Source organism: Artibeus jamaicensis, unplaced genomic scaffold (assembly GCF_021234435.1).
Source record: "Artibeus jamaicensis isolate MK-2021 breed Jamaican fruit bat unplaced genomic scaffold, CSHL_Jam_final contig_464, whole genome shotgun sequence".
NCBI lineage: Eukaryota > Metazoa > Chordata > Mammalia > Chiroptera > Phyllostomidae > Artibeus > Artibeus jamaicensis.
The window spans coordinates 7,502,037-7,574,125 of NW_026521842.1; the positions used below are offsets into that span (position 1 = coordinate 7,502,037).

The window sequence follows — 72,089 nt, forward strand, 5'->3', positions numbered from 1 at the left end:
AACTCATCAGGAGACCAACCTTTCAACTGAAATCACCACTTAATACTAATGGTTTGAGCCTGAATAACTGTGCCTCAGTTTACCCATTTAGAGTGATTCACAGATAATGGTCAGGTCCTAACTTAAAATATGAATTAAAATGTGTTACTTTACTTCTGTGGGGCCTAGGGGAAAACTTGGCTGGAGGAACCTGTCCCAGAGAGTGCTCAGAATTTCTCAAGTACCCATAGACTGTAAGTGCCTCAAAGTCAAAGGTCACATTTATCTCATTCACCACATAAACCCCAGCATCCAGCCCAGGGCCTGGAACACAATTGGTGCTTAATTGTGTTTATTGAATGAGTACATTAATTATTTAAATAAGATCACCTCTTTAAATGGGACAAGGTGATCTATAACCTTAAGTGAAGCATAACTAGTCTTGAAGAAAAATAAAGATCATTGAACAACTTTGGAAGAAGTGGCCTTGATCTGTACTCTAGGGTGAAGATAAGTTCATGCCAGGTCATGAACAGACATGAAATAAGATTATACTTTGATTAATTCTCTTTTATTATTTTTACTATTATTTAAGATAGTCCCAAATAATATAGTTATAGCCTAACAGCATTCCTCCCTCCAAATATAACTGTCATTGCTGTAGAGTAAGTTTCAGAAATGTTTATATAGTATCAAAATTAAGTTTCAAAATGAGCTACGGTATCTGGAAAAAGGGGATAATAATATTTCACAGAAACTAATTGGAAACTTGTTTTGAAATAAAGTAGTTATTATTTCCATCATGGAGAGATGAAAATACAGAGATTTCCTTTTATCTTACCCAGCCTAGAATCCTGCATTATTTATTCAAACTAAAATTAAAACTTGGCCAAATCCTACTGAGGCATATCAGTTAGAGATTATTCTTCTGGAAATGAACTTTTGTTCACAAATTTCATTATGCAGTTACAAAAGACTATTATTAAAATGTAACATAGAAGACTAAATTCTTTTTTTTCCTTGCCATCCACAAGGTTCACTTTCCTATGCAGTTTTTTTTCTTTCCTTCTAGACCCAGCAGCATGCTTTCCCTCTGCCCAATGCCTCAGCATCCAGAGAATCTCACAACACCCACTCTACTCACCTGGAGACCACCTAACTGCCACTTTTTATTGCCCTATCCCTTAGACACCAAGGAACAGACATCAAGGGACATTCTCTACCTGGTGATCTTGCCAAGGCCCACTTTAATTTTTTCTGCAAAGTGCATGCCTGTAAAAAGTGCCCAAAGTATGGTATTAACCCACTTGCAGGTTTCTGAATGCCTGAATATGAAGCTCTTTCTTGCCCACTCGCCAACTCACACTGCCCTCAATGCTCTTCCCTGATTGCCTAACTGTGACGTATCCTTCAGGTCTCAGTTTAGATGGAACTTCCTCTGGAGCAGCTACAGGGTCAGGTACAGCCTCTGTGTTGCCATAGCACCCTGTACCATGCAGCACTTGTGACTTTTTCTTTTCCATTGACTCTACTTCCCACTAGACTGTAAGCCTCATGAGAGCAAGAATTAGATCATGTTGGCTCATCATTCTTTCACCAGTTTCCAGAATAGTGACATGCATGCAGCAATTGATCAATAAATATTTCATTTTGGAATTAGATTCAACTCTGGTATCCAGTACCTGGAAAAACCAATCTCCCATCCAATCCCAAAGAATACTTACTGCCCTCAGACTTTCCTGGTATTAACGTTGTGGTTCACCAGAGTACTTTTTGGTTCTTCACTTTCAGAACACTAATTTTCCCTCTGTTCATTGCCTTCTACTCCTAGAATGTCCTATGTAGCATATCCAGGGTCTTCTCTTCTGGTCAATCTGTTCGTATCATATTCATCAACCAGTATTCAAACCTGGTCCTACTTCTTAGGTTCTTTGTATCCCTACCCCATCTCCTGTATATCCAGGCTGCCTTTTACTTTCTTTCCACCCACCAGTCTACTCTTCAGCTCTCTCTAGCTTGGCAAAGATTAAATTTGGTATGTACTTTTTAAAGAGGGAAGGGGGGCCAAAAATGTATCTAGTTACTGCATGAATTGTTGTACCAGGAAATAATTTTAAGAAATTTATCATCTTAGCTTCTGTGTATCCACATGATCTTTGCTCTTGATCCTGCTGAAACTTTTCCTTTTTCCCAGGACAGGATACTCTTTGACCTACTATTCTTTTTTTTTTTTTTTAAGCCTCCCATCCTACCCCTGAAAGTCATTTTCCAATTACCTAATCTAGCTTTTTCCTATGTCTAGGTGCTAACAATAGCTCCTTTTTAATCATGGGTTTCTAGATTTATTTGTTTATTTAACTCTGATGAAAGGGGGAAATAAGGGCAGGTTTTCCTAGAAGGAAGTCAAACAGGTCATTTTTGCACAGGTGGCCTAAAGACTGTCTTGCTTGTAAGTAAAGAAAAAAGCTAATAAATAATGCTTACATTCACTCTTATTATTTGCATCATTTGAAATTTGAGGGGCCAATAAATAATATCCCTCTCCTTAATAATCAAGACACAGGAGACAGAAAAATAGAGATCAAAATACCAGCTGCATTATTTTTGATGAAACTGATTTGAGAATCTTACTTGAGTCTTGAGCACAAATGGACATGCTAATACTGCTTTTCAATTAGGCAGATGAACCCACCAATCACAGGCATCACTACATTGCTGTAGGCATTGTCCCCTTCTGTAAGTTTCCAATGTGTCAGTGTCCTATAGAAAGGAGAGCTCTAAGAAACAAAGGTCTGAGTTAAGTAAATTTAGTTCTGTCTCCAGTCAGAGAAAGCCATAAATGTGATCATTGTTATGCCAAAGGAAACTCATCATAAAGGCAGAGGGATGGAGAATCCCTCCACGCAGCAACCAATCAAATTCTATCACAGGTTCCACTAACGGTCCTAATATAGTATAAAGGTATGATAGGCTCAGGCTTCCCTTGATGATTCCAAGTTTACCTTTTCATATCATTGTGAAACAATATTTTAGGATCCCCTTAAGGTGTTATAGATTTGTTGGGCCTCATCTAGAACCCAGAAAAGTTTTCCTTTAGCATTCAAACTAAGCTAGAAGACTTGGAAAGGGATTATCTGGGTTCTCTGATGAAAAAGTAAATTCTTTTTGTATTTCAAACCAGACTCAAATGACAGTCTGTATTAAGATGCATCCATTTACTTTGCTGTAGCCATATACACTCCAAATGTAATTTCATCTTTCTCTGTTGATTCATGATCTTTAAAAGCCTCATGTCATCATTATTTAGATCAATTCTCACTATTTAGGACTAGGTACACAGAGATACACACAAGATACAAACAACTGGACTGAATGTGCCCTAACCAAGATAAATTGTGGCTAACCTGGAAGCTCTCTGATGAGGTCAGACTTTCCAAATATATTTGAAAGATGAATAAATTAGAAATGATGGTGGTGGTGATGGTGGTGGTGGTGAAAAGTACTTACTACATGCCAAACATTAATCCAAGCCCTTTATGTGTATTAAATCACTTACTCTCAAATTCCAGGAAGTAAGCATTATTATCTCCATTTTACAGATGAGGCGATTTGGGTTCAGAGAGGTTAACTAACCTGTCCATAATGTCAGTGCTATAAAAAAATGAAACAGTCAGAATCTACCCTTGGACTGTGTGGTTCCAGGGCCCTGGCTCATGACTGCATGTGAAAACAAAAGAGAATGTGCATGGAATATTGAACTGAAAGAACATGATAGGAGGGTTAATAACCGTAATGTGCTGTAGTGAAATATGCTTCAGCCTTTCATCCACAAACTCAGAAAAAAACACACACACAACCCTTATCATCTTCAATCAAAGTGAAAAAGATGAACCTAAAAAGCATGTTTTCTGCTTGGGGCAGATGGTATTAACATTTGTTCTGACATTAACAAATAACAGAAAGAAAATAATATATCTCAATGTCTGTTGTATTTCTATCTTCTTTATCAAGGAGAATGATCTTTAAGCTCAGAAGGGTTGAATAAATATAGTTTAGAAGGAACTGAAGTATGAGATAAGTAAGGTGATAGCAGGAGACCATCTCACTGTTTTAAAATGAATTCGAGTCTCCAGGCCTAAACAAATTATATCCCAGAGTATGGAGAGACTTTGCAGATATAATCTAAGAGTAACTGTCAGTAATCTTTAAGGGATCCTGGAGAATAGAAAAGGTACTGGTACAATAAAGGTGGAAAAATAGTATTCCAATTTTTCAACATGGGAAAAAATATTCCACGATCTACAAATCAACAAGCTTGATTTTGCAACATGGTAATATTCTAAAGTGATCAGATGGATGATTTGCGTGCCCTTAGAAAAGGAAGTGGTGATCACTAGGAACCAGGACAGATTCACTCTTTTTATAGGTTTAAGGACTGGTGAAAGTGGGGACACCATGCACACAGTGAAGGCTAGGAGGGCAACCTGCAGGCTCCTATTACCCCATGGGTCACCAAGGTTGGTTTAGACACTACACCTATCTGATAGAGTTCTTTTTGCTTTACACTCCATGAAGTTGCACATTTGCTCAGGGGGAAACACCAGCTAGAGCAAAACCTTGTTATGGACAAGGAAATACAAATCCTGTGCCTCCCCATAGCTTCCAAACAAATTCAAATCCATCTGTCATTTATATTAATTAGGGCAAGCAGATTTACAAAGTCTCTTATTCTTGGGATTTGATGGGTAAGACAGTGTTTTTAAGAGAACAAATGCCTGACTGACCATTCATCTCAAAAATGCTTCAATTTATAAATCAACATCCTTCCGACTATATCCTTCTCTTCAGAGAGTTGCATAAGTCATCAGGACTCTCCCCAGTGTCACCTCCTTAGAGAGATCTTCTCTAACCACCTGATATAAGACAGCATTTGCCCCCATCATACTCTGAGCACCTTATTTTGGTTTTCTATACAGTTTTTGTCACTATCCAATATTATATAATATCTGATATTCTATATTCTAGCTACCACAATCTGACATTGTATTATATGCATTATGAGATGCATATGTGTATGTGTCTGTGGATCTGTCTCTCTGTTTCTGTCTGTATTTATGTCTCCTCTTGCAGAGCCGACAAATTCTATGTGAATGTTACCCCTGCATTATGTAGTAGCCCTACACATTTGAATGTCCACTGTGTAAGGGCAGAGACTCTGTTATCTGTTTTACCAATATGACCCTAATCACTAGAATAGTACTAAAATGCAGTTGTGCTCAATAAATACTTATGGCTTAAAATATTTATCTAATGTATGTTAACCTGGAGAATGGTCTCTAGAGGTTACATGGCTCTGTCCTTGGCCCCATCCAAAATATCAACTCTGACCCAGATAAGGAGAAAGAAAATAAGAGAATTTATTCTGAGTCAATGTCAATAAAAACATTTATTAATATTAATATCATCATCATCATCACCACCATCCTCTACTATGCAATAGGCACTTACATTATTGTGAATGCTCACAACAAACCTAAAAGGTAGAAATTATTATTATCTTCATTTTTATTATAAGCAGACTGAGCTTGGGAAGTTTAAATAGCATGCCACATCAGATGGGAGGTACACAAAGCTGGAATTAAAAACTAAAATTTGTCTCACTACAAACTGCATGCTTTTTTTTTTTCAGATTTCATTTATTTATATTTTTTTTAGATGGAGGGGAAGGGAAGAAGTAAGACCGGGAGAGAAACCTCGATGTGCAGGAGAAACATCCACCAGTTCCCTCTTGCATACTCCCAACTTGGGACTTGGCCTGCAACCCAGGCATGTGTCCTGAATGGAATCAAGCCAGCAACCTTTTGTGTGTGGGACTACGCCCAACCCACTGAGCCACACCAGTCAGGGCTGCATACTTTTTAAAAAGAATACTGTGTAACACTTATGAAACATGGAAAACCTACTTAAAGCTGCAGCTGACAGAAAAACTAATACATTAGATGAAAAAATCAGGATTTTATAAGAGTTTAACAGATTTGAATGGCAGGTCAGAATTCAAAACCATATATATTAAGCATAAAAATAAAGTGCCATATGCCAATTTTAAGAATCAAATGCATAGGTATATGGCAGGGGTAGAGGGGAGAAAACAGTTGTATACTTAAATAGGCCAAGTGGCATCAACTGACCACAAGCACAGTCTGAACCAACATTAAGATGTGGCTATCAAACTAAAACAATACCAAACTGTATTATCAGAGACTTGGAAAAGGAAAGGGGAATCCAGTTCTATTCCGAAGAAGCTAGACCAGGCAACCCACACCCAAAATCAAGTGTCAAGGGCCCTACAATGGTGAAAATCATGTTATGAACAAAATGATTAAAGGGCGTGGTAAGGTTGGCCTAAGAACGAGACCAGGGGATAAAATAACCACCTGCAAGTCTGAGGGAGCATCACAACAAAACAAGAGGACATTCTGTGTTGCTCCTCATGAGTGAAGCCATACGAAATAAGTTTGGCTAAAGGTACAAAGCTTAATAATAATTAAGATGCCTTCTGAGCTATGAGCTCCCAGTCAATCTATCAGGGAAGATATTCAAGCAGAGCTTGCTTGACAACCTGGCTCAACACTTTAGTATCTATCTAAAGAGGTGGGAAATTACATTGATTTTGTGTTGTGGGTTTTTTTCCAATTCATCTTCCTTCTACATAGACTGACCTTATTTTCTGAACCCTAAACCAAACCTGTGGTCCTATCGAAGACTTTGTGTTGCTTCTGGATTTGAAAGACAGTCTAGTAGATATAGTGTTATTAAAATACTGAGTTTCTGAAAGATCTCAATGATTAAAATAATGGGGAAATACATGAAATTGGGACTTTCCTAGGAAAAGAAAAAGGTAAATTCACTCTAAGGCAGGCATTTTTCTCTCTCTGAGTAAACATATTTTAACAAAATAAGTGGAAACTTGGGTAAATTTCACCTTTTTTTTTCCTAGCACAAGAAGTTTTCTTAAACTATGGCCTCTTCCTCTGAAGGCTGAGTACCAAAATAAAACTACCTGTTTCAGTTCATTCAATAATCAAGAAGCCCTAGGAAACACTCCTGAAGCATAGGAAAATTCCAGGCCCTCCTACGGAAGCTATGCCAACCTTTCCCTTGTGATATCACTTCCACCCCTGTCAGGATGCTCCCATCTATACAGCTTCTTGAGGCTCCACACTATCCTGGTTCTTCAGCCTAGACCAGAGTGCCCCCTTACCAAGTCCCCACTTACTACGGTCCTTGCACCAAGAGATGGGTGGGTTAAAAAACTCCCACCACCACCCTTAGCCAAAGCTGGACTCTCTCCTTTGCCCATGGGAACCAATCAGACTGATTAAGGCTCTGCAATTCCAGATATCATGCATTGGGCTGGTATCCACAGTTTCTTATTAGATGCTATGTTCTTTTCAATAGACTATTTTGTTTCACGCTGACAGTCATTTTTCACCCTGCATGGCAGAATTTCAAAGCCAAGAATCCTGTATTACACAGTAAACAAATAAAATTAGACTCAAAATTGCCTTTTTTGATTTTGATATATTAATCAACTCTTCAGGAAAGCTTCTAAACATTTTCGATTAGATCAGGAACAGGCTGGCAACATTTTCCAACTTTAAAAAAAATCAGACTCAGTTAAAGGTTTGTTTTCTATTCCTCTGATACTCTATATTACATACTTGCAACTGTTTCTGTTTTAGGTTAGATTGATTAATAGCATCAGTTCCAAAATATCAGCATGTCCACAGGAAAAAAAAAGTATTTCCATCTGTGATCTTCATTAACCAAGGCAGATCTATCTATTTGGGTGTGTTGGCTGCTTCAGCTGCATCCCTGGGTCCCTGCATTATCTCTGAGACTACAGGCCTCATGGTTGTCATGAAATCAGGTGGTGCACTCTAGAGATACAAGGTAAATAAAGGATCAAATGAGCTAAGGAGAAAGAGAAGTCTTACCACCCTGAAGACCCATCCTCCCTCCTGTACTTTAAATCTAACTTGACTGGGCAGGAAAACTGGTATTTGAACTAACAATGAAAATATGCTTAAAAAAACAGAAAGTAAGGTGTGGTCAACAAGAATGTATTTTTAAAGTGTACTGAACAATCATATTCTTAATAGATTAGATGATGATAGTAGCTAAAGTGCTTGAATTATGTCTATTGTTCATGCAAACAGCTTACCATATATAGTAGAAACTGCACAAAAAACTTGTAAAACATGTAAGTTCTGAAATGTGAAAACAAACATGATCTATTATATAATTTGATGGGGCTGTAGTGTCACTACATTGGAGTTTCACTTCCCTCACTAAAATGAAATACAGAACTTGACAGCTTTCAGCACTTGAAGTTTCTCCTGGAGGATAGAAGGGCTGACCAAGCGATCACAGTTCTGCCCTGGGATTTTTCACACACACATACACACACACTCCACAGCTTTGTTAGTACTCTTTAATACACATGAGACACACTAAAATTTTCAAAAGGAGTTTATTATTTCACTTTGTGTAAAGGCATAAAAGCTGTCAAGCTTATAAGGTCCAGCCTCCCCCCTGTAGCAACATAAACCTCTTGGCCCTCACAGAGGAGCTAGTGATCCAACACGTCTGGGGCTATGGGCCTCATCCATGCCACTTTTGGGTCCTGTCATAGGATTTTCAAAAATCAGGGATGCCTCTACTCTCAGCATAATCTATATTTTAATTCTTTATATCATAAAGGGGAGAAGATTTCAAGATGTCAATAGACAGACTCATAAAAGGACCTCACACTCTTTTTATTTCCTATAAAATGTAATGCCAAATAATAGTTCAATATTATTCATATTGCTTCCAGCATTATGTCTAAAGAAAGAAGTATTTTATCATCCAAAGCTCGTACTGCTCAATTAGGAATTAAGAGAGTGGAAAGGAGTTTCATCTCTACAGAAAAGCGAGTTTCTGCAGGGACTGAGTTGGAGGAAGGTTTCCCAGCAAGTAGGCAGAGTCCTGGAAAAGGTATTACTTGTCTATGGGCAGAAATTAAAAACCCTATTAACTTTCAGTCCCACATTTGTTTTTGCCTTATATGGAACAGTAAACTACAAGTTCTCCCCAATATCTTTCTACAAACATACCTACTAAAAAGTGCTGGCAGGCAGGTGTTCTAAATTAATAGACATTAAATAAGTATTTCTTAAGTTATATGCAGATATTTCTTGTTTTCCTTCCCCATGTAGGTATATAGTAGCCTGTCTACCAAAATAAAAAGGAGTAGGGGTTTTGTTCTTTGATTAAAAATAGTGATCACAGTCTATTAGTCTGTCTATTACAAAGAGAAGAAGAAATCACTACACAGCAATACCCAAGGGCTCAGGCCTCACATGGGGACTTTTCTAAGGGCCTCTCTGAAGAAGCCCCATCTGTTCAGTTCACTCACAATTTGCTTTGCAAAATAACTGATAGAAATACCTCATTGCACCCTAATGCAGGTCCCTAATGGGACCAACCCATTGGCTAACCTCTTGAGGAAACCACAACACTCAAAGAAGAGTTATTCACATAACAAAGAACGGTACTATTCTGTCAGTAACTATACATGGTAAAGGTGTGTAAAGGAATGGTAGCCAAAATGGAGCAACTTATTCAGGAGTGAAATTAATTGAGGAAGATTTTCTGAAGATAGTAAGGCATCCCTATAGACTTGATCATTATCCAATAGCATTTATTTTATAAGGCTTCTATAAACTGTAAATCTGTGATTTACATGAATAAATTAACATCTATAGTAATCATCCAGCAGAAAAATTAAATATATCTGAAGTATGTCAAATTAATTTTTTGTTTCATTTATCACAACACTATCTCAATTCACAAATGTTCAGTCTTCTTAATCTACAGCTGCTATTGCATGATTCTGTGTTCATGACCTTTAAAAACAGAGGAAAGTTAATTCTAAGATAGCTAAATGAAGCATTTTTCTTACAAAAACAATATGTCAGCTCATAGAAGATGGCTGAGCTAATATAACAAACAGTCTACAACATTCCTTGCACTGACTGAGGTAATCCTCCATTCAGGTTGGCCTTCTTAAGTGTACTGCACCCCAGAACAATGGTACCCATAGAGCTTACAAAAAGAAAAAGGAACTGCAATGAAAATGGGACCCCTTTAGATAATTTTGTAATTTAATATTTACATGACTGTACCTAAAACGGTAATAGTATAAAGAAATGTCCCCAGTTAATATAAGTTTAAATACTTACAATTGTCAAAATAGCAGCCATTGGCAAGTGAAACCACAAGAGAAGAGGCCCACACTATGCCTGGTCCTACTGAGCACTTTTCAACCTTGAGCTTGTTCTGGCAACTAAAATCAAAGAATACAAAGAAATCAGAATTATAATTATATAATTTTACATTGTATCAACATATTGAAAATAGGGGAAGGTCAAGTAAAATTGGCTTAAATAATGACTTTTATCATATCACAAAACAAGAGGTCCAGAGGTAGAGTAGCTCCAGGGTAAGTCTACTTCACTGACATCAGATAGGACCTCAGTCCTTTCTATCTGTTCAGTCTATCAATAAAAGCATGTTGGCTTGTCCCCTGAGGCTGGTCCTCCTCAAGGCCCTGAGATGGCTTCTGCAATTTCAGACACCATAGAAATATGACAGCAGTCAAGGCAAAAGTGTTTCCTTCTATACATAAATTTTACCCAGAAGCACCCTACTTTCCAAAGACTCTCCCTCAGTTCTCATTGGCCAAAACTGTGTCACATACTCATCTCCAAATTAATCACTGGAAGGGTTAGAATTAGGATGTCTGGTTTAGACTACTCAAGATTTATCTCCCCTCCTCAAAGCTAAGGGGAACCTCAATTTCCTCTAACACACAAGGCTACCCAATATTTTTAAAAAATTAGGGTACCAATTGCAAGAAAATAAAACTACTGAGGATGACAATGGAGTAAGCAGCCTTAAGTGTCTGCCACATACCCCTAATAAGAATACACATGGCTCAATGATAGAGCTGACACTAACAGTTTAACTGGTGGACAGTACCTTATATCTAAGATTAGGCATTGTTGCTATAGCAGTATGTCTTCACAGAGAGCTGCAAAGACATAAATCTCTCTGTAAAAGGCAGTAAGTGATTATAATTGAAGAACAAATCATTGCTAAATCCATATCATCTACATGGATCCATAATAGGTATTTCCTCTTTTATTGAAAAATCAAGGGTTCCCTTTACTGGAATTTTTAGTTCTAATGAGTTCCAGTAACGGTATCACATTCCAGATGTGCATTTGTAATAAGTTTGTATTGGTTAGTTGGGCTTAATTTACCTAATGAGCCCAAAAAAATGATAAATTGTTTATGCAAATTAAGAATTGTAGTTGTATTTAAAAGTAATTTATTATATAATGTACTACCTGAATATACTCACACATACATTATTTAATTTTTCATTTCATCCCAAATTCTGCATTTATACATGGCCATCTTTCACTTTGAAAAATGATTAAGATAATACTTGCTAAATATATTTTCTAAAGTATTTAATCAATTCTAATGAGAAATAATGTTATTGAACTATTTCATAATTTTTAAGGGATATCAGGAGAGACAATGTACAACTACAGAACAATCAGCTGAGAGGGAGGGCATGCATTCTAATTCTAATAGCATTAATTTGGTGCTCACTGTGTGCCAGGCACTTTTGGTGCTTCACTGTGTGAAGTGTTTAACTCATATTCATTTATTTTATCTTTGTAGTGGCCCTGCAAACTATATGCTATGATTATTCCATTTTCTGATATAGAAACTGAAGCACAGAGTGGTGATATAATTTGTACAAAGTCACACAGCTGGTAAAAGGCAGGGGCAGGATTCAAACATAGACTATGGGACTTCATAGCCAAAGCACTTAAACATAGTAAAATTGCCACTAGTTCCTAAACCTTATTGGAGACACAGTTTCCTAATAAAGGCTGAGTAGAGATCTTTAAGGAAATGTCCAGTCTTAACACTTAAAATGTCTTTAAAGCCATGACCTTACAGACATCCTCTGCCAATTGGTTTATACTAAGGTTGCATTTATCACACAAACAAAACACCAATGTCTGGACACTTACTGTTTAGTAACAATAAACACAAGATGACAAGAGGCACTCTGGTGTGCTGCAACAATTTTTAAAACATGCGATACCTGACTGTTCAGTTAGGGGCACTGACCTCTTTCCCTTAGACTGTCAAATAAAAATAATGACTACAGCAACACAACAATAGCTCTCTGGTGTGAATGAATCAAAATTATACCTATGTTTTGTTGGATCAGCAAAAATTTTATTTTTTGACATGCCACAGAACTTCAGTAATTAGTTTATGTGTGCCATTAGATGAAAAAGGTTGAAAGTCACTGATCTAGAGAAAGAAATAACTAAAAAGTCAACCATGGTATACAAGTCGCAGGAAAAATACATCTCCTTGGAGGAATAAGGTTGCAGTTTATCAGACCAAAATTCATGAATTGCCCCAGACACTGGTGTGAAACCTGCCTTGAGGGCAGGCTACAGAACTAAGTTCCCCACAATATGGTTTCTGAATTAATACAAGATGCTCCAAAGACTTTGACATTTCCTGATAAAGCGATGGAAAATTCTTCCCTCTTCAGAGCAAACTGTATCTCCTTTGTCAGGACCTCCTAAAGGAGCTAGAATTGAATTATTTTAAACCATCTCACCAAACATAATTATGAATACTTATAAGATTCCTCAAAATATCTTCTTTGGGATATCCAGGCACAGAGACAAAGAGAAACAAAGTAGAGGTCTACATTTGCAGGAGAATTAATATTATTTCTATTTCTCCAAACACTGGGAACTACCCATTAGAGTGGCCTACCATTCAGCTTGTCTGAAGGGTAAAATTTTAAATCTAAATAACTTAAGTCTCAAATCTTATTTTAATAATATAAGAAGGCTTGGACAGTATTTTCCTGTGGTCCATAGAACAGTCTGTACTTGCTATACTTTTTCACTGTATGTAAAGAGGGATATCAAGTGGTCTAAGTTCTGGAAGACTCTGTCTCATCAGTTGTATTTTTTTCAGCCCATGACCCCTGATGGGATGACCCCTGATGGGATGGCTACAGGAATAGAGTACAAAGGATAGAAAACTTCAAACTACTCATCTTCTTAAATAATCCCTTGAATAATTTCAACAAACTTTTGTAAGGATCTATTTTCTTTGGTTTAGAGACAGTTTTCTTTTGGGTACACAGTAATATCTCAATTATCTCCAATAGTTAAGGGATATAATAATGTTTTGAACAAAAAATAATTTATGTGGAAGGAAAGCTGTGGGACTGGGTCAAAAAGGTAAAGGAATTAAAGGAAAAAAAAACTCAGCCACAAAAAAACAGTGTGGTGATTACCAGAGGGAAAAAAGGTTGGGAGGAGGTAGAAAAGAATGTAGCAGGGATAAATGGTGATGGAAGGCTTGATTTGGGGTGGTGAACACACAATACAATATATAGATGTTCTATTATAGAATTGTACACCTGAAACCTAAATAAATTTTTTAAACAATGTCACCACAATAAATTCAATAAAAATAAAATAAAATTTAAAAAATACTAATTTATGTATCATATTATATGTTTGTAGATATTATGTATGTATGTAGGCATGTTGTTTTATAGACTAATTTGCTTTTATATTGCATTCTTTTTATATTAAATAGTAAATTTAACTTGTTATTCCTGAACAAAAAAGTGACAAAAAAAGTTCAAATAAATTTGCTATGGTATGCAAGGGTTATTTTATAACAACTTTTTATTCCCAGTCAGGGAGTAAAAATGCTTATTCAACATGCTTAGGTTGCAGTTTGGTCTCCAGTTGGGGAGCATACTGAAGGCAACCAGTTGATGTTTCTCTGTGGCATTAATGTTTCTCTCCCCTCTTTCTCTCTCCCTTCCCCTCTCTCTAAAATCAATAAGCATGTCCTTAGGTGAAGATTAAAACAAAAAGTTAGTTACAGCTTGTTTACATCTATGATTTGAAATGTATTCCATATAAAAGTGCTGGGCACTTTTATTCCCATACACTTGTGATCTTTGTTCTATATTTATGAATAGATAAATTAAGAAGAGCTTTATGAAATTTTATATGAAGAAAGAAAGGTTAGGCAGCTGGAAAACTGTACAGAAAGCCACTAATAACAAGAACCATCTGCCTTTTTGTAAATATTTCTTAAATCAGAAAATCATGAACTTCTTTGGGGGTTGTTTCTCCCCTTAGCTCCTTACCCCAGTCAGATTCTACAGAGTAAGGAGAAAATTAGAGAAATTATTACTCTGCCTTGCCTGACCCATTGAGTTTATAGTAAAGTAGTTAAGGCTAATAACAAAATTAATCAATAGCAAAGTCAAGAAAATATGAACCAAAATAACAAAATGCATTCTGTAACAGCAACACCTTCAGAATCAAGGGAAGTGAAAGCATCATGAATTGGTTAAAGCCTGGGTAGGAGAGTCTCAGCACCTCAGTTCTTAGCCTGGTCAGGCTCTTCCAAACCAGGCTCAGTTCCTAGCCTCGTCACACAAGTTACTTAACTACTCTAGGTCACGTTTCTTCACCTGTGAAGCGGGACTCAAAGGGTTATGATAAGAAACAAGCCATCAGATTGAGAGCACTTGTCAAAGTGCTTGGCATGTATGCAAGCAAGTTGTTGCTAATCTAATTAACTGAGGAATAAGATTATCCAACTGAAGCACAAAATTTGAACGGAACGTTTTGATCTGAGAATGTCTTTACTTTCACATGTTAACATAATTTATTTAAGCTCTTTCTTTCATGAATTCCTTTTTGGAAATTTAATTCCAGAAGTAATATGCATATTTTTTTAAATAAAAAAATGCTGAATAAGTTAAAAATGAGAGTCCTTTCCACATCCCAAATACCAACTGTGATTATTCTTACTTTAAAAATAACAACTATTACCCTGGCTGGTGTAGCTCAGTAGATTCAATGCAGGCCTATGAACCCAATGGTCGCTGGTTCAATTCCCAATCAGGGCACATGCCTGGGTTGTGGGTTGGGTCCCCACTGAAGGGCCTGTGAGAGGCAACCACACATTAATGTTTCTCTTCCTCTTTCCTTCCCTTCCCCTCTCTCTAAAAATAAATAAATAAAATTATTAAAAAATAAAAATAACAACTATTTTTGGTTGGGTATATGTTTCTAATCCTTCTACATGTTTAACAAAAACAGATGTGGTTATTTATAATATTTAAAATAGGACTTTAACCATGTTATAAAAATTCTATTAATTATTTTTTTTCATTTATCAATATATCTTGGATATCTTTCAGGTTATGTTAATATGCTAGTGACATAAATTTACTATTAAACTTTAAGGAAACATAAGTTAAATGATAAAAACAAGGACACAAAGTGTTCTTTCATCATTGTTTAACTTTTAATTGTGATAAAGGCATTGTAATTATGTTGTGCTTTTTTAACTCTACCATTTAAAGATATCTACTGAAATATTTACAGATAAATATATTATGCCTATCACTGGCTTCAAAATAATTGGAAGAGGGATAGAGAGTAAAAAACTTGAAAATAAACATAAATAAACATAAAGAAAATAAAACAAAACTGGCCATGAGTTGATAATTAAGCTAGTTGGTGAGTATATGGGTGATACTTACTATTCTCTATATTTTTAAATATTTTTGAAATTTTCCATAATAAAAATTTAAACATTTTAGTCTTAAAAGTATCTACTAAATGTCAAACAGCCATCCATTTAATTACAGCAATTGTTTTCTGATTAGATAAGTTAACCAACGACACTAATCCCTCCTAACACCTATCCCCCAAGTAGCACAAACAAACAAAAAACTTAGCTTCCTTGCAGTTTGAATGTTGTTATAAAAACCCAAATAAAATAACCAGACCAGAGAAGCAACGTTCACTAGTGTTATGGGAAGTATTCACTGACTACTGTAAATTATAAACTATTACAATTGTTGCTTTTTAGAGTTAACAAATAAGTATTTTCCTTTTTCTCTTATGTTAGAATTATTGCAACTGGATCAAAAAAGAAAAAACAGTTTTTAGCCTATGCACAGACATGAAATCAAGATAATGTTGAATGCTGTTTATCCACATAAAAAGACACACATGGTCTGGAGTGCACTCACCCAAACTCTGACTACTGAAGCCAAGAGAAGGCTTTTGTTAGGCCACTGGAGCAGAATAATTTTACAGTTTTTAGTTTGTATTTTGCTCTATGCACACCTCAATAGTTCCAAGAAGGAAGCGAACACCTTAATTTCATACAGGGCACAGAGTGGAAGCTGCTTGGATTCTCAGTTCTTCCTCACTCTTGTTAAAGTCTATACTGTCTAAAGAGGTAAGTCTATTTGGCCTGAAGGCAAATGGGAAAGCCAGAGTACCTTCTAAAGTAGCAAACAGGAAGAAGAAATGGTTTCTCCATATTGGGAAGAGGTCAGGATTCAGAAAATCTCATGACACAGAGAATCTAGCAAGACAAGGGACAGTCTGTGCGGTGTACCTAAAGAGGTTGCACACTTAGCTGCCAGTCCTTTCAAAGATTCCTGAGCACTGAGCATGGACTAGAGGTCATGGAGGAGGAGAATCTAAAAGGACAAAACTGCCTATACAATGGCCATCTCCACATCATCCAGTGACCAGAGCAATCTTCACCTGCACTTTGCATCATTTAGGGTCTTGAATCTTGGCACAATATTTGGGACAGGAAAGTGCTAATAAATATTTAGATTTAATTCCTGACAGTCCAGAAGTAGGATGAGATCTTAATTTGGTTTTAATTCGGTTTAAAGATAAAAAAGATGTTCAACGGTCTTTATAAATCTGGGCATTTGTTAATTCACACAGACTACTCCATTTAGAAAAGCAACCATGCCAATAAAAGTGGCTATATAAGCAATCCAAATCCATGCTCTAATAATAACCATTTTTCAAAGCTACACAGTTTTGTACATTTGGTAAGATGTTTTCACATATATTACCTCATTTGATCCTTACAAAATTAATAGAGTTCAGTAGCTCCTCTCCCTCCCTCTCTCTCTCTCTTCCCCTCTCCATCATTTCTGTTAGAAACATGAGGAAAAAATTATTCAATACTTCACTTAAAAACATTTATGCAAAGCTGTACTTTGTAAGATCAATTTCACAGAACCCAATGCCAAGGATGAATTCATTTCTTAAGGGGCTGCAATTTAGGCTGCCACCCAATGAACAAAGCTAACAAAACAGAGAAAAAAAGAACAAAACAAAAATAACAACAACAAAAAAATCACCTCTATGCATATTGGGAAAGAAAAGATTACAACACTTGCACGCTTTCTTATTGGTAGAAACATTTACTTTTCTTAAAACAACAGTAGGTATAAAATTTATTTAAAGAATATTCTTTTAGCGCTAACTTCTAAAGCCAAAGGATTGAAGAGTTTGCTTCTGAGGAATGGGAGTTGGGGGAGTGAAGAGAGACTTCCATTTTCTACCTTATGTGTTTCTACTTTTATGTGCTGATTACAATGAAATATATTACTTTTGTAATATATTATAATTGAAAAAACTAATTGTTTTTTAATGAAAGGAATCTAATATTTCAGTAGACTCATTTCCTCTTTATCACAAAACATCATTACTAGTTCTATTTCATACCTTACAAGGATTCAGAAAAAGAACCTTCATTTCTTTCTTTTAATTATTCACTTTTGTCTTTAAAAATCCCTGTCTTGGCCTATCCATGTCCTCTAGGCGAGGAACTTCTAACTGTGGCAAGAACACCAGACAAGGACTCAGAACAAGCATCAGAATTAAGAGTCCACTCCCCATCAGCCTATACCACCTGGCAAGTATATACAAGGCTGAAGGTACCTGCCATTGGTTTTTCAGGCATACTCGAAACAAACAGGTAGAAATCTAGGAGAGCAGGTTTTTGTTTGTTTCTATTTTAAACTTGTAACAGGAAAAAAATTCCAAAAGGCAAATGCATTTTGATGTCTGCAAAACTTACTACAAATAACAGAATAGCTACAGACAATTAAGAGTCCTCGTAAGAGAAATGATGGGTTTTATCTCTTTGTAATGTTGAAGCTCATATTCTTGGAGCGGTAGAGGAAAATATGACAACAAGAACCACTCATTTGGCTTGATTCAAAGTCCCCACAGCCTCCGTTTAACTACTGACTTTGACTTCTATAACCAGACCACTTCTTTTTTATGAGAACATCTGGTATGGGAAGAGAAGACTGTTTAGTCTCTTCAGTCCTCTGATTTAAAACCCTTCTTTTGTTCCTTATTACTTACAAACACACAATTTCCCCTCGGGGAAAATATACAACATCTGAGCTGCTGCCTGAGTTCCACAATTACATGTTGCCCAAACACTTCATTTCCACATTTCTTTTTTTTCTGAAAAACTCATCCGTTCCTCACAAATGTCTTTCAGGTTTAGACAAGGTGGCTTCATTTGCATAAATTGGCCTTTAAAAAATTTTTTTCTCTTCATAACCCCCATAGCAATTGAACTTCTTTAGAAACCTCTATAGAAAGTCCAAAGATACCGTATTGCTTAACTGAACAGAACATTTTGAATAGAATTAGTATAGGAAAATAACCTGATTTTGGTACCATGTTCTTGGTTGGCCTTTATTTTTTTTTCTTCTGTAAAAAGAAAAAAATTTAAATGTCAACTCAGCTAGATAAAATTGGCTAGGTACTCTACTGCTTATAAGTTATTAAAGGATGTATATAATTTTAAAAGATGCAGTCTCACCCATTTTAAAGAGCAGGTTTTTGTTTCATTTATTCATTCAGTAAGTGTTTGCTGAGTATATTAAGAACTGCTTGAAATTGTGAAATATTCAGGTAACCATAAAACTCAGAGCTGCCCTCCTGTACCTGCAGTCATGTTAGGTAAACATTAAGAGGTAGTGTATAATTAAATATTCAAAGTATGAAACAGTCCTTTAGGCAGTAAGGGGGGGGTGGTCATCATTTTCAGTTGATTTAGAGGAAGATAAAATTTCAGTTGGGTTCTAAGAGATAGGCAGGATGTAAAAGTTGCAAGAAGCAAAAGCATTATTCCAGGCATCATTCCAGAAATAGAAAACAGTAAGAATATTTACATGGAAGATAAGTCTGGAATGTTTAGAGGCATAGTGAGTAGATCACTTTGACTAGAGGAGACTAAATTGAGGCATAGGAGACAGAGCTCAAAAGCTAGGAGATAAGGCTAAGAGGCCAGTATAGGAAGCCTGATGGTCAGTCTGGATTGGATCTCACAGATGATAGAATTAACTACTTAAAATGGGGAATTAAACTAAAAGAAATTAGGAAAAGTAATCTAAAAGAATGTGATGATGTGAAGGTCAGACTTTCTCTCTCTCTCTTCTATTTTCCCTTCCTCCATTTCCCTACTTCACTTTCAGCTGGAGTGTTCTTAAAGATGACACAATTTCAACTGTGCAATTTTAAAATGTCATTCTCCTGCTTAACACAATTCAATAGTTTCACAGCAACTTTCAAAATCCTATCAACTTTAAGATCTGGCCCTAGTTTGCCTCTCCAAACTTGTCACTTACACAACAGGCATTATTCAAATTCCTTCCCATCTGACTGAAACACTACTTTGTTCTTCCTTCCCCTTTTCCTTTTTTTTCTAGCATTCTCTTAACTCATCTTGCCAACTCTGTTTTAGATGTCACTTCCCCAATGAAGGCTCTCCAATCCTTTCAAATCCAGATTAGGTTCCTTGCCATAACTCATTTCTATGACAACACTTAGGACATACGTCCTTGTCTGTGCCATACCATGGGAAGGGGAGGACAGCAGTTTTCCCCAATATGTATCAAAGGACTGGGAACATGAGGTTATTAAAAATAAGTGTTAAAGAATGAAAAAGGCAAGAGACAAAAAACAGGAGTCTAAGGCAGTCATAAAGTAGTAAAATTTAGCCATTAAATTCAGGGATAAATTCCTTGTACCAATGGAAAAGACAGAATGAATGGGGCACAATAAAAATAAAGTTAAATGTAAAGTTCAGAAATCTGAATTCTGAGTTGATGCAATTTGGTATATATAATTAAGAGATTATCCTGGCTGGTGTAGCTCAGTGGATTGAGTGCCGGCCTGCAAACACAAGAATCGAGGTTCGATTCCCAGTAGGGCACATGCCTGGGTTGCACACCAGTTCCCAGCATGGGACGCACGAGAGGCAACCATACATTGATATTTCTCTCCTTCTCTCCTTCCCTTCCCCTTTAAAGATAAAAAAATAAAATAAAATAAAAATTCATTTAAAAAAAAGACTTAAAAAAAAGAGATTCATCTAGCTTAGTAGTTTCCTACTTGTGGCTGACCATCAAAATCCTCCAGAAACCATAAATAATTTTTGTTTCTGATATGTTTTAATTTCCTCTGGTCATTGTCATAACCATTGACTGATTCAGGAATTAATTACGTGGATGTTTCAAAAGGCCCCTTCCAGCACTAATGCTCTAATGTAAGATAGCCAGGAGATAACCTTAAACAAATAATTGATAGGACTTGATAAGTAACTGAATGTAACAGCAGAAGGGATGTATTATACTAGGTCTTTAAGCTAACTGACCTAGAGTCCCAATTTGCATATAACAGGCAACCAATAAATACTTGCTTGTTAAATGAAATATGGGAGCAGGAACAAGGAGCACATCCTGAGAGAAAGGGTAGATTTGATGTTGAATATGAGTTTCTCAAATGACACTCTACCAAGTATTTGTCCTGAGGGCTATGTCAACATAATGCTCTTCTTTCCTGCCTTAAATAGATATTCGTCCTTGGCGTTGCTGTTTTGGCTTTTATAAGGATTATCTCTTCTTTGGGTTATAACACCTAATTTCTCTTAGAATTACCCTCTCCCATTTTGTATACTCATAGGGATTATAAATCAGGTCTTGTTCTCACTTAACTACGACTCTATGAGACTCTCTTCTATTAGAATGTCCCAAGAACAAAGAAATCAGTGGTGCTCATCATTCTTGAGTAGGTACTAAATTAATTCCTGCTTCCTAAATCCTTGGATTACCCTAGTTTCTGTCCTTTTAACTTGGCTTTATTCTCAGACCATCATTACTTCTATGAACTATTTAGTATCCTTTTAATAAATCATCATTTTATTTAATAAATAATTATCAATTTCTGGTACTTACCAAACAAACCAAATAACAGAAACTAATACAGATAGTAAGAGAAGGAGAAAAAGAGAGAGGGAGGGAAATGCAAGCCATATATGTAATTGTAAATTTTCTAGCAGCTGCATTAAAAAACAGATGCTAGGTTTTATTTAAACTAATCCATCCAAACTATGTGTAATTGATATGAAAATATAAGGTATTTCACTTCTTTTTTTACTCTTTGAAATGTGGTATGTATGGGTATTTGACACTTACAACCCATGTCCACTCAAATGCTAAATTTTCAGCTTAACGTGAAATGCAGTCCTTCCAAAACAATAAAATGGGTATAAGAGGAAAATAGTTTACACTGCTAGTTTTCAAATGTAACTAAAATTACTTAAGTATTCAGTTTCTTAGTCATATTTCAAGTGCGTGGTAGCTACATAGAAGTAGGCCTACTTAAGGGACTGTACAGCCTTATCTACAGGGTGGGGCAAAAGTAGGCTTACAGTTGTGAGTGTGTGAAAGTTTATCCTTGTATTGGTACCAATTATTACATTATTGTCCATACAAACAACTGTAAACCTTCTTTTGCCCCACCATCTATAAATGGCTACAAGAACAAAGAGTCTCGGGGGACATCTCCTTGATACATCTAGTAGTTGGAAGGAATTAGAGGTTCTCACACTTCCAACAAATTTCATTATGAAAGGATTCAGAATTGTATGAAGACCTATATAAATATCTCTTCCCCAAAATAATGTTTCCTTGCTTGTGTAACTAAAACAGGTTAAACATTCTTGAGTTTGAGATCTACCCTCTGTATTCTACAATTTAGTAGCTTAGAGATGAAAGAGTTATCTTTCCTGTCAGGGAGTTTAATTCAAAGTTAAAATTACATGATTATGTACTCTTAAATCACTTCTCATTAATTACATGTTTAGTAGATTTTTAAAATTTATTTATTTTTTAGAGAAAGAGGAAAGGAAGGAGAAAGAAAGGGAGGGTAACATCAATGTGTGCTTGCCTTTCACGTGCCCCCTGCCAGGAACCTGGCCTGCAACCCAGGCATGTGCCCTGACTGGGAATCAAACTTGCAACCCTTTGATCAAAGGCTAGCACTCAATTCACTGAGCCACACCAGCCAGGGCTCATTTATCACATTTTGATGGGTGGGAAGAGATTTTAAAGATTAGCTTTAATTGTAAGTAGTTTCACTGTCAAAAATGTAAAATTTTGAGTGGCAGGTTGAAGAATTTGATCTTCATCCCTCAGAAAATAAGTTATTATACATTTTGGAGTAGAAGAGTGGCAAAATGAAGCACTGTGTCTGGAAAACAAATCAGAATCCAGTGTGCAAATACACTAGTAACAACAGAGTTCTGTAGAGATGTGCAGCTTCTAGCATCCTTAGCTGATATATATATGCTCTTATTTCTGTCAGCAATTATTTTATTTTCCTCTTACACTGACAAGACAAGCAGTCATCTTGCAAGATCTAATTGAAAGTCAGCTGTTTGCTGGATGCAGATGTCAGACTGATTCACTTCACCTCTGACCCCACAGAACTTCTTTCTAAATCCTGAACAAAAATCAAATTCATACAGAAAGTAGAATAGTGGTTGCAGGGGAGGAAGGGAAATGGGGAATTATTGTTTAATTGGTGCAGTTTCCATTTTACAAGATGGAATGTTCTGGGGATGCATGGAGTGCTGGTAGCACAGAACTGATTAGGCCTTTCCCCAGCCTAATTCCTTTCAGATCACAACTGAAATATAACATACTTAAGCGATCTTCCTTTTTCCAGGCCAGATGGTTTAGGTACATTTGCTATTCCTTCTCACAAATTCCATACTTTTCTTATAGGGCTCTCATTCCAATTGTAATCTATAGCTAATTATGTGGTATTTTAGTTTGCTAGGGCTTCCATAACAAAATAGTATGGACTGAGTGGCTTACACAACAAAACTTTATGCGTATTTTATCACAGTTCTGTATGTTAGAAGTTCAAGGTCAAGGTACAGGCGCATTTGGTTTCTCCCAAGGCCTCTCTCCTACCTATTCCATGTCCTCACATGACCGTTCCTCTGTGCATGTGCATACCTAGTGTCTCCCTGTGTGCCCAAATTTCCTCTTCATGTAAGTACACCAGTCAGATTGAATTAGGACCTACCCTATGGGTCTCACTTCAGTTAATCACCTCTTTAAAGGCCCTATCTCCAAATACAGTCATATTCTGAGACAAAATTCTAATGACTTTGGAGGAACACAATTTAACCCATAACATGTGATTACCTCTGCTGTTCCCATTTGGTAAACTCTATGACAACCATCTTGTTCTCCTTTCAGGATTTTAACAGTTATTTTTTTCCTCTTTTTAGAACAGTCTACCTCCAACTCTTCATACAACAGGTTTTTTTCAACTTCCAAGCCTTAGCACCATCACGTGACAAGAACCGTTCCAGGCCGCCTTATTTAAAGTAACCATAAAAATCCCTTTATCACATCACTTTCTTTCTTCCATGGCACACACGAGAACATCAGCTCCAAGGAAAGGTTATGTGTTTTTCCAAACTACTGTAGCCTAGATATTAGCCCAGTGTCTCATGTAGAGTTATGAACGAATGAGTTTCTATAACCACTTACCACGTTATGACTTTACTTAATCCATTGAGAAAACCTGCCCAAGAGGGGTTGCACTTTTATGCAGCTTCCTGAATCTCAGCTCTAACACTAGCTGTGAGAACTGACAAGTCCCTTAGCCTCTGTGGGCCACAGGTTCCCTAATACCTAATACCATACAACAATACCTTCTTCAGAGTTCTTATGAAAATTAAAAATAATATACATATGGTACCCAGCACAAGAATTTGGCATATAGTGCAGACTATCAACTGAAATGCTATTAGGTTGGATGTTTTCCAAAGTGTGGCACCTGTGGATGGTGTGGAAAATGCCTTTTTAGGTGGTATAGAGCATCAAACCTATTCTCATTTCGATTTGTCAGATTAAAATAACATCTTCTCATCATGCCTTTGCTAACTCTTGCTATTCTTCCTATTTAACAGAAAGATGACTTAGGTTCAAAGACACATACAACAGTTCGTGTGAATTTAACATTTTCTCTCATATTTTCGAGGCCAGACTGAGTTTAGATCCACCTCCCTCACCCTGACTTTGGGCTACCTAAGGAACCTCTCTATACCTCAATTTACTCAAGTGCAACGCGGTGATTAAGGACAGTATCACCCCATGGGTCTCGTGAATATAAAATAAACTATTACACTTAAAGCGACGCAGAACATAGGAAGGCCACCATCCATGTTAAAAGCCTGTGAAAGAAACTGTGCAGGCGGGATAGTGTGGCACCCCTCTCAAAGGTCTCACCAGGACAACTGAGTCAGCGAGGCCGGGCAGGACGGAGTCTGAGAGGCCGGGCGGCTCTCGCGACTGCCAGGCCACTCACCTCCTGGTGCGGGGCCTCAAGAGCACGGCCGAGACCCGCGAGAAACCAGTGCTCACACTTCGGGTTCTTTGGGGTCTCCCTCAGTCTATTAAGACTCTCTCATCCCTGCGTGGGCAGTCGCGCCCTTACCCTGAGCTTTCTGGGACGGTAAGTACTCCCTCAAGCGACGCGCGAAAAGCCCGGGAAAGTGCGGGCGTGGAGCACAAGGGCGGGGCCCGGAGGCGGGGAGACGCGTGCTACGTCCCGGGCACCGCCGCTTACGTAGCAGTGCGCATGGGCGATGACGCATGCGTTGGAGAGCGGGACGCAGCGGAAGATATCATGGCGGCCGAGCGCAAGACTAAATTATCCAAGAATTTACTGCGCATGAAGGTGCGAGGTGCGGAGGATCCAGGATGGGGGGGCGAGACCACCCGGTCCACCTGGCCTGTCCGAGGCCGAAGCAAGCGGTGTACCGGGGACCAATGGAGCCTCCAGCTCTCGCGTTTATTCGTTCACTTAGCGCCTGCTCTGCGTTAGGTACTGGGTACTGGCTTAGAAATTCAGAGGATTCTCTCATAAAGCCTGTGTTCGAGTGAGAGATAGACAGGTATTTAGGATACAGCGTACTAAGTTCTGTGATGCCTGAAGCCCTGGGAATTCACTTAGGCTTCTGTGGAAAGTGGTGCTTACGTACAGACCGAAGGGTAGGGTAGGGGCATAGCAACATAAACTGAGTGAAGAGCGAGTTCAGAAGTCTGAGAGGCAAAGACCAAGAAATGTATATGCTGAGGTTTGAAGAACTAAAGATAATTCAGTATGTCTGAAGGCGAGTAGCAAGAAATGGCCTGGAAAATAGACAGGTTACAGCAGGGAATTTTAGGCAAGATTAAGGATTTTTTTTCCCTTGAGAACTGGGTGAACCCGGGGAACAGTTATCATTAGCCGTGCCTCTTACTGTATCCTGTGGAGAAAACTTAAAGAAAGATTCAACAGGGGACAAAGTTTGCAGTCAGAAAGACCATCCAGAAGTTCTGATGACCTGGGTGAGTGTTTCATTTGTGGTGCCATGGTATTATAATAGTTGAGGTGAAAGTGAGTTATGTCAAGCAAAATTACTTTTACATTTTGAATTTAATCAAATAATATCAAAATGTTAAAAAAGACAAGGGTAGATAAAATGAACATAGGAATTAAAACGGGAAATAACCAATCCTTAAAACTTTAACAATAGTAATAGCCAACACTTAAAGTTCTTGCTATGTGCCAGTGTTCTAAGTGCTTCGCATATATCAAGCCAAGAAATCATCTAAGCCCTTGAGGTGGGTATAGTTATTATGCCTCTCTAATGGTCCAGGCAACTTAAACAGACAAATAAGTGAATTGCCTGAAGTTACTGTTAATAAGCAGTGTAGACAAGACTCAAACTTAGGCAGTCTGGCTCCAGAGCCCCTTTGCTCTCAATTACTACTAGTTGCTGAACACTTATGAATGTAAAGTGTTCGATGTCATGTTTAGAGAGTTTTGAAATTTTCAGGAAAAAGAAGCTGGCTCAAATAATGTTCTGAAAAATCAAAGAGTAAATATTGCATGTGCAGAATGTTTATTGAGCTGGGGTGTAACTAGGGATGAATGGGGGAGTGAAAATAGTAAGTCATTTACAGTTTGTAAAGTACCTCTTTCATGCATATTAGCACAATTTGAATCTTTACTGAACAGAATTTTGTCATGGCTTATGGTTTGTAATCATGTAGATTTCAAAAAGTGAAGTAGATGAACAGAACAGCCACTGAAAAGATTTTAGCAGTTGTTTAATTCTTGGAATAAGTCAAATGAAAATGTGCTTGGAGGGTAGGGCCCAGAGCAAAGATCTGACTTGGGAGTTAAGAATGAAGTCATTAACTTTAAAGAAAATTATTCACCCTTTACCCAAGTGGTTGAGAGAGACTCAAGTAGATATTGGAAGCAAGGGGGGGGGATGCTGGGGGAATACCCAGATTCACTATTTGGGTTAATAACTTCATCATTGATCAGAAAGAATGTATTGACAGTAGAGTGCCTTATGAGAAGGGATGGAGCTGATACCTGAGGTTATTGTAAACAGTGTAGCTGTTCAGCCAGAGCTAAGTGTGGAGCAAGAATGATAGGGTTGAGGATTTAACTTTGACTCATTTGTTTTCCACTGTACTTGAAGTCCTCTGATTTGGCTCAGCTTTGGGGGGGGGGGGGGGGGGGGCGGCTGGAGGTTGATCCTGATGGAAAGTAGAAAGTGGAGAATGAAGTTGGAATGTCAGTATGATGGAATTGTTGTAGAGAGGGTGTAAGTTTATTTGTACTTTAGCTCTTTTGAATTCTTAAGACACGAGTTGGTGAACTTTTTCTGTAAAAGGATAGATAAATACTTGAGGTTTGTGGACCAGTCTTTCTACTCAGTTTGGTCATTGTACCTCTGAATCCAATGAACATGGCTTTGTTCCAGTAAAACTTTATTTACAACAGAAATGTAACCTAAGGACTGTATTTTGTAATACCTGCTCTAGACCCTCTGTTCCAAGTAAAACTAAATCACTAGCTTTAGATTATGTTCTTAGATGCTGTGGAGTCAGAAGAATTGAACTGCTACATAAGTCTGCAGTTGTTTCATTCATAGTCACAGGGTTTTCTACCCTTTCCATATGTACAGAGATATTGTGCGTGTGTGCGAGTGTATTTTGGTGCATATGTATATAGCTATTTGTATGCCATAAAGAATATCTACTTAAAAATAGCAGGTAAAGGGTAGTTGGATGGGATTGGTCAGGGTTTTTTTTAAAAGATTTTATTTATTTTTAGAGAGGGGAAGGGAGGGAGAAAGGGAGAAAAATATTAATGTGTGGTTGCCTCTGACACATCCCCCCACCAGGGACCCAGCCCACAACCCGGGCATGTGCCCTGACTGGGAGTCAAACCAGCAACCCCTTGGTTCGCAAGCCAGCACTCAGTCCACTGAGCTGCACCAGCTAGGGCAGGATTGGTGAGTTTTATCACAAAGAATATGAGTAATGAAATGAGACATTTATGTTAAAAGAGAATCGTCCAAGAAAAAAAGTTTGGGAAAATGTCAAGTTTAGAATCATTTGTATTCCCACCACCTTTAATGAACGCTTTTCTGTGTACCAGGAGCAACCTAAGTACCAGTAATATAAGATGAACAAGGAATATGGTCTACATTCACAATCTCAGTCTTTTAGGAGACATAGAAGAAGTGTAATGAACAATAGACCAGTGTTTAGAAGGCTGTTGTAGAACCAAGGAAGGTTTATCAAATAACTCGACTCTGGGCCTTCACAAGTGAGGATTTTGTCAGGCAGAAAATGGAAGCCTAATGTTGAAGAGCATAGGCAGGACTGGGAACTACAGAGTGTGCTTTCCAGAAACTGCCAGTTCTTTTCTCTGTTGAGGATATAGGCACAAGTAAAGGATGAGGACAGACAGGAAAATAGTGCAAAGCCAGGAAATTGACAGTGGTACAATTCCACAGAACTTACCCAAATTTCACCACTTTGCTTGCACTCCTTCGTTCATTTGTGATTGTGTGGCTGTTCTAGCACCGCAAGTTTCCCTCTAGCTACCCCTTTGTGGCCACACCCACTCCCTTGTGTTATCCCTAACCCCTAGCAACCACTAATCTATTTTTCACTTATATAATTTTGTTATTTTAAGGATGTTATATCAGTGGAATCTTACTATATATAACCTTTGAGATTGGCTTTATTCACTCAGCATAATTCACTTAAGATCCATTTAGGTTGTTGAATATATGAATACATCCTTTTTATTGCAAAGTAGTGTTCCATGCTGTGGATGTAATACTGTTTATTTTAACCATTCACCTGTTGGAGAGTATTTTGGTTGTTTTCAGTTTTTAGCTGTTACAAATAAAGCTGATTTGATTATTCATGTGTAAGTTTTTTTAGTAAACGTAAGTTTTCATTTCTCTGGGATAGAAGCCCAAGAGGACAGTTGCTGGGTCATGTGAGTAAGTTCGTGTTTAGTTGGGCAAGAATCTGTCTGGCTGTTTTCCACAAAGGAGATCTGGTTGCCTCACATCTTTATCATTGGTAAAGCCCTTATGTCTAAAAATCCTGTTTGAAACAGCTGGGGTGGAGGAAAAAGCAATATGGAGCCTGGATAAGGGAAAGAAATAGGGGTAAATGGAGACCAGTGGAATCCTAGGCCTAACTGCTGGGTGGTTTCTGAATTTATTTTTTCCTGTATTGATACTTCACCATTTTGCTGTGATTAACTTCTTAGTTTGTTTGCCTGTCCCCTGGAAATACAGCTATTGATTTTCAGCCTCTCTCTCTGTTCTACCCTCCCAGCAGCTAATGTCCGAAAGAGACAAGCAGAAGGTTGCTGTTTACTGACCTGTTTTGAGTTGAGCTTCCACAAATTTTAGAATAAAGAGCAGCCACAGAGTTGATCAGCATTTCAGAGGCTAGATGCAACTGAAAAGCAGGCTTACAGATGCATGTAACTTTGCTTTCATCTACATTTGTAGAGTCCTCAGTCATGAGATGGGATTCCTGGAGAAATGGGGAAGAACAAATGGAAGAGGAAAGTTGTTTGAGTTTTCTTTAACTCTAATTTGGAGAAATTAGTTGCAGACACTGATTATGTTTTATTTTGACAGTTCATGCAAAGGGGATTGGACTCAGAAACCAAGAAACAACTAGAAGAGGAGGAAAAGAAAATTATTAGTGAAGAGCACTGGTACTTGGATTTGCCAGAGCTTAAAGAGAAAGAGTAAGTTTTATTAGAAATTATATTAATGATACATTGGGCATTTAGAGCTAAATCCCCATAGATGCAGCTCATTATTCCAGTGACATAAAGCCCATTAAATAGCATCTGCTCAGTTTCTTGAATTAGTCTTATAAGTAGTTTTCTAAAATTATTAAATATATAAGAGGCCTACTTGGATATATTTTTACTGGCCCTCGGCTGTCATTTATAACATTGTTTCTCTCTCTCTCTCTCTCTCTCTGCATTACATAAAGTAATCTAGCCCATATCTCTGGTAGTAGTAACTGGGGACCTTTTATGCGAACCTGTAATATACTTGCTACATATTAAATTTCCAAAGATTAGGTGTGTTCTTCAGGGCTCTCCAATTTTATTTCAGTTTAACAGAATTCTTCATTAGACTGAGCTTCTCAAAAGCAGATCAAGAGATTTTTGTTGGTTTCTTTTCCTTTTTTTAAATTTTCACTATTAATACCAATCATTTTAGCTAACATTTTTTGAATCAATAGTGTGTGTTAGGAACTCAGCTAAGCACTTTTATCTTTTAATTATTTAATCTTCATAGCAAACTTGAGAGCTGGCTATATTTTATGCATTTTATAGTTGAGGAAACTGAAGCTTAAGAAAAAATAACTTGGCTCAGAGTCGCCCAGCTAGTCATTGCTAAAGCTGAGATGACACACTAGACCATTTCTCTTCCACTCTAAGCTTGTTTGGTACTTGATAAATAATTTTGAATGGAGGAGTGATGGACTCACATCATTCATTAATTTATCTAAATTCTTTTGGAAGCCACTTAACCATTTCTCCTTGATGCTTTTCTTACCTTAGGAAGCCTCTGTGCTGGGGTGTCAAGGGTTGAAGATGCTGCTTATTATCTTCAGGCACTTCCTGTTTTTTCTTTCTGTACCATATACTTTTTTTTTTAACATATTACATTCCCTTATTCATTTAAATGATCTTCTCTGAATCTTTTTTGGAAAGTTAGATACCCTTTTCTAAAGATAGAAAATTGGTCCCCTCAGAAGGATGGGAGGAAAGTACTTTGTTTTCTCTGTTTGCTTCTCTCTGTACTTGCTTTTCTTGACTGCTTCTCAGAGGAAGGAAGATGTTAGGAAGGGGAAGTTAATGCCAGAGGTGGTATGGACTCGGAAGCAGGATTATAAGGAACTATAATTTAATTTTATGCCTTGACTAAACTTGTACAAAGTATCCAAGATATTTTGTTACTTCTTTTGGAAGGGCATGGCCATATCTATCTTGTTTTCAGTATCCCCTGCCCTCCAACACAGTGTATTATTCCAAGAAAAATACCTTTAGATTTCCTCCCTAGGAGATAAATATCTTAGTTGGTTTGAACTACTGTAACAAAATGCTACAGACTGGGTAACTTGTACTCAACAGAATTATTTCTCACAGTTCAGAGGCTGGAAGTCTTAAGATCAGAAGAGGGGTCCTGTGGTATAAGTGAGGTACTAGCTGCACTAGAGGGCCAGTGAGAAGCTAAAGAATGGTGGTTCTTAAAGTTTGGGGCTCAAGGATCATTTGCATTTTAAAAATTATTTGGAACCCATAAACAGCTTTTCTTTGGTTTATATCATGTCAATATTTATATATGAAATTAAAACAAATTTTTAAATATTTAAGAAACAAATGCATGACATGTTAGCATAAATAACACATTTTGCATGAAAAAACTTTTCCAAGACAAAAATGTAGTAGTGAGAAGAGTGGTGGTATTTTACATTTTTACAAATCTTTCTAATGTCTGGCATAATAGAAGACAGCTCAATTCTTTTCACTCCTGCATACAGCCTGTTGTAGTTCGGTGTTTTGTTTGAAGTACATAACAGAAGTCCACATCATACAGATGATGTAGTTGAAAAGGGAGGGGTGTTTTCTCAGCTAATTCTCTGATACTACTGCAAAACTTATTTAGTAAGTGGTAGGTTCTTAAAAGTTAACTGCACTGTTGACTCTGAAAACATCTTTGAACCTTTCATGATCATTGATCTGTCTTACATTTTTAGTAGACCTTTTGTCAGTGCATAATTTCATAACATGCATTTCTCATTTAGACTATATTGGTTTAATGAGTTACATAGATTTTCTAAACTCATTTCGTTGTACAGTATCAAAAATCACAGTATCACCATGGGTTTCATCAGAAAAGTCTTTAAGTATTGGGAAGCTGTCAAACCATTTAAAGTTCTAATTTTTGCTTGAAAGCTTGAATTTTGTTATTAACAAGTATTGTCAGTTTCCCTTGAGGTGACAAATTTACTTTATTCACTTTCAAGAAAATGTCTGCTAAGTGCCCAAGTCTGAATAACCACAGTTACAGTGTACCAAGAAAAAAGTACCCAGTTCAATGCACAACTTGATCACACAAGTGCATTTTCTTAAGACAGTCATACTTCACTAGGAAGAAGTACCTTATATATGCTTCCGATTTTGTGTAGAGAAATTTTTTTAAAGTGTAATCAAGGGCTGAGATCAATAACAATAAATTTTTAGTGCTTCCTCTAGAACATAATTACTGGCTTTTTTTTTTTTTCTGTGAAAGCTGGTGGTGAACAATGTAATGACTGCTAGTACAGTGTGGTTTCACTACTTTAATTCATAATAAGATGTGATTTTACCCATAACTGCTTTTGTATACACTATGCAAATAAATGTCAAATAGTGAAAAAGATGAATAACATCTTAGGCTTATCAGGGAAATAATTTTTACCTCCAGCCATTTTTACCTTCTTTCACTCCCTTTCAAGTCATAAAGTCCTCTTGACTGTTTCTCAGGCAGGACATTTACATTCTCCTCTCAAGTCCTTGACTTTATCTAGTCCCTCACAGGGGGACCAGGTATCCTCACATCTTGTCTCTCAGTGTCTTCTGGACTGTGCTCAATGTCACCCCATCCAAGGGGCCTACCCAGTCCTCACCTCATAAAACAACCAAAGACAAATTCTTCAGATAGAAAGAATTTGGACAAATTGAACTTCCACCAAGATGGAGGCGTAGGTGGAAGCACTGTGCCTTCTTGCACAACCAAGTTTAAAAACAACAAAGTTTTAGCAACAAAAACACAGCCAAACCACAGAAAATTGAACTATACAGAAGACTGGCAACAATGAACCCTTCAGCCAAACCGTTAAGAGGGGCAGAGCCAGCAGCAGAGCAGGGTCAGACAGGAAAGATCCACCAGACCAACCCGTGCACTCGACCTAGCGCGCTAGCAGCCATGGGTGGATCCTAGGTGTGGAGTAGCGGTAGACCCACTGAGGGCTGACCTGGGTCACACATTCACGCGCAGATAAACCGGTGAAGGAGCAAGCAGTGAGACGGACTGCGCAGGCCCCAGCGGTGGGAAGCAGCAGAGGGGACCAATATTGTTCCTCTCTGACCCTGCCCCCACATACAGCGTCACAAACCAGCAACCTGGGTGGCCCCGTCCTGGTGAACACCTAAGGCTCCGCTCCTCTTATGTAACAGGCACGAACAGATCAAAACATGGCTCAAGAACAACTCAGAGCCCCAGAGCCAATAAATCTAAGCGATGATGAAATAGACAAACTTCCAGATGCACAGTTAAAAACACTGGTCATCAGAATGCTCACAGAACTGGTTGATTTTAGTCACAAATTAGAGGAAGATATGAAGGCTAAACTAATTAAAATGAATGGTAATGCACAGGAAACCAATAGTAATGGAAAGGAAACTGGGACTCAAATCAAGGGAGTGGACCAGAAGGAAGAAAAAAATGACCAAACAGAAAAGAATGAAGAAACAAGAATTCAAAACAATGAGAGGCTTAGGAACCTTCAGAACATCTTTAAACGTTCCAACATCTGAATTATAGGGGTACCAGAAGAGGAAGAGGAACAGCCACGAGTGGAAAAATTATTTGAACAAATAATAAAGAAGAACTTCCCCAATCTGGCAAAGGAAATAGACTTCCAGGAAATCCAGGAGGCTCAGAGAGTCCCCAAGAAGTTGGACCCAAGAAGGAACACACCAAGGCACATCATAATTACATTAGCCAAGATAAAAATGAAGGAGAGAATCCTAGAAGCAGCAAGAGATAAGGGGACAGTCACCTACAAAGGAGTTCCCATCAGACTGTCAGCTGATTTCTCAAAAGAGACCTCACAGGCAAGAAGGGGCTGGAAAGAAGTATTCCAAGTCATGCAAGGCAAGGACCTCCATCCAAGATTGCTCTATCCAGCAAAGCTTTCATTTAGAATGGAAGGGCAGATAAAGTGCTTCTCAGATAAGATCAAATTCAAGAAGTTCATCATCACCAAGCCCTTATTATATGAAATGTTAAAGGGACTTACCTAAGAAAAAGAAGATAAAAAAGATGAACAGTGAAAGGACAGCAAACTCACAGTTATTAAGAACCACACCTAAAACAAAAGCAAACTAAGAGGACAGCTAGATCAGGAGCAGAACCATAGAAATGAAGATCACATGGAGGGTTAGCAACAGAGGAGTGGGAGAAGGAGAAGGAGGGAGAAGGTACAGAGAATAAGTACCATAGATGGTAGGTAGGAAATAGACGGGGGGAGGGCAAGAATAGTATGGGAAATATAGAATCTAAAGAACTTGAGACATGTGGTCATAAACTAAAGGGGGAAATAGTGGGGGAGGGGGTGTGGAGGGTGGAGGGGAATGAAGGGGGGAAAAGCACAACTAATGGCATAATCAATAAAATATATTTTTTAAAAATTTTTTTAAAAAGAAAAAGAATTTGGACAAATTGGATAGAATTCTGTTTTCACCTCTCTTGGGTAAAGGTGGAATTGCTGGATCATAAGAGGGACATATATTTAACCTAAGAGAAGCTGTCAGATAAAAGTGATTACACCATTTCACACTTTCACTAAGGTAGTTTAAGAGTTCTGATTGTACCACACCCTTCTGATATTTGGTGTTATCTTTTTAATTTTATATATTTAGTATTCTAGTGGTATCTTGTGGTTTTCAATTTGCATTTCCCTGGTGACTAATAATAGTGTTAAAGAATGCTTATGTGCTTATTGGCCATTTCCATATCTACCTTTGTGGAGTGCCTATTCAAATCTTTCATCTATTTTTTTTTTAAAGAGATGGTCTTGTCTTTTTTTTTTAACATTTTGCATCACATGGTTTTTCTTCTCTACACATCTGTCGATTTATTTTGTTTTTGATATATTTCACAGAAAATAACAGACAGTACATTTTGTTCCTTGAGTTCAATGTTTACATAGGGTTTTCTCTTTTTAAGGTAGAATCATTTTACTTCTGTACAGATAGGGGTTCTTTACATTCTGAAAACAAATTCTTTGTCAGATATATGTCTTGTGAATAATTTCTCCCAGTCTCTCTAGCTTGCCTATTTATATTCTTACTGTTATCTTTTGATGAAGATTTTTTATTAATTTTGCTTTATTGTTTCATATTACCGTTAATTCTTTCTGAATCCTATTTAATGAATCTTTGTTTATACCAAGGTTGCAAATATGTTCTCTGTGTTTTCTTGTAGAATTCTTGTAGTTTTTATCTATGATCTGCCTGATTGTATGTGTATGGTGTGAGGTAGGAATCAAGGTTCATTTTTTTCTTTAGATAGCCAGTGGTCCCAGTACCACTTATTGAAAATACTCTTTCCTTTACTCATTTCATTGGTTTGATGCTCTAGTCAAAAAGTAGTATGCCATAGCATTCGTGTGGGTCTGTTTCTGGACTTTGGTCTGTTACATTGATATGTTTTGCTATCCTCTTGTCTTGATTACTACAGATTTGCAGTGAGTCTTGATCCAATAGTGTACATTTTTCACTTTTTTTTCAAAATTATTTTGCTAGCCTGTGTCCTTCTTTTTCCCCATATAAATGTTAGAACCAAATTGTTTATTTCATCCCTTCCCCCAAAATAGGGCTTCATTTGGTATTGTACTGAATCTCTAGGTCAGTGTGGGGATAACAAAACTGTTTTCCAACCCATAAACATGATATATCCATTTATTTAACTGTAATTTAATTTCTCTCAGCAGTGGTTTATAGTTTTTAGTGTGGAGATTCTCTGTAAATATACCATTAAATGTATTTCTACATATTTCACATTTTTTAAATCCCATTGTGGCCTTTTTCCCCAAAATTGTTTGTTGTTTTATATGTGTGGAAATTGATGGTTATATGTTGACTTTGTATTCTGTAATTGTGCTAAATTGACTCACTAACTCTGGAAGGGTTTTGTTTTGTTTTTTTGAAGATTATTTAAGATTATTTACATATGCAATTATGTCACCTACAAATAAAGAATGTTATACCTTTTATTTTTTTTCTTTATTTAATTGGCTCCAGTACAATGGTAAGAGTGGACATTCTTGCATTGTTTCTGCTCTTAGGAAGAAAGCACTAACTTGCTTACTATTAAATATGAAGGGCTCTGTGTTTTTGTAGCTGCAAATATATTATTAGCATAATATATTTTCCTTTCTTTTCCTGGTTTATTGAGGCTTTTCATAAATGATGTTGAATTTTGCAAAGTCATTTTTGATTAGACAATCGTATGATTTTTCTTCTTTTCTCTGTCAATATGGGAATTATGTTGATTTTTGAATGTCAAAGCAACCTTACATTTCTGAGACAAACCCCATTTGGTATTTATTTGGAACATATATTTACTTTAATTTATTAATATTTTAATAGTGATTTTTGCATCATATTCATAGAAGATATGTACTATAGACTTCTTTATGCCTTTAGTTTGGACAATAGCATAACTTGGGAAATGTTTCTCCTTTTCTTCTTATTTCTTAGTTTGTATAAAATTGGTATTATTTCTTCCTTAAATTTTTGATAAAATTCATCAGCGAAACCACCTGGAGCTGGAGTTTTCTCTGTGAGAATATTTTTAAATAATGTATTCATTTTCTTTAATAGATACAGGACTATTCTGATTTTTCATTTTGGATATTGTTTTTTCTGCTCTAAAATTTCTATTTGGTAACTTTTTATAATTTCTCTTTTTATTCACATTCTCTATTTGTCTTCCTTACGTTCATATTTTCCTTTAAATCTTTGAACATATTTATAATAGCTGTTTTAAAGTTCTTTTCTATTCTATCATCTTTCTTTTTTTTTGTTGACTTGTTTTTCTTCTGTTAATGAGTCACATCTTTCTGCTTCCTTACATGTCCAGTAATTTTTAATTGTGTGCTATACATTGTTATACTGCTGAGTACCCTTCCTTAATAAAAGGTTGAAATTTGTTCCATTAGGCAGTTAATTTACATGCTGATCAGCTTGCTGCCTGTTTTCGTTGGAGTAGGTTTTACAGCCTTCACTTGAGGGCTACATTAGCTATACTCTGAGGCAAGACCCTTCTGTTTATTGTCACAGGGTATTCAGCTTGGTCATTTCACCCTAGGTACACAAGTCAAACATTTCCCCGCACTGTGCAAAGTCTCATATTTTTCAACATATAACTCCAGGGTAAATTTTCTTTCCCAGGTATGATGAACTGGAAAATTATCCCCCAAATAATATTCAGGCCTTCTTCTCTGGTACCTGTGTTACCTTATATTCCAAAATTGACTTTACTGGTGTGATTAAGTTAAGGATCTTTAGATGGGCAGATTATTTTGGATTATCTGGAAGAGACCTGAATGCAATTAATTATATCCTAATGAAAGGGAGGCAGAGGCTTTTCCCCAGGCTGATGCCTTATGGAGGGGAGTATTCCACCCCAAAAGATGGCATCTTCCATGTGGGAGAGTTGACAGCACAGGGATCCTGGCAGTTCTCTCCCCATAGCCACCAACCCCAGAGTCTTCTCTTGCAACTCTGCTCCTCTGTGTCCTCCTCTGTCAGAGTCCAGGATAAGTGGCTACAAAGGAGATTTTGTACATTGGTTTTTTAAGATGGTGCCCATGTCTCTAGCAGACTCCCATCTTTTCCTGGTGGGCAGAATCCCCACTGACTTTCATAGCCAGGTGTTATATGGGCGCCTCTTTCTGGATCTGGCACTCTGGGCTGGGAAGCCTGTCTTGGAGTTGAGACCCCACACACCTCATGGGGGAACCCCCTGCAGCTGAGATATTTCTCTGGAATCTCAGCTACTGCCTGTGGAAGTAGAGCCAACCAATCTTTTTTGCATCTCCACCCTTCCTGCCAGTCTTGATGTGGCCCTTTCTGTAAATCCTTGGTTATAAGACTTCTCTTCAGCTGGTTTTCGGTGGTTATTCGGGTTGCTTTCTCTGTATTTTAGTTAACTCCAGTTTGGTCCTGGGAAGAGGTGAGTGTAACATCCACCTATTCTGCCTCCATCTTTGAAACTAGCGATAAGCTCATGACAGAACAGGCTCTTTTTATCCTTACTAAAAATAAATGATTCTTTTTAAAGTGTTTTCCCTATTATTTTTAAATATATTTTATTGATTATGTTATTACAGTTGTCCCATTTCCCCCCTTCATTCCCATCCACCCTGCACACCCTCTCCCTCGCACATTCCCCCCTTTAGTTTATGTCCATGTGTCTTAAGTTCTTTAGCTTTTACATTTCCCATACTATCGTTGCCCTCCCTGTCTATTTTCTGCCTTCCATCTATGCTGCTTATTCTCTCTACCTTCCCCCCGCCCCCGCCACTGCCCTGTTGATAAGCCTCCACGTGAGCTCCAGTTCTGTGGTTCTGTTCCTGTTCTAGTTGTTTGCTCAGTTTTTATTTTAGGTGTGGTTGTTAGTAATTGTTAGTAATTGTGAGTTTGCTGTCCTTTTAGTTTACATGTGTTTTATCTTCTTTTTCTTAGATAAGTTCCTTTAACATTTCATAAAATAAGGGCTTGGTGATGATGAACTCCTTCAACTTGACCTTATCTGAGAAGCACTTTATCTGCCCTTCCATTCTAAATGAAAGCTTTGCTGAAGAGAGCAATCTTGGATGTAGGTCCTTGTCTTTCATGACGTGGAATACTTCTTTCCAGCCCCTTCTTGCCTGTAAGGTCTCTTTTGAGAAATCAGCTGATAGTCTGATGGGAACTCCTTTGTAGGTAACTATCTCCTTTTCTCTTGCTTCTAGGATTCTCTCCTTCATTTTTATCTTGGCTAATGTAATGACGATGTGCCTTGGTGTGGTCCTCCTTGGGTCCAACTTCTTTGGGGCTCTCTGAGCGTCCTGGACTTCTGGAAGTCTATTTCCTTTGCCAGATTGGGGAAGTTCTTCTTTATTATTTGTTCAAATAAGTTTTCCACTGGTGGCTGTTCATTTCCCCCTTTTGGTACCCCTATAATTCGGATGTTGGAACATTTAAAGATGTTCTGGAGGTTCCTAAGCCTCTCCTCATTTTTTTGAATTCTTGTTTCTTCATTCTGTTCTGGTTGAATGTTTCTTCCTTCTGGTTCACTCCATTGATTTGAGTCCCAGTTTCTTTCCCATCACTATTAGTTCCCTATGCATTTCCTTCATTTCACTTAGTTTAGTCTTCATATGTTCCTCTAATTTGTAAGTAAAATCAAGCAGTTCTGTGAGCATCCTAATGACCAGTGTTTTGAACTGTGCATCTGATAGGTTGGCTATCTCTTGGTTGCTTAGAAGTATTGGCTCTGGGGCTTAGAGCTGTTTTTCTGCTTGAGCCATAATGTTTTGGTCTGTTCATAGGTGTTATGTATGAGGGGCAGAGCCTTAGGTGTTCACCAGGGTAGGGCAACCCAAGTAGCTGGGTTTTGACACTGTATGTGGGGGCGGGGTCCGAGAAGGAAAAAAATGGTGCTTTGCTCCACTCTCTGTTGTACCTCAGTCCCTTCCGCCACTTCTCTAAAGCAAGCTGGGCCTTTCTGGTGCTGATTCCCATGTGGGTGGGCTTGTGTGCGTTCTAGGACCCTGTGGGTCTCTCCAATGAACTTTCCTGTGAAGGTGGGAGTCTCTACCTGCGCCTGAATCCCCACAAATGTTTTCAATCAATGTTTTGAAGCTTTATTTCCCAGTGCTAGGACCCTGTGCTGCGTGATCTGTCTCACTCCCCAGTTTTCTGCACATGAATGTGGGACCACTGCACGGTCAGCCAGCCACCTTATGCATGGTGCCCTGCTTCTCAATCACCACCTCACTGGGTCTGCGCCTTGCACACCTGGTGTCACCACTTCCTGTGCTGCAACCCCTCTCCACTGGTCCGCTGGACTCCACCCCACCTACTGGTCTGGATGAATATGTCTATTTTAACTCCTTGGTTATCGGACTTCTATACAGTTCAATTTTCTTTCAGTTTTGGTTGTTACTTTGTTTCTGAATTGTTGTTGTCCTTATTTTGGTTTGAGAAGGCACAGTGTGTCTACCTATGCCTCCATCTTGGCCAGAAGTCCTCTAAATCATTCTTTAGAAAAACAAAAATGACTTGGGAGACTTTTTTGGTGAAGCTCTCACTATTGAAAATGATGCCTTACTATTTTCTTAATATCCATTGAGCTTTAGGTATTATTCATACAGTAAGTCAATTTCAACAACCCTTCAGGATATTATATCTCCATTTTATAGATGGAAATGTTGAGATTCAGAGTCATGAAGATAAAAGCCCAAGTATGACTTATAAATTTATTTAAAAATGAGTTTATATTTAAGTTAGCATCTTTTTCTTATTATTTGGTGTAATAGGTGCTATATTAGGAGCAGAAGGTAAATAAAATTAGATAGATTTAACATATGGAAGGAAAGATAACATAGGTAAGCATTTGAGTCTTGACATTAAGTATAAATTCTGTCCAAAAAGCTGAAAATACGGCATCTACTTTATCCACATAGTGTTCACAGAGCCATTGCAGGATCTTCCAGAGAAATTACATACTGGCATGAGTCTCAACTCTCAGAGAAGAGTAAGAGCCTGAAAAATTAAGTGGCTTTGGCCCTGGCAAGTGTGGCTCACTTGGTTGGCACATTGTCCCATAAACCAAAAAGTCACAGGTTTAATTTTTGGTTAAGGCACATGCCTAGGTTGTGGGTTTCGTCCCTGACTTCAGTGCTTACAGGAGGCCCCCCAGTTGGGGTACATATGAGAGGCAACCAATTGATATTTCTCTCCCTCTCCCTTGTTTTCCCTCTTTCTAAAATCAGTGTGTCCTCAAGTGAGGATTTTAAAAAATTAAGTGACTTTGGAAATACATAAGATAATCTTAGAATTTTAGTGATGGAAAAATATCAGAAGCACTGTCAGTAGCTTCTAAGCAGTAGCTTCTTCCGCAAGCATTCAGAAGGGCCAGAAGCCACAGATGTTGGTTGAGCACACTGAAGAGTGCTTTATAGATGTGCTTGAATGAGGCAAAGGCCTCACCTATTTATCTTTGATGTAGAGCATTTATTATGGTCCCTGGCATGTCCAGGGGCCATTAAAGTAAATATTTCTTCAGCAAATACATACCTCAAATGAATGGCAACAGGAGGAACAAATAATTATAAAATCATTTAGTTAATATTTTCTCTAATAATCATTCATACATAAAAACAGTAACAACAATAGATTCATTTATACTCTAAAACTCTTTTAGCAGCTAACATTTTTTATGATATAAAATGCCCTTAGATATTTCAGAAGAGCTGAAGCCCATGTGCTTCACTATGGCAGTCTAAGTTATATTTGAGTAATCTGAACACTGATTTTATTTATATGTGTGTGTGTGTGTGTGTGTGTATGTATATACACACATGCGTGGAGGCAGAGAGAGATGTGCACACAGGACAAGGCATTGTGACCATGAAGGCAGAGGCTGCAGTAATGCAGTCATAAGCCAGTGAAGGCTGGCTACCAACAGAAGCTGGAGAGGCCAGGAATGATCTCTCTTCTTTCCCTCTTGAGGAAGGGCAGCCCTACTGACACCTTGATTTTGGTCCAGTGAACTGATTTCAGACTTCTAGAATTGCAAGAGCGTAAATTTCTGTTGCTTTAGCCCACCAATTAATTTGTTACAGCAGTCCTAGGAAACTAATGCATCAAGTAATTGTTTTTCTCCTGGAAATCATTATTTTTTTCTTAACACTGTGGACTCACCCTGCACATTTACAGCCTAATATTCAGCCAGAGATTCAAAAGGACCCAGTATGCAGGCCTGGAATTGTTTTGTGTATCTCCCTTATATATCAGATATTTTGACCCATGTATTAATATTTCAGCCACCTCTGGGACCTGAATTCAGTTTGTCTCTTCAGTTCAGTGGGACTGGGTGCTCTTTGAGCTTCCTCTCGCTGCTCCACAGCCTACAAATTGCCTCCAGTCAGAAGGTGGGCGTTCATAGAGCTCACTTCATTTGGTTTTCTTCTCAGGTATCACATTCCTGTGCTTTGATTTGTTCACTATTTCCTATTTTGTCCTGTTTTATAGTTGGCTGAGGTAGGAAGGCTAGTTAAGATACCAGTTACTCCCTTATATCCAGAAGTGGAATAACCTGCTTTATCCATTGAATAAATAAATCTTTTCTTTATTATTCATTATTTCTGTTTATTCAGTATTTATTATCTGGCACCACTCTAAAGTATAACCTCCGTGAGAGAAATGCTCTCTTATTCATGGTTGTTATCTCAGCTTCTAGAACTGCCTGAGTAAGACACAGTTCGGTTTAATAAGTGTTTGCTGAATAAGTAAATGAATGAGTGAATCTTGACAAGAAACAGAGCTGACTTTCCACCAAGAAGCCATAAAGGCAAGCATTTACTTTTCTATATGCTTTATGGTTGATAGCAGAACTATAGCCAGATATGCTCACCTGGGAGTGGGGTCATGAACTTGTGACTCAGAAGAATCCTGTTTGAAGACGGAAAACATCCATGCCTGCAATGCATCCTGTTTGTAAGGCAGCGTGGCTTGCCTGCTAACCTTCTGTGGTGTCCAGGCAGCAGCAGCTCGTTTTTATTAGGATAATTTTGTAGCATGACTTTGGTTTTGGGCTGACAACCTATCTACCATTATTTCTGCCCATTTTCTAGTTCCGTTGATCCAGCTTTCCCAGTGATTCTGTGAGATACCCAGTATCATTACAAGAAATTCCTTCTCTGCTTAAGTCATCCAAGTTCAGACATTGTTTAGAGCTACAAGTTCTTTTAAAGTTGCCTAGGACTCTGACTTCTGGGTATTTAGTAAGAACTTGGTGGGAGGTGTAAACATCAAGGAAATTTTGCTTCAAATTTGGAAAATCTAGATTTATTATAAATACTTTAGGTCTTTCCATTGTGCATTTATATAAATTAAGTGTAGTATTTAGAAGAGACTGTACCTACAGCCTGTAGCTCTTGTCTCCTAATGCATTTGCTAGGCATATTAGTCAGTTTTTATTTCTAATCTTAGGTTAGAAATCTTACTATATTTTTAGGTGATTCTACTAAGAACTTTAAGATTGATTTCTTTGAAATCTAGGCTTATATTTGCTGTTCTTTGTTCTAAGTAGACATACTATTAATACAGCTTTATTTTCCTGTTTAGGAGCTTCATAATAGAAGAGCAGAGTTTCTTGTTATGTGAAGATCTTCTCTATGGAAGAATGTCATTCAGAGGATTTAATCCTGAGGTTGAGGTATTAAATATAATTGCTTCAAATTTTAAATTTTTCCAATTGAATTCTTTCTGTTAATAATTGGGTTTAGGTTTTTCCCCACCAGGTACCATTCCTCCTCATTATATGGAAAATAACAAGTCTTGAAATATCGCCATAGCTATTTAAAGAAATTGCAGGCATTGCAGTCTAGTTTTATGGTAGAATTGAGCAGCTAATTTAATACAGCAATAAGTCCCTAGCAGTGCCACTCTAAGTGTTAGAATTGCAGCTTAGGTCCTTACAGGAATGTCGGGATTTTATTCACACGATGTTATTATGAAAAATTATTTTCTGACATCTATGAATGTATCTTTTCTAATGGAAAAATGTTTACTTAAAAATTGAGTGATTTGACTTTTTAATGGACAAGTTTTGATACAAGCTTATAAATAGATTTTTTAAAGAATCCTTATGGAAATTTGTTTGAAAAGTAAATATTCATCTTGAAACTGTACTGTTCATTTGAATTTTCCTGCCTCGGATTTGTAAAGAAGCACAGGCTTTCAGTTAACAAATATTAGAACCCTCGTTGTGGGCTAAAGCTATCATATCAGGTACTTAAGCAACCAAGTAGAGAGCTGTGTAGTATAAAGCTTTAGTTGATAACACCTTGAGGCCAGAGTTTCTCGGCCCTGGCACTGTTTTTTTTAATTATTATTATTTTTTTAATTCTCACCCAAGGACTTTTTTTTATTGCTTTTAGAAAGAGAGAAACAGATAAAGAAACATTGATGTGAGAGAAACATCAACTGGCTGCTTCCCATACTTCCCCCAGCTGGGGGTCAAACACGAAACTAGATTATGCTCTGATCAGGAATCAAACCCACAACCTTTTGGTGTACAGGACGATACTTCAGCCACCTGTGTCACCTAGCCAGTACAACCCTGGCACTATTGACATATGGAGATAGGTCATTGGATTGGTGTGGGGTTGTCCTGCACATTGCAGGCTGTTTAGCAGCATTCCTGGTCTCTGTCTTCTACTCCCTAGGTACTAACAGTGTGTGTGTGTGCACATAATACACATACAGCACACGTCCCACTCGTAACAACGAACAGTGTCTCCAGACGTTGCCAAAGGTTCCCTGGTGAACAGCCTCTCGTGGTTGAAAAGCACTTCTCTATGGGTGCCTGTAGACTACCATAGCTAACCAAGTTAATTGCCAGAGTTTACTTTAAAGCTTATTAGTTTTCTTCCCCTCCCCCCTTTATTTGAAGGGGTATGATAAATGTATACAAAATCAACACTAAATATATTTGTTTTTAATATATGCTTTCTTTTTTTTGGCCTGCGTAAAGCTTTAGATTAGGAAAAGAAAGAGGGCAGTGGAGCAAAGGAGAAAAAAAAGCAGAAATAAGTATTTGATGCCCCAAAACCAGGACTTTGGGTAAACAGGAACTCCAAAGTATGTCTGCCACAAGGGAAAAGGAGTTGATTCAGCCCTCAGAATTTGATGTGAGAGGTCATTGGAAAATGGCATTAATTACTGGCACCATTGAGTACATTTTCTCTGGGGAAAAGTTTTGAATTGTTTGGCTTGCAGATATGAGCTGGCATAAAATGTGAGAAAGTTTCATTTACCTGGTTATGAAAAGAATGATACCAACTTGAGAGCACTTACTTTAATATAAGCAGGATGTAATTAGAACACATGTAGTATTGTATGTGTTTCTAGTGAAACCTAGCATAGAGTTTATTTCGTCAGTAAATATATATTCCGTGTCTGTGGTGCATCAGCCCTCTTGAGGCACTGGAAATGCAGCAGAGAACTCAAATGTATACCCTCCCACAGCTTGTATTCCCAAAATTATTTTATCTTCAGTCCTTTAAACTTTAATTGAGAAAAGCTAATTGAGACTGGTTTCTCATCAGCTCTTCCTTGTTCCGCCTTTGTTATAAAGTATTGTACAGTAAAAATAAAATCTGTCAGAGGGGAACTATCAATTAAAGGTTAATGTGAGAAAAAAATGGTGAGACCCATGACAGGTGGACATCATACAGGATGCATTATCCATTCTCACATTTGGTAGTTAAGCATTTCCTCCCATTGTAGCAGCACCAGCTTTCCAGTTCTTCCATCCTGCAATTCACTGCCCCCCACTATTACCATCCAAAAAAATGCACTTAAAATTTCTCTTGACTGCAATATTTCTTCCATGTGACTCAAAGATGGGAAGTTTGGAGGAAACCTGAGAGTTTACCTTTTCTTCCCCTTACTCACTAGAATGTGTTAGCAGTCCGCTTTATTTGTTAGTTTAAATTACAATTGATGTACAATAGTATATTCATTTCAACTGTACAACCCAGTGATTAGACATTTATATAACTTATGAAGTGGTCACCTCACTAAATCTAGTACCACTTGACTATATATATATATATATATGCATATATACATATATACATATATATACACACACACACAGTTATTGTAATAATAGTAACTATATTCCCTATGCTGTATTTTACATCCCCATGGCCGTACCATAACTACCAGTTTATCTTTCTTAATCTTTTCAACATTTCCACCTAATTTCCCTCCCATCTGGCAATCATCAAAATGTTTTTTGTATCTGTGAGTCTGTTTCTGTTATGCTTGCTTGTTTATTTTGTTTTTTCCATTCCACATATAAGTGCAGTCATGTGGCATTTGTCTTTCTCTACCTGACTTATTTCAGTCAGCACAATACTGTCTAGATCCATCCATGTCTTTGCAGGTGGCATGATTTTTTGTTATGGTTCATTCATGTTCCATTATATATATGCACCATTTCTTTATCCATTCACAGAAACTTAGTTTGCTTCCATATCTTGACTTATAAATAATGCTGCAATGAACATATAGATATATGTCTTTTCAATTTAGTGTTTTCGATTTCTTTGAATAAATAGTCAGAATTGCTGGGTCCTTCTTTGTCTCTTGTTGTAGCCTTTCTTTTAAAGTCTATTTTGTGTAGCATAAAAATTGCTACCCCACCTTTTGGGATTTTTCTTTCCATTTTCATGAACTATCTTTTTCCATCTCTTTTCTTTCAGTTTGTGTGCACCTTTCAGTCTGAGGTCAGTCTCTTGTAGACAGCATATGTAAGGGTCTTGTTTTCATATCCATTCAGCCACCACATGTCTTTTGATTGAAGCTTTTAATCCATGCATAATTATACATTTAACATAATTATTGATATGTATTTTTTGCCATGTTATTATTTATATTTTTTATCTTTATTTTCTTCTTCTTAAAGAAGTCTCTAACACTTCTTGAAATGCTGGTTTGGTGATAGTGAACTCCTTTAGCTTTTTTTTCGGGGGATCTGGAAAGCTCTTACCTGTCCTTGGATCGTAAATGATAGCTTTGCTGGTTAGGGTAATCTTGATTGTAAGTCCTGGATTTTCATCACTTTAAATATTTCCTGCCAATTCCTTTTGGTTTAAGTGTCTGTTGAAAAATGAGCTGATAGTCATGGCAGCTCCCTTGTAGGTAATTAACTGCTTTTCTCTTGCTGCTTTTAAGATTCTCTCTTTGCCTTTAACCTTTGGCATTTTAATTGTGTTATATCTTGGTGTGGGCCTCTTTGGATTCTTGTTTGGAGCTCTGCAATTCCTGGAGTTTTATGACTTTTCTTCACCAGATTAGGGAAATTTTCTGCCATTTTTTTTTTCAAATAGGTTTCCAGTTCCTTGCTCTCTTCTCTTTTGGCACCCCCATCATGTTAATGGTGGTATGCTCCTCATGCCCGCCTCCTTTTTTTGTATGCTTTATTCTTTTTGCTGTTCTTTTTGTTTTCTGCTTCCATATCTTCCAAATAGCTGCCTTGAACATCTGCTTTATCTTCTCTACCTACTATTGATTCCCAGTAATGTATTCTTCATTTCAGTTAATGTATTCTTCATTTATGATTGGTTCTTTTTATGTCTTCTTCATTTATATGTTTCCTGTCTCTTTGTTGAAGTTCTAATCATCTACTCTTCCCTTAAGTTCATTGATCTTATAATCAGTGTTTTGTTTTTACCTTTTTAAAAAAATGTTAATTGTTGTTCAAGTACAGTTTTCTGTCTTTTACTCCCATCCCAGCCCACCCCCCCCATGCTCCCCACCTCCCTCCCATTTCCACCCCACCCCCCTTAGTTTTTGTCCATGTGTCTTTTATACTTGTTTCTGTAAACCCTTCCCCTTTTCCCCTGAAGTTCCCTCCCCTCTTCCCGCTGGTCACTGTCAGCCTGTTCTCTATTCAGTGTCTTTGGTTATATTTTGCTTGCTCATTTGTTTTGTTGTTTAGGTTCCTGTTAAAGGTGAAATCATATGGTATTTGTCTTTCACCACCTGCCTTATTTCACTCAACATAATGCTTTCCAGTTCCATCCATGCTGTTGCAAAGGGTAGGAGCTCCTTCTTTCTTTCTACTGCATAAAATTCCATTGTGTAAACGTACCATAGTTTTTGGATTCATTCATTTACTGATGGGCACCTAGATTGCTTCCAACTCTTGGCTATTGTAAATTGTGCTGCTATGAACATTGGGGTTCATAGGTTCTTTTGGATTGGTGTTTCAGTGTTCTTAGGATATAATCCTAGCAGTGGAATTGCTGGGTCAAAAGGCAGATCCATTTTTAGTTTTCTTAGAAAATTCCATACTGTTTTCCATAGTGGTTGTACCAGTCTGCAATCCCACCAACAGTGAGCTAGGGTCCCCTTTTCTCCAATACCTCTCCAACACTTGTTCTTTGTTGCTTTGTTTATGATGGCTATTCTGACCGGTGTAAAATAGTATCTCATTGTGGTTTTAATTTGCATCTCTCTGATAGCTAGCAATATTGAGCATCTTTTCATGTGTCTCTGGATCCTCTGTATGTCCTCCTTGGAGAAGTGTCTGTTCAAGTGCTTTGCCCACTTTTTAATTGGGTTGGTTGTCTTCTTAGAGTGGAGTCGTGTAAGTTCTTTGTATGTTTTGGAGATAAAACCCTTGTCTGAGGTATCATTGGCAAATTTGTTTTCCCATACAGTTGGTTCTCTTTTTATTTTAATAATGTTTTCTTTAGCCATGCAAAAGCTTTTTATTTTGATGAGATCCCATTTGTTTATTCTTTCCTTTATGTCCCTTGCTCTAGGGGACATATCAGTAAAAAAGTTGCTGTGTGAAATATTTGAGTTTTTCCTGCCTGTGTTCTCCTCTAGGACTTTAATGGTGTCACGGCTTATATTTAAATCTTTTATCCACCTTGAATTAATTTTTATGTATGGTGTAAGTTGGTGTTCTAGTTTCATTTTTTGTTTGTAGCTGTCCAGTTCTCCCAACACCATTTGTTGAAGAGGCAATTTTTATTCCATTTTATGTTTCTGTCCACTTTGTTGAATATTAATTGACCATAGAGACTTGGGTTTAATTCCGGGCTCTCTGTTCTGTTCCACTGGTCCATGTGCCTGTTTTTATACCAGAACCAGGCTGTTTTGATTACAGTGGCCTTGTAATACAAGGTATCAGGTATTGTGATCCCTCCTCCTTTTTTCTTTCTCAAAATTGCAGCAGCTATTTGGGGTCATTTATGGTTCCATATAAATTTTTGAAGTGTTTGTTCTATGTCTGTGAAATATGCTATTGGTACTTTAATAGGTATTGCATTGATCTGTGAATTGCTTTGGGTAGTATGGACATTTTGATGATGTTAATCTTCCGATCCACAAACACGGTATGTGTTTCCATTTGTTTGCATCTTTCTTGATTTCTTTCTTCAGTGTTGTGTAGTTTTCTGCATACAGGTCTTTTACCTCCTTGGTTAGGTTTATTCCTAGGTATTTTCTTTTTCTTCTTGCTATATCAAATGGGATTTTTTCCTTGATTTCTGCTTCTGTTGTTTCATTGTTGGTCTACAAAAATGCCTTTGATTTCTGGATATTGACTTTGTATCCAGCTGTTTCGCCAAATTCATTTATTAGATCAAGCAGTTTTCTGGCCAAGTCTGTAGGATTTTTTATGTACACTATCATGTTATCTGCAAACAATGACAGTTTTAGTTCCTCCTTTCCAATTTGAATTCCTTTTATTTCCTTTTCTTGTCTGGTCGCTGTGGCTAAAACTTCCAATACTGTATTGAATAGAAGTGGTGAAAGTGACAACCTTGTCTTGTTCCTGATCTTAGTGGAAAAGATTTTAGCTTTTGCACATTGAGTATGATGTTGGCTCTAGGTTTCTCGTATATGGCCTTTATTATGTTTAGGAATGCTCCCTCTGTTCCCACTTTGCTTAATGTTTTTATCATAAATGGGTGCTATATCTTACCAAATGCCTTTTCCACATCTATTGAATAGATCATGTGATTTTTGTCTTTGCTTTTGTCTATGTGATGTATTACATTTACTGATTTGCATCCCTGGGATGCAATGTCACTTGGTCATGGTGTTTGATCTTTTTAATGTATTGTTGGATGTGGTTTGCCAATATTTTGTTGAGGATTTTAGCATCTATGTTCATCAGTGATATTGGCCTGAAGTTTTCTTTCTTTGTTGTGTCTGGTTTTGGGATTAGGATGATGCTGGCTTCATAAAAAGAGTTTGGGAGTCTTCCATCATTTTGGATTTTTTGGACTAGTCAGTGAGGGACAGGGGTTAGCTCTTCCTTAAATGCTTTGTAGAATTAATCCTGTGAAACCATCTGGTCCAGGGCTTTTGTGTGTCAGCAGTTTTCTGATTACTGCTTCAATTTCATCTGCTGTTATTGGTCTGTTCAGGCTTTCTGCTTCTTGGTCATTGAGTTTTAGAAGATGATATTTTTCTAGAAATTTGTCCATTTCACCTAGGTTTTCAAATTTCTTGGCATACAGTTCTTCATAGTAATTTCTTACAATCCTTTGTGTTTCTGTGGTGTCAGTTGTAATCTCTCCTCTTTCACTTCTGATTGTGTTTATTTGTGTCCTCTTTCTTTTTTTCTTGATGAGCCTGCATATAAAGGCTTATCGATTTTGTTTATTTTTTTCAAAAAAACTAGCTCCTGGATTCATTGATCCTTAGAATTTGTGCTTTTAGTCTCTATGTCATTGAATTCTGCTCTGATCTTGGTTATTTCCTTCCTTCTACTTGCTCTGGACTGTCTTTGGTGTTGTTCCTTGAGTTCTTGTAGGTGTGGGGTTAGGTTGTTTATTTGAAACGTTTCTGTCTTTTTAAAGAAGGCCTGTATTGCAATGAACTTCCCTCTCAGCACTGCCTTCACTGTGTCCCATCAGTTTTGGGTTGTCATGAGTTCATTTTCATTTGTTTCCAGAAACTTTTTGATTTCTTCCCTAATTTCATTCTTGAGCCATTCAGTGTTTAATAGCATGCTGTTCAATCACCATGATTTTGAGTGTTTTGGGTTTTTTCTTTTGGGGTTGGTTTTTAGTTTCAGTCCCTTGTGGTTGGAGAAAATGCTTGGTATGATTTCAATTTTCTTGAATTTGTCGAGGCTTGTTTTGTGTCCAATTGTGTGGTGTATGTTTGAAAATGTTGCATGTGCATTTGAAAAGAATGTGTATTTTGCTTCTTTGGGATGAAGGGCTCTATATATATCAGTTAAGTCCATTTCTTCTAGGGAATTGTTCAATGCCACAATATCTTTGTTGATATTTTGTTTGGAAGATTTGTCCATTTTTGACAGTGAGGTGTTAAAATCTCCTACTATAATTTTGCTGTAGTCACTATCTTTCTTGAAGTCCTCTAAGATTTTCTTAATGTATTTGGGTGCTCCTATGTTCAGTGCATATATATTTACAATGTTTATGTCTTCTTGGTAGATTTTTTCCTTGAGTATTATGAAGTACCTTCTGGGTCTCTCTTTATGGCCCTTTTTTTGAGGACTATTTTGTCTGATATGAGTATTGCTACCCCACCTTTTTTTTTAACTGTCTGTTTGCTTGGAAAATTTGTTTCCAGCCCTTCATTTTCAGTCTGTGTAGGTCTTTTGTTCTGAGGTGGGTCTCTTGTAGGCAGCATATGCATGGGTCATGCTTTCTTATTCATTCAGCTATTCTGTGTCTTTTGATTGGAGCATTTAATCCATTTATGTGTAAGGTTATTACTGATAGGTACTTATTCATTACCATTTTTGTACCTGTGTTTCTCTCTGTCTCTTTTTCTTTCCTTCCTTTCCTTAGAGCAGTCCCTTTAGCATCTCTTGTAGCGCTGGTTTGGTGGAGGTATATTATTTTAGACTTCTTTTGTCTGGGAAGCTTTCTTTGGCCTTCTATCTTGATTGAGAGCCTTGCTGGGTAAAGTAGCCTTGCTACTTCAGAAAGCTAGTCCTGTAGTTTCTGACTTGCTCTATCTTCAAATACATTTGACACTAGTTTCTTTCATAAGCCTTTTTCAGCCCTGATAGTGACTGTTGATTTATTTTTCAGAAATTAATGATTCAGATGAATTCTAAGAACAAAGCAGAAGAAGTTGAAGATAAAACTGTGGAGCTTGATGTGTCCGATGAAGAAATGGCTAGAAGGTAACGGTTACCTTGGAACAGCGTTGTAATCTGGGCCCAGCATTCATCGGCCATCACACGTGCACTCCTCTTACACCATGGTCTACCCCAGCAGGGAGATGGCTGTTATGCTTTCTCTGACATGACCAGGGTGGCTTCAGGCCTGTCACAGCCTGGCAGTTGAGGGCCTATTTCCAGTGCTGCATCCAGTACATTTTTTAAATATATATCTCCTTTACTTAGAATAATACCAAAACAAAAAACAGGAGAATTTTGTTATTCTTAGAGACATTCATAAGTTTTTAACTCAGATGGCTTATCTTAATCACAGTTTTTATTTGAAGCAAACATAGTTCTTGTTCTTTATTGTGTTCTTGACAAGACTTGCTTTTTACCTTTTTATTTAAAATTAAAGTTGTGCTATTTATATCATCTTAACAGATATGAGACTTTGGTGGGGACGATTGGAAAAAAATTTGTCAAAAAAAGAGACCGTGCCAATTATGAAGAAGATGAAAATGGAGATATAAAACCAGTTAAAGCAAAGAAGATGTTCTTAAAGCCTCAAGATTAAAATGGATGCCTTAAGATACAGCTCAGGAATGCCTTATGAGTATTAACATATTTTGGAACTCATTCCAGTGGTTTCTCTATAGCTAGTGATATTGTAATGTTTATTTGTAAAGAAATGTATAATTTCGGAAACATGCTGTTCTTGAAACAGGTGTGTGATGGATGTTGTACATCCTTTGTCTAATAGTATTCATCAATAGTGGGTTTTTAGCCCTTGATCTTCAAATGTACAAAGGTACATGGTTGCTTCCTAAAAAATTTTTGACCCCAGATTTTTAAAAATAAATCTGTATAGTCACTGGCCTTAAATTGACTCATAAATGAATACCAGAGTTTAAATCATCCTTATGTTTACATTTTACTTTAAATTACTAATAATGTGAAGCCAGTTAATACATTTTAGAATCAACTATCATGAGAATTTATTATATATAAATTCATCGAGAACAAACATGTTTCTTCAGTCCAAAGTATTTGCATGTTACCAAGTCATTGTAAATTTGTAGAATTATGGGGGGGGGGGCATGTTAAAACCTTTAATAAAAAAATATGTTCTATAGTCATCTTATGTTTTCATATACTTTTTCTGTTCTCTTTTACTTTCAGGTAATAGATTTAGTCTAATTCAATAATGGAACTTTAAAAAAAGCAGCTGCTAATTTAGAATGTGGTTCTTTATTAGGTTGAACCATAGCAGATTGATTTCTGTAGTAGACCGCTCTGCCTGATTTTAGGAATTGTATCACTACCCCTTGTGGCTAAGGGTGCGAGACAACCTTTGGAATGCCGGCCAAAGGAGACAAAGCTTGTCTCTGGTAGCAAACACTGCCTCAGTTCCTCTCCCTGCCCCCAGAGCTTGGTTGGAAGTCAATGACAGGTAAGACCCCTCACAGCAGGGGGCAACCTAAGCCAGACTCGATCACCTGGGAGGCCTTCATGGAAGGACTGGGGGGCTGCAACAAAGAGCAATAGACTCTTGCCCCCCCGGTTTTGACATAGCCCAAGTCCCCACATCTTCTGGGAGAAGTGCTTCCTGGCTCTAATCACTTTAAGCCTGAATACCTGATGGGAAGAGGTGCAGCTCATTGCCTGGCCAGAGCGTGCCCTGGGGAAAATCTGGCACCACAAAGACTTGCTGATTAACCTGTGAAATCTGCTAAAAGTGCTTTCATTCTTATGATAAAGGGTCCAAGAGGAAATGAGTATGTCTCCCAAAGTTTCTGCAACTCTCTTCCTAACAGACACTGACTCAGATCTCTTTGTAATGTTATCTACTGTTTGATCCTTGCCGCCCTGTATTCCTGTGTATTACAACCCAATAAAAGGGTTTTTCTCCTCAGAGAAACTGGTCACTGCTGGCCTCTTTCTCCCCAGGGAAACTGGCCACAGCCTACACCTCCATCCCCAAACAGATCTCGTCGCTTCTCAGCCATATTTATTCACTCACATGTGTCTATGGCACCAGGAGGACCTCGCGAAAGTGGTCGCCCCCACAGATTTCTATGGGTCCAAACCAATCATCAATTTCTCATAGTGTAGCTCAGTGGAATTCACCACTAACCAGACCATCTCGTAGTCTATTTATTTATTCTAAATAGTCCAGTAGCCCGTGGAATTTAGTGTATATACATGTATGTCTCTGTCTGGAGCTATCTACCTAGGACTTCATTTCATTGTATTCCTAGCAACTAAATAGGGGATGTGTCTCCTCTCTCTCTGAATAGCCTTAATTTTTTTAAATCCTCGCCTGAGGATATGTTTTATTGATTGATTTTTGTTGTTGTTTAGAGAGAGGAAGGGAGATAAAGAGAAACATCAATCAGTTGCCTCCCATACACATTCTGACTGGGTCCCCCACCAGTGATTAAACCCACAGCCCAGGTATCTGCCCTGACTGGGAATTAAACCCACACACTTTCACTGTACAGGATGATGCTCCAACCAACTGAGCCACCCAGCCAGGGCTCTGAAGCTCCTTAAATTTTGATTGCTCTGTAACCTCAGCTCCTAGGTGAATTATAAAAGAAGTCACAAATTTGAAGTTAATCTGGCTCTTTTTTTCATTGTGACAGGGCAATGAACGTTTAAGTGTGACAGTGGACTTGTTGCCTCTGGAATTCACCAGTCTTCATCCATGCCCCACAGACAAGAGCAATAGGTACAACACAATGGTGGAATGGTCTACTTAAGACTCAGTTATGACCCTAGGTGGGATACAAAACTATCTTACAAAATGTAATTTACATTTGAATTAGTGATCGTTTAATGGTCTGTTGTTCTGATTGTAGTCGGGATACAAGGTCTGTCTGAAAAAGCCCAGCCATTGTTAAAATAATGAGAACTGTTTGTGCAACATTGACATAATCTAGCAGCCAAGGAGAGTGGACTGGAATACACTCATGTGAACTATTGATGACTTCACTGTACCAGTCAGGGGGAGGTGGTAGAAACCATTGAGTGAGCATCTATACTGTGTGGCCCTCACATTCAAAATGACCAAGCTAATAGAACAACACACCTGCATCAGATTTTGTGTTAAGCTTGAACATTCCTCCTTGAAAACTGTTCGGATAATTCAGAAGGCTGCAGTTATGGACAGCTGGTGATTGGCAACTTCATCACGACAACATGCCCGCTCACACATCACATCTCATGCAGAGTTTTTTGTTTCTGTTTTTTTTAAAGATTTTATTTGTTTATCTTTTTTAGAGGGTAAGGGAAAGAGAGAGGGAGAGAAACATCAATGTATGGTTGCCTTCGTGCATCCCCTGCAGGGAACCGACCTGCAACTCAGGCATGTGCCCTGACTGGGGATCGAACCGCAATTGGTTCATAGGCCTGCGCTCAGTCCACTGAGGTACACCAGCCAGGGCTTCATGCAGAATTTTTTGGCAAAACATCAAATCGCCTATGTAACTTAGTCCCCCTACAACCCATATTTGGCCCTGTGGCTTCTGGCTTTTCCTAAAACTAGAATCACCTTTGAAAGGGAAGAGATTTCAGACTGTCAATGAGATTGAGGAAAATATGACGCCCAGCTGATGGTAGCTGGGAGAACTGTGTGAGGTCACAAGGTGCCTACTTTGAAGAGAACTGAGCTGCCATTGTCTTATGTACAATGTTTCTTGTGTCTTCAATAAATATCTTTTTCATATTACATGGCTGGATACCTTCTGGACAGACCTCATATGTGGCCTGGAATCAAGCAGAGGTAGGAAAGTATCTCCTCTCACTCTTCCACCCGGTAATGCACTCAGAAATGTTTTGCTTCCCATATCTTAATTTTGAGCTCTGTTTTGAGGTCTGACTTCCCGAGGGAGAAGTGCTCCCACCAGGGATCAGAACAGTATTAGGACAGGAATTGAAACAATCTGGACATTTTGCTACTAAACCAACAGGCAAAGGCATTTACTCGCCTGGCTAGCACAGGAGAACAAAGGGGTATTTGTGCTGTTCCTACACAGTGGATGCTAGAGAATATGTAGAACCCAGGGGCATCTTTTAGCACTTCCATGCCCAGTGACAAACTTGAATGGGAAAATAGAACTACCTTAAACAGGCAGGAGTGATATGGACCCGTTTTTTTTAATCCTCATCTGAGAACATGTTTGTTGATTGCAAGAGAAGGGGCAGGAAGGGAAAAAGAAACATTGGTATGAGAGAGAAATGCCAGTCAGTTGCTTCTCATATGCACCCTGACCAGGGATAGAACCCACAAACTCAATTTAGGGGCTTATGCCAAATCCACTGAGCCACACTGGCAAGGGCTGATTTAGACCTTTTAGGCCTTGAGGTTTTAGGTCACCTTACAAGGTATAAACCCCTAAGCATCAGAGATCCTGGCTGAGGGAAGAGGAAACATGGAATGTGAGTAGGAAGAATTAAGCTTATTAGTTATAGTCTTGTGACCAATTACAAGTTACTGAACAATTATGCATAATTTCTTCTATTTTTCTACTGTATATGGGATTTAGAGGGCTACTTTGCTATTTAGTCTTGAAATAACAATATTCAAATGGGTCTGTGACTAAATTCTATGTAGAGTAAGTTACATGGACAAGAGATGAGATGAATAGTGTGACTGTTTCCCAGAAACAGCCATAATGTCTGCTGGGACTTTGTCTTCTCATTTTGGAGAAAGGGTGAGAACATCTTTTATACAAAGGATGATTGCAACTTGTTTAGTAAAAATAAAGAGTTGTTTTTCTTGTGGGAAGTTTAATTATGTTTAGAAGTGCATGCATGTGGATGCTGAGTGGCATGAGGGGACAGACTGTAGTAGATAATTAACCTGTTTCTCAGCCTCAAACCCTTCCATACAGCTTTTGGTGCTGGACTGGGATTCAGCAAACCCTGTTTCTCCTTTCTAGGCTGGTTCCTTATTGAGATCGGCCAATGGAGGCCCAGATGGAGATGGAAAGGCCAGAGGAGGACGGAGGAGCATGGCCCTTTCTGTCTGCTTCTTTCTCTTTGCTTCCTGTTCCTTTTGTCACCCCAAGACACCTCTTCACCCCAGCAGACGCTGGTGTTTCAGTAAGTCACTTGATACCCACCACTTAGTGCTCCTTCCTCAAGTGTACCCAGTACCCTGGCCCATAGGCCTCCTTCCTCCCCATTCAGCTCAGGCGCTGATATTAATCTTACCTTGAGTTTCAGCTCTCTGGGGTCTCTCCAGGCTCCTAAAATTGAACAATTTCATTTTTTTCCCCTACGAGTGACAGCTTCCTGCATGATTCCTTCAAATGTTCTCTTTGCTTTTTCTGTTCTTTAGTATCCAATTAACAATCCTTTATATTGAATTTTCTCTGTTGACGTAAGGGAGGCTTTTATCTCCTGACTAGATTTTGACTGATACAGACTCATCCCAGAGTATGTGAACTCATGGGTTTGGTGGGCTGCTTTTTTTAATCTGTGTTCAAGTTTACAGCTATTAAAGTAAAAAATGTTCAACCATTTACAGCTTCTTGGAAGTTATCTCACGTAACCAGTAGTTAGTACACCATATTTCGGGAACCACTGCCCCAGCACAGTAACACCCATTGACTCCGTTGCTGCATCATTCATGTTCATCTCCTTAGTTGTCATGCTACTGTCCTCAGAGGTAGGGACTGTACTTTTTTCCCATTTGCCCTGTGCCTAGCAAGGAACATGGCTCCTACTAAAGCTTTCAGTAAATATTTCTTCAGTGAGTGAACAAATGAATGAACGATAGTTAAGTGATTTGGAAACCAATTGACCTACAAAGCCTACTTAAACCACAGTGCTTCCCTGGCTGGTGTGGCTCTGTGGACTGAGTGCAGGCCTGTGAAATGAAAGGTTGCCAGTTTGATTCCCAGTCAGCACATGCCTACATAGCAGGCCAGGTCCCCAGTTGAGGACATGAGAGAGAGAGAGTCGCTGTATCTCTCACTCACACCTCGGTGTTTCCCTCTCTCTTTTCCTTTTCCTATCTCTAAAAATAAGTAAGTAAAGTCTTTTAAAAAATAAATTTAAACCACAGTGCTGTGGAAATAAAGACTAACCAAATGAGAAAAAGACTATTCAGTACATTCCATATAGCAGGGGAGTCAGCCACCATCATTTGCATTTTGGCAGAATCAAAGGCAGAGGAATGGGAAAGCCTATTGTGGGAAAAAAAAAAAAGAGAAAAGGCCTCAGGTATGCCTTGATTGAAGGCTGTTGGCATGGCAGAGCTGTAGGAGGCTAACCAGAAGCAGGGTATACTATGTGATTGGTTAGAGATACATATTTGACCTCTGGTTGGTCCTAAGATGGAAGTAGGTACAAAATTTAGAGAAGGCATCATTCAATAAATCCTTACTATTTGGGGCCTATTGTTATACAAGTTATTGTTTAGCTTCCTAGATTGTCCCTGGAGATTCCATCTGGCCTCCTACAAGGCTGACTCCCCAAGTTCAGTGGAGATAAAGAATTGGTTTCTTGGGCAGGTTGCTGCAGGTAATGGGTCAAAATTCTATTTTATAGATAGCCTGGCCATTATTTGTATATTCAGTCCCTCGGTGCTTAAGTTTATTTCTAGTCATACTATAAAATACAACGGTTAGATCATGATTCTATGGAAATATGCACTCAGTTTCAGAAGATGCCACTAGTGACATCCAGGATATTTGTGGCTCCAGCCATGAGCAGAGGAGCTGCCTATGCTGGAGGCAGACACTTGAGCAGTTAGTGTTGCAGAAACAAGGCCACCAAATCAGGTCACTGAAAAACTCTTGCTATTCCAGATCTTGGGTAGGAAAACTAAATACCACTGGCTAATGGACAGAGAATTCAATTTAACAGATAATTATCATTTCACTCATTGATTCACTGACATATTTATGTTGGTTGATGAACTTTATTAAAGGGAGCTATTTGGGGAGGGAGAGAAGATGGAGTAATAATAGTTTCAAGAAAATCTGTAGCGCCCTGGCTGTCATGGCTCAGCTGGTTGAGTGTTGTCCCACAAAGAGAAAGGTCACTAGTTCGATTCCCAGTTAGGGTACATGCCTGGGTTGCCAGCTTCTTCCTTGGTTGGAGTGCAGCAAGAGGCAACCAACTGATGTTTCCCTCCCACATCAGTGTCTCTCTTCTTTCTCCCTCCCCCTCTCTCTAAAATTAAATCTTTTAAAAAATTTAAAAATCCCCAGAGAACTTTCAGTTTTACATGTCTTTTGTGAAGATATCAGTTTCCCCACTTGCCCATGGAAACACATTTTCCAGTCCTGGTCTCAAGAGAACACACGGGCACCGTATGATTTGAATCCAGGGTGTGTTGGAAATCCTTAAAAAGAGTCTGCAGTCTGACATGTCTTCTTCCTGTAGGAGTACACTTACATGAGTGGTTTATTAAATTATTTGCTAGCTCTGTAAGTTCTTATATGCTTCTCACTACACAGTAAGTTCTGATGTTAACTTCAATCATGATGAAATTATTAACCCATAATGTACCCTGTTTAGCTCTGTTTGGACAAAGAAACCATTTGTGCAGAAAGGATGCCACTTTCCAAAACAACAGCTCAATTTTATATCCTAGAGTTACCTTTTAACACATTATACTTATTTTCTGTGTGGCGTATTTTCCTTTGCCCAAAGGTTTCAGATGTTCATTGTAAAGCAGAACTCCCTGGACTTGTTCGTAAAGCCACACAGTTTTCCATAAGGCACATTGAATCTGAATGGTAACTCTTGCTATAATATCTCTTCCATCAGCATTGGATGTGAGAAAATCCTGCCTTCTCATAAGTAGCAGAGGTAACACTATGTGGTTGCAAAATTGCAGCAGAATCAAATAAGATCATTCAGATAATAAAGATGACAATCTGACAAATATTGGCAGGCTGTGAAGTAAGTAACTTCTCTCCCCCCTCTCCCACTCGCATTGGGCTCTCACACCCAGATCCCCTTCTCTGACCCCTGACCGGATCATTGTCCCTTCCCCACATATAACACCTGTATCAAATAGATTCTATCCTTGAACCTGACATTTGTCATCTTGGATTCTCATTTAACCCCAAGGGGATGGCCACAGTTGAAAAAGGAGAGCAACATAGGGTCAAGTCTGCAGTACAAATCATAGACCAGGTTCTGGAGTTCACAATAACAGAAAACCTGACTGAGGTCAGGAGTGTGAAGCACAAACTCACACTTGACCATGGGAGATTCTATCAGGTGTTTACTCAAGAAGGGAGCTGATAAGAGTGAAACTAAGGTGTAACCTAAAGGAAAATAAAAGGAGGTAGAAGCAGCTCCTCTGCTGGATGGTTCCCCAAAAGAGTAATCACTGTAACAGCTGTGTTAAGATCTGTCATTAAATGCCAGCAATGTACCAGGAAGATTTATGACATTATTCATTGGACTTGGCCATGCACTGAATTCAGGGCTGGGGTGTAAAGTATTATCTCTCTTTTGCCCTGAGGAAACTGAGGCACAGGGACCTTCAGTAACCTACCTAATGTCTCACAGATGTTAAGTGATAGAGCCTGGATTTAACCCAGATCTACTGACCTCAAATCCCATGCTCTTATGTCATACTGTAGAAAAAAACAAAAGAACAGCACTGGGAAACACAAAAAGTAGCCTAGCCCCATAAGAACCTGATTTTTTTCAAGTCGACCTCTCAGAATTATATTGTACTACCTGGCATTTTTTAATGTTGCCTTTTTTATAAGTTGACTTTCTGCAGATGATATGAGTTAAATTCACATTTGCAATCACTTTTTGACACAGATGATTAATATTGTAAGTAAGTTATCCTCAATATTAATGATCCCATATTAAGAAAGATTATATATGTGAATCTATGGTAACAAAAACAATCAGGAAAACAATTATTTGATGAGTGCTCACTTGGAAAATAACCATTTGTCATCCCATATTCGGTTAGGTTGGATTCCATGAAATGTCTAATTTGAAAGCAAGGATTATGCCTCAGTCTTTTTTGTCTAGTTCCAACCCCAAGTTCCTCAGGAGAATATTGTAAAAAATAGGTGCTTAATAGATAAGAGCAAGTAGAATGAAAATTTTTTCTTATTTACCTAACTTCACATAAATATTTTTTTGCAACTCCCTTCTGTGAATTTGTTTAAAATGTTGAACTCCTCAAAGATTTTTGCATACTTCATTGTTTCACAAGATAATTCTGTCTGCAGGCATGTATTCAAAAACTCAAAATCCTGAGTCATTCACGGCTTGAGAGTAAATGGAGTACAATATTAGTATTTTCCCCAAGAAGTCAAAATTATGAAATTCTTTGGCTTCTTCTGGCTACCTATGGTAACATACAAACCAGACATAAAGACAGACTACTGAAAGAGCTATTTTGTTTTGTAGCAGAATTTAGACAAAATGTGAAGATCCAGGGTAGTCTTTATAACAAGCAAAAAGTTCTCAAAGTAAGAAAATGCAAAGATCGAATCTGAAACGTTGCCAATGAAATTTGTTCTCGGAGTAAATTTTGAGGTAAATCCTCAAAGTCAGGGATGTGACTCTAAAGCCATTTTCCCATTTTGAGATGTCAGGAAGATTTATGGGTATGCCTTCTAGACCCTCTTTTATATAAGAAAGAGGGATGCCAAAAATCTTAAGCACACTGTCAGAGTTTGGGGTTAATTTGCTATACAACAATATATAAATGAAGCACCAACTTTAAAACATTTGCCAATCCTATATGTACAAGGTGTGGCATCTCTGTGTTTCTTTCATTTGCATTTTTTTGGCTGCCAGTGAGTTTGAGAAGCTCTTTTTGAATCCCTGTGAATTCCCTGTAAATTGGCTAACCGGGTTTAGAAGGGGAAGAAAGGTTTCTCTGAATTAGCCCAAAGAAATCAGCCAAGTGGGATCAACTACAGTGCAGATATTAATGGAGAGACATTTCCAAAGAAGACAACAACCCCAGAATGTGGGGTTGGTGGTTTGTCCATCCTTACCCAGGACTAGGAATGTTGTAACTAACTTCAGGAGATTTATTCCACAGGTTATGGCCTCTATTTCCTTGATTTTGAGGACGTTGGCATCTGGATTTTAGAAATTACAATCTCAGTGGTCAAATGCACAATTCTGGGGTTGCTGCCACCCTCTGTACCAAAAGTGGAAGGAGCCCTAGAGCCTCCCAGCAGGAATCAAGAAGGAAACCAGTGGGTCAGAAGCCTTGCTAATTAAAAGAAAGTGAGGCTGAAGCCGTGCTCATGTTGCAGTGGAGACAGCTGGGTGACAGCAGAGGGGCTTCAGAACACCCTCCAGCCCTGACCAGTGTGGCTCAGTTGGTTGGGCATTGTCCTGAAAAGCCAAAGGTCACTGTTTTGATCCTTGGTCAGGGCATGCACGGGAAGCAACCCATCCATGTTTCTCTCTCACATCAGTGTTTCTCTCCCTCTCTTTCTCCCTCCATTCCCCTCTCTCTAAAAAATAAATAAGTAAAATCTTTAAAAACAAAAACACCCTTCAGTTACCATGGATTGGTAGTCAGCAATTTTCAAATCAGGAATTGGATGTTTCCAGTGTTTATACCTGGGAGCAGAACAAAACAAATACCTGCAGACTCCCTGAGCCAACTTCATATACAAGAAGATAACAATAAAACAATCCTCTAAATGTATGCCAATGAGTTCAAAGGTGTGAGGAAGCTAAGAAAAGCACTCTCTCTCTCTCATGAATGTGAATTATGCACATAGGAAGCTGACTGACTTTTAATACTTAAAGTGTTAGAATTAGTACCATCTTATTTCAAACATTTTAATTCATATTAAATCAACTCAGTATAAAAATTCTAATATAAGCTCACTCTTCATTTCCTTGATGAAGAATAAATACTTCCATTCTTAAAATAGAAAGGTATGGGGGAGGAAAAATGGGAAATTCTTTCTTTACTGAACTTTCCTGAAAAGGGGCCAGGAAAGAAATTGGCTTCAAGTTGAAGGCTTTTAAAGTACCGATAACTCTTTTGAAAGGTCAGGACCAAATCTTCACACTGCATAGGTCTCTTTTATTTTGACACTGTCAACTGTTAAAATGAATTGTTGTTCTTAGTAAGTAGGAGGTATAATTTACATGTGATAAGATGCACCCATTTGAAGTCTACAGTGTGATGAATTTTGACAAATGTATTCACCTGGGTAACCATTACCACAATGAAGATACGCAGTGTTTCCATCCATCCTAGAAATTCCCTCCTGCCTCTCTTTACTCCTTTCCCAACCCCTGTCTAAGGCAATCACTGATCTGGTTCTGTCACATTATATGTGTTTTCTATGTTCTGAAATTTCATATAAATGGAATCTTAGAGTATGTATTTTTTGTTTCCAGGTTCTTTTGCTCACCAAAATGTGTTGAGATTTATTCATGTGTTTGCATGTTTTGGTACTTTGATTCTTTTGATTGCTGACTAGTATTCCATACTGTGGCTATACAAAAATTTATTTTATTTATTCATCTGTTGAAGGTCTGTGGCTGTCTCCAGTTTCGTTCTATCATAAATAAAGGTGTTATAAATATTTATGGATAAGGTTTGTGAAAATACATTTTCATTTCTCTTAGATTAATACCTGGAAATGCAATTGCAGGATCTTATGGTACATGCTTCTTTTTATAAGAAACAGTGATTTTCCAAAGTGAGTAGACCATTTTACACTCCTATCTTTAACTTATTAGAGTTCTATTTGCTCCTTATCCTTATCAGCACTTAGCATTGTCCATCATTTCAATGTCAGCTTTTTTGTTTTGTTTTGTTTTTCCCATGAAATGCAAATAGATGTGCGCTTTTATGTAACTCATTCTGTAGTGCTCTTTGGTGTTTTGAAATTAAATCTCAAATTTATGAAAAGAGTCAAGAGAGGCTGGACAGCCCAGCAGGGAACAAGTACAAAGCATTATGCACATTAATACATTTAATCAGCAGAGCCAAAGGCAAAGGATTTCGTCTAGGTTTCTCAGGGTAATCAAAATTCATGTTTGTTCCTGAAGGTTGTATAAGAGTGGCTAGGAGGTAGGGACAGCTGGCTCTGAGGTGAAAGGGTTTGACTTTTTCAGGGAAGCAGATACTAAACTGCCCTTAATCCGGGTCATAATCTTATCAACCAGCAAAGCGGACCAGGGAGAGGTCAAAGGGAATGATGGGCATTGTGTCAAAGCAGAGAGGAGCAACCCCTATGCACCTTCACCAGGGGGCAGTGCAGACTCAAGTGAGCTTTCAGAGAAACTCCAAATCTAAACCAGTAAGCTCAATTTCCCCAGTTTTAAATGCTGGCAAATAATTCTAGCTGTCTCAAACACTGGATAGAAACAAGCCTGCAGACCTAACGTTTGCACGCTTGCCCTAAACAGACCCAGTTGTCCAAAACAGTCACTGCAAAACAGTCACAGGACATCCTTCCTCCCTCACTGGGGCCCCCTGGAATCACCTTCCCAACCCTGACAGGGCCAGACCTGCCATGTTTTGCAACCCGAGCTCCTCTTCTGACAAACAGTCACGTATACCCTCGCACACATCCACGCCCCTGTGTTGAGAATCTTTATATTTTCTGGGTGTCGCCAAAGCCAAGATTTAATGATCTTTGCTTTCCTGAGTTCAGGATGATAAAAATGTTTGTTTTTGTGCTTGTTTTTCCAAATATGAAATGATCGTTTTAAAATGTACACACATCTCAGATGGCTTTACGCTTGGCCTTGTGTGTGAGGTATGCTCAGTCCCCTTCCAAGTGGGGGTCAGGTCGTTCTTTCTAACCGCAGCTTCCTGGTTGACACAACAGCACTGACCCCAGGCCCCTCCGTGGCTTCCTGCGCTCATTCCCCCGGGCAGCCAAAGTACCCAGACTGGGCGGGTGGCTGAAGCAACAGAAACTTGTTCACTTTCAGTTCTGGAGGACAGAAGTCATCAGTGAAGAGGCAATTTTACTTACACACGACCAATTAATATGTCTTTTATGTCCTTCTTTTGCTTTATGATACTTGTTAAATCTTCCAGTTGAATGTTAAATGCAGGTGGTGAGAGTGGACATCCTTACCTTATTTTCAATCTTAGAAACCTTTCTCCTAAAATAGCCAGGAAATAGCAATGAGATGCAAACCAGAGAGCAAATCTTTTCAGAAAGAAATTTCAAGGGGAAAAAAATTCATCCCAGAACATTGGGTTGGTAGCTACACCATTCCTGCCAGGATTAAAATAGCTTTGTGGCTGATATCCAGAGAGGAGTATATTTTCTCCCTTGATTCTGGGGAAATTGGTATCTCGGGTTTTTAGAAGTCATCTTCCACAATTTCCAAATTTACAAGTCTGAGGTTTCTTCTATTATTTATCCTAGCCAATGTGACATGGGCACCTGAGAGTCTGCAGCACTGAAATCAGAAGCCTCATTGGTTAGAAGTGAGGCTGAAATCTTCTGTCCTGATGGTTGAGGCAGAAACATCCAGAGCATTAGCAAAGGAGGTGACAGAAGGCTTAAAAATACCCTCCAGCATCCACTGACAGGCAGACAGCAACTTTTAAATCAGAAATGGAATAATTTCTTAATTTTATACATAGCAGCTGGAGAGCAAAATTGAGAAAACATGAAGCCTTTTTTTTTTTTAAGAATCATAGATCTTTACGGACTGAAGTGTTTTCATCAAAGGTGCATAATATTTTGGTAGATTGTTTACCAAAATATAATTTCATTAGATATAGATATGATATAGACAGATATGGGTGATATAGGTGTATATATATATATATATGATGACACAACTTTGGTTTATTTAGTGAGCCATGAATTCTTTTATAATGAAAAAAAATCTTTGAAAGCCCATAAAGTAAATATACTTTGATTAGTCACAAATATTTTATTTCAGTCTATAATATTCCTGAATACACACATAAAATCTTTCAGGATTGAGTATTTTCCCAAACCTTGCCTCTTAATAAGTTTGAAAATAAAAAAGAGTAAAAGGGAAGGAAAAGAAAGATTTGTTGGATATTGCCCACACCATTCAGGTCTGAGGACATTACCACATGATTCTCTAGAAACTTCTAGACTCCTGATAGGATGGTGGACAGAATGTGGGCAGCTTGTAAAGCTGGTGCCTTCGAATATATGGACAGAGAGGCCTGGTGAGTGTGACAGCTCCGCAGAAAACTATGGCCCTGCCTCACATATACAAAGTTTTTCAATAGCATCCTTGTGCAAATATTTCACATGTGTCATAATAATATCAGTGGAATTTCTAAGACAACGTGCTTATTTTTTCAAAGCTTTTAAATGATGTTACCAAATTTTAATCAATATTATACTCTAAATCTACTGTGTAAAAGTTTGATTTTGCTTACAAAAAAAATCACTATTGCATTCCATTTTTTAAAGAAAGGTTTCAAAGGGCATTAGTGCTTTGTTTGGTGTAGGAATTATGAATGGCTCTGAAATCATCTATTAAATGGTTAGGTACCTTTTCAGCCTATGTATAAAACTTTCACATAAAACAAATTATATAGAAGTCTTTTTAACTTACTCCTCCTCATAGATAATCAGAGATCTAGAAGGTTTTTTTAAAAGCATTAAATAGATTCCAGTGGTTTCAAATACAAAAAAAAAGCAAAAATCACAAAGAAAAAAAACTTGATTATAAATTGTAATAAATAATATAGGTTAAAAGCAGTCTGATTTAAAACTTAAAATGTAAGAATTCATACCATCTTTATTCAAAAAATCTAATTTATTCTAAATTACTTTCAGTTCAAAGAATCTAATGTAGCCTAGCTTACTCTTTATTTTCTTGCTGAAAAATAAACAAAGTTTTTTTTTATTTTAAGGGTAGGGAGGAAAGCAGGAAAGAAGGAAGGGAAGAAAGGAGGGAAGGAATTTGGGGAGAGGGAGGGAGAGAATAAAGGAAGGAAAAAACAAAAGGAGAAAAGGGAGAAGGGAGCCATCAAGAGAAACAAAGAGGTCTTATTTTTCCTATACTCTATCTGACCCACAGAATCATTAAGAAATACTATGTTACTCTCTATGCTCTAAGATTTGGGGCAGTTTGTTAACCTCAAGAGTAGCAGAAGTGTGGAATGAGTTCACATATTTTGATCCCAGATTCTTTTTTTTTTAACTTGAAATTTTTTTATTTAATTATTTTTCAACTACAGTTTTCTGTCTTTTACTCCCATCCCAGCCCACCCCCCTGATCCCAGATTCTATGCTTTTAACTACCCCAACTAGGCTGCTTTAAGATCCTGTGGACTTTGTTTTGGAAAGAACAGCAGACTGTGCTGGAAATTGGGCCCAAGGACCTGACTGTGAGAATAACATAGTTTGGTTTGACTCACAACCTCAGCAAATTTCCTGTGTCAAAATTGGGCCCTGATTAGGAGGAAGTGGGATGGAGACATCTGGGTGGATGCACTTGAGAACATGCTGATTTTCAACTTAAAGTGTTGGAATTTATACTGTCTTTATTTAGAACTGATTTATGCTAAATCACTCTTAGTTCAAAGAAACTAATGTAGCCTAGCTCACTATTTTCTTGCTAAAGAATAAACCAAAAGATAAAGAAAGAAGGAAATGCAGTGGTACCCTTGAACTCTCTGAATCTGCAGAACTGACCCATTTACTTTTACTAAAACCCATCTTTGTCTGGAATATTTCCCTGCCCTATCCTGATTTCCTGTCTCCTACAGGCTTTCCTTGTGAGCACTCCCTGATTAATCAGTTGCACAGGAACCCCATCTCAGATTTGGCTCTACAAACCAATGCTCATGATTCAGGAATGAAGAGGTCAAAGAAGGAGAGGAGAGTGCTCCCATGACACCCCTTCTAGTGACCTACTTGGAGAATGTGTGTTCCTGTCCTTCGACTTTAGGCATTCCTGGGCTAGAAGTTCTGGTTCCCGGGTAGAAGACTTCTACAACAGATTACAGTAGCTGTTTCACTAAACCTAAAGTTACAGCTGCTGATCTTTTTGAACTCATCATGCCTATAGACCAGTAGGCAAAGGGAAGAGTTACTATACCAGCAGGAGAAATTCACATGGATTACACCATGAGAAGACAAGTTTGCTGCTACATAAGCAGAGCAAAGAGGAGTACGTATGGCACCCCAGGAATCTACTGGGGTTTCTCCCGTTACCTCCATGTTCAGGGAAACAAAAAAAATGGCAATTTGCATGAACCGCCACCTAACAAGGACTTGGTAACCAGAGTCACAATATTCAGAGATAAGGTTCTGAGTTACCTCACTGGACAGGCAACTAGACAACCAGAAGTGCTGCCAAGTGAGAGGGGAATCTAGAATTGGTGGGAAAGGGAGGGAAGTAATAAATATTCATTGTATTATCAGACCCAGCTGCAGCAGTAGAGTCTGTAACTTGTTCCACTAATCCTACTATTATAAGGGTTTTGTTTGTTTGTTTGTTTGTTTGACATTGTGACTGGCCACCACATTGTAGAAAAGCACTGACAGGATGCGGGGCATTAATGTGGAACACAGGTCCAAGTAGTGTAAAGAGCAGGCTCTAGCAGATGTTATTTGTGCCCTGTCCCTTTCCCTTAGGCCTTTCCATTTGGTGTACTCCAGCCAACTTCCAACTGCCAGAATCCACATCTCTGTGCTAAAGCCCTTTTCCAAATTGTGGGTGAGCATTCTGTCTGGGCCCAGCACACTGGAAGTGCCAGAGACTTAACTTCTGGAAGCAGCCCTCAAGCAATCACTGATCAGAGTTAATTTCAGAACTTCCCATCATCACTCAGGAGTAACTATTTGGACTTGTACAACACTATTTTAGAGTTAATTAGTATTCAGGAATTTAGCTCAAGTTGCCGTCAATGTTGACTTACTAGATAAGGCAGTTTCTTGGCTGCTTTCCTTTATCTTCACTATCCTCTTAAGTTTTTCCTGCACCTCCAAAATAATCTGTTTGCACATGGGTACTCATCTAAGGGTCTGCTTTGGGAAACACAAATTCACATCCCAACTTAGAACCAGGCATTTGAACAATTTTTATTGATAATGTAAAAATAGGCAGATAGCTAAAAGATAGGGATAGATAGATAGATAGATAGATAAGAGAGATTTCTTTCAAAATAATTTATTGTGAAGATTTTTAAACTTATACTAAAGTAGATAGAATATTATCATAAATTCCATGTACCCACTTTCCAGCATCCAGCAATTATTTATTTATAGCTATCTTGTTTCACTTATACATTCATCCACTTAACCTACTCTAGGTTATTTTGAATAGAATCCCAGATATCATACCATTTTATCTGAAAATGTTTTAGTGTATATGTCTAAAAGATAAAGGTTTTTAAAATAACTATTATCACATGTAAAGCAAGTAACAATTTCTTAAGTTCATAAGACATCCAATCAGTGTTAAATTTTCCTATTATTTAATAAACTTCAAATTTTTTTACAGTTTGTTGTTAAAATTGAGATCCAGATAAGGTCTCTATGTTATGACTGATTGATATCTAAGTCTCTTTTAACTATAAGTTCCTTAGTCCATCTCCCTCTTTTTCTTACAACGCATTTGTTGAATAATTACTTGATATATTTTAATTTAACAAAATATTGCTAAATCTAATGCAAATTATATTTTTACTTCCTATGAGTCATGCAATTTATAACCCAGGATTAAGCCAGTGCTTTGACATGATTTCTTCTTTTCTTCAGACTAATGTTGGAAACTTTTATTTACAATATCATGTGGGAGGCACTCTCAAAATGTAAATGCTTGGAAGCTGTGGAAACAGACATATGTATATGAAAGTAAAATTAGGGGCTCTCAGAAGCTAGATAAGTAAAGAGAATGAGAAAGCCAGCAATAAATGCCAAATTACTTTCTAAATCTGGAAATTGATCATGTCACTTTGCTTAAATATGTTTCTATGGTTTTCCATTGCACTGAGAATAAACTCCAAATTCTTACCCTGGACCATGTGCTCAGGACCTGACTATGCATCTGACCTTATGAGAACTCCCTCTCCCTTAGAACACTACAATCACAGACCTTCTCTTCTAGCCTTTCACCACGGCAGGGTTTGTGCATGTGCTGCTTTTTCCACCCAGGTAGTGATGTTCCTGACTCTAAATGTGTCTCCTCAAGATAGAGAGAGGATTGAGCAGATGCAGAGTACTCCCCAGGTTTAAAAATGCATAGCCAAAACTAAAAATAAGAGGAAAAATGTCCCAGTGTCCACCAGGGGAATTTAGCCACAGTAATATGCAGAAATCCAAACTGCGTGCCCTCGGAACATAAATAGGACGGCCACTTTGGAAGCCAGTTTGGGAGTTCCTTACAAAATTAAACATATTTTTATCATATGATTCAGCAATCATACATTTTGGTATTTACTCAAAGAAGTTGAAAACTTACGTCCACATAAAAATCTGCATATAAATGTTTATAGCAGCCTTATTCATAATTGCCAAAACTTGGCAGCAAGTAAGATGTCCGTCAGTAGGTGAATGGATAAATAAACGGTGGTACATTCAGACAATGGAACATTTTTCAGTACTAAAAAAAAAATGAGCTATTCAAGCTATGAAAAGTCATGGAAGAAACTTAAATGCATGTTTCTAACTGAAAGAAGCCAATCTGAAAAGCCTGCATACTGTATAATTCCAACTATATGACATGCTGGAAAAGACGCAACTGTGGAGACAGTGAATAGATCAGTGGTTTCCAGGGGCTGGGGGCATTGGGGAAGAGGGAAGAATAAATGAAACACAGAGAACTTAGGACAGTGCAAATACTCTGTATGAACTACAATGATGGCATTATACATTGGTCCAAACCCACAGAATATACAAAACCAAGAGTGAACACTAAGGTAACCTATGGACTTGGGGTGATTATGATGTGACAATGTAGGTCCATCAGCTATAACAGAAGTATTACTGTGGTGTGGAATGTTAGTAGTTGGGGAAGCTGTGTATGTGTCTGTGAGAAATCTCTGTGTTTCCCTTCAATTTTTCTGTGAACCTAAAGCTGTTCTCAAAAAATTTCTTTAAAAAAACCAGCTATGGGGTTCATGTGTGAATCTAGACAAGATAAATCTTTTGAGAACTATGCCTTGAAGTCATATTTAAAAAATGGAATCACACTTTACAATAGTTCATTTGAGTATAGGATTCTGAATTTAAATGTGTTTTTACAAACTTAGAGATCAATAGTTATTATCCTCCTTGACGAAGTACTGATGAATGAACTTAGAAAAACAAAGACAGCATTGTGTCACAAGAGAAGAATTGGTGAGGACAGAAATCAGCAAAAATTGGTTGGAAAAACCTAAATATGCATTGATTGTAAATTGTGTAATTATTTAGAAATTTTTAATATTCACTTATAAATAATTTTATTGTCTAATTTTAAAAATATGAAAAAAATAACATGGAAGATGGCAAGGGAGCATTTTGAGAGAATTTAAGATCCTGATCTTATTCAAGAGAAGGCTAGAAATACAAATTTATGTACATATTATTTTTTAAAATATAACATTAAGTGCCCATGCTAAAATTTTGAGTAACCATCAAAGGAATTGAAATAGAATATGGTCAAATTAAAAACCAAAAGTCAAAGAAACTTAACTCGTCCAATAAGAGACAGAAAAAAAGAAATAAGAAGCATATGGCATTGGCATAGTATAGACAGATAGACATATGGATAGAGAATATAGCCCAGAAATATACCTATATGTGTGTGGTCAATTTTTTTTTACAATGGCATCACAGCAATTCAGTGGGGAAGATCAAGTCTTTTCAACAAATCATGCAGGGACAACTGGATATCCATATGGAAAAAGTGTACTTTGATCCCTAATCCTGCCAATGTGGGCTACCCATGTTTCTCAGAATTCATTGAGCCATATGCTTAAGGTTTGTGCGTGTGCATGTGTGCATAAAGTAATTGTATGTAAAGTAATACTCAGTTTTTAAAATCTTTATTAGTGCCCTGGCCAGTGTGCCTCAGTTGCTTGGAGCATCATCCCATAACCAAAAGTTACAGTTCTACTCCTGGTCAGGGCACAATACTTAGGTTGCAGTTCAATCCCCTGTCCAGACGTGGGCAGGAGGCAACCAATTGATGCTTCTCTCTCTCCCTTCCTCTCTCTCTAAAAACAGTGGAAAAAAATAAGTCCTTAGGTGAGGATTAAAAAAATAATCATGAGATTTTATTAGAGAGAGGATTATGTCTAATTTCTCCACAACCTTTGTTCTCAGCATGTTACCTCCTCAGAGAAGCTCTCCATAACCACTCCCAACTGTCAGCACCAACAGCATTCTCGACTGCACTGACTTTAGCCCGAAAGAAGTAAAATGTTTTCCAGCCAAGATCCCTCACCCTGTCACCCCTGCTCTACAGCCAGCCTCCATCCCCCATGTTCCCTGGCTCTTCCTCTATATGTTTTTCCCATTCCCTCCCACAACCTCCAGCACCTTGCACCACCCATTATCTCCTTTCTTCCCTTTCCAATCTCCTCCTATTTTTCCACTGCAAATGCTTGCCAGGCTGCCCCTTACAAGGTAAGTGGTAACCGCAACCGCTCCTGGTTGTTAGTTTGAACTCTGGGACCCCAAACTTGCCCTGCCTTCTGGGTGTCTGTGTGG

General features: G+C 37.9%; 1 protein-coding gene and 1 long non-coding RNA gene across 3 annotated transcripts; one reads left to right on the forward strand and one right to left on the reverse strand.

Moving 5' to 3' along the window:
- Window positions 1-9,789: 9,789 nt before the first annotated feature.
- On the reverse strand, window positions 9,790-24,884 carry LOC119047109 (uncharacterized). The gene is made up of 3 exons (XR_005082081.2): window positions 24,822-24,884; window positions 10,266-10,369; window positions 9,790-9,929 (listed from the first exon to the last, which is right to left on the reverse strand). It is a non-coding gene; the product is annotated as an uncharacterized LOC119047109 (long non-coding RNA).
- A 93-nt stretch (window positions 24,885-24,977) lies between these two features.
- Window positions 24,978-53,565, forward strand: MPHOSPH6 (M-phase phosphoprotein 6). 2 transcript variants are annotated; one of them, XM_037142448.2, is made up of 5 exons: window positions 24,978-25,064; window positions 29,344-29,456; window positions 42,897-42,987; window positions 51,374-51,468; window positions 51,889-53,559. In XM_037142448.2, exons 1-5 carry the CDS (start codon window positions 25,014-25,016, stop codon window positions 52,019-52,021), a joined length of 483 nt encoding a protein of 160 aa, XP_036998343.2. In that variant the 5' UTR covers window positions 24,978-25,013; the 3' UTR covers window positions 52,022-53,559. The 2 variants fall into 2 exon arrangements, with proteins under 2 accessions (XP_036998343.2, XP_053522683.1); XM_053666708.1 differs by lacking the exon at window positions 24,978-25,064 and adding an exon at window positions 25,084-25,717 and having other exon boundaries at window positions 51,889-53,565.
- The last annotated feature ends 18,524 nt before the right edge of the window (window positions 53,566-72,089 follow it).

Bases quoted from the DNA above. Each gene is read 5' to 3' on its own strand.
- MPHOSPH6 (XM_037142448.2), top strand. From the start codon at position 25,014: ATGGCGGCCGAGCGCAAGACTAAATTATCCAAGAATTTACTGCGCATG. The intron at 25,065-29,343 runs GTGCGAGGTGCG...TTATTTTGACAG, and splicing joins AGAATTTACTGCGCATGAAG to TTCATGCAAAGGGGATTGGA. The intron at 51,469-51,888 runs GTAACGGTTACC...TCATCTTAACAG, and splicing joins GATGAAGAAATGGCTAGAAG to ATATGAGACTTTGGTGGGGA.